Genomic DNA, 71,050 nt, shown 5'->3' on the forward strand with positions numbered 1-71,050 from the left:
AGGGGCTTAGAGATGGGCCTGTGAAGACCTATCTCTTCCGAGAGTACCCGAGTACTCTCGAAGCTGCGATTACTCTTGCCATGCAAGAAGAGTTTAGCCTCCGGCAGGCTAAACTGCATGTGAACGTGCCGAGGCCGCAACCACGCCCGGTAGCGAGGCCGGGAGGTCCAGAACCAATGGACCTCTCGAATGCAACAACTGCTGGTTACCAGCAGCAGGGAAGTAACGTGCGATGCTTCCGCTGCGGAAGGATCGGTCACTTTGCACGGGAGTGCACAGCTCCCATGCCCCCTGGAGGTGGCCGTCGTGGCGATGCTAGGCATCGCCGCGGACCAACAAAAAACGCGAACATCCAGTAGGCGCGGGGCGCCCTACTGGTAATGCAGTCGCGCGTGCCGACATCGGGCACGCGACACTGAGACTGCAGCCCCAGTGAGACCAGCTCTCACTGCAAGAAACAAGATGACAGGCCGAACCTAGTCATCGTGAAGGTTTACTCGAAGAGAGCGAGTGACTCTCTTCGAGCTTTGGTAGATTCAGGCGCGTCGAACAACTTTGTTCGACTACGAAGCCTGTCGAGACTTGACTTCGAGGAGGTAGATACACCTCGAAGTCTTCTGGAGGTACGACTGGCAACAGGTGCCATCGTGAAGACTGAGAAGCGCGTCGTGAACGTGCGCTTCTCGTACAAACAACGAGTGTTTGTCGAACACTTTATCGTCCTGGACCTGGACGATAAATTCGACGCGGTAATGGGCATGCCGTGCAAGCCACGGCATGATCCGGTGATAGACTGGATGAAACACACGCTCGTGCGCTTCGGCCGCGGCAGCGCAACAGAGAGCGATGGCCCTGTTACCGCAGCGCACGCACCAGAAGGCGGCGCAAGCGGAGAACGCTGCACAAGTCTCGGTCCGAGACCGAGACGCATCAAGAGCAGTCTGCTGGGCAGACTGAGGCGGTGACGCCGGATGTCGAGACGCTACGCGTCTTGACGCGCACCGATACTGGATTCCAGTATCGTGACATGGAACTCGCTAATCCTCCGACATCGGCGTCGGAGTTAACTTCGCTTCCAGCCATGAGCTGGAAGCGCTTCACACGCGACTTGCACGATGGACGCATCGCGCAGGTCTGCGTTCTTTCGAGCAGCGAAAGAACGGAAAGCGAGAGCGAAGAGCTGAGGCAGCTCTTGATGGGACGTACCACTGAGAGTGAAGACACTCTCAGTGCGAAGACGAAGCGGGAGCGCTTCGAGGAACAAGGTTGGGACTCGCTGAAGTCGAGTCCCTATTACGAATTATTGAGGGAGTACAAAGACGTACTCCCGGAAGAGATTCCTGCGGAGCTTCCGCAGGATAAGGGCATTCAGCACGAGATTGATCTCGTGCCGGGCACGAAATACTGTGTCACGCGGCAGTGGCCACTGCCGCGAGAGCAAGTAAAAGCGATCGACGACTTCTTTGAAAGTCGTCGTAAAGCAGGACAAGTGCGGGAATCAAAGTCCCCGCACAGTGCTCCGACGTTCTGTGTCAAGAAGCCACAGGGCGGATGGCGCATCGTTCATGCCTACAACAAGCTGAACGATGCGACGGTACCGGTGCAAACGCCGATACCGCGAAAAGATGTTATCATCGATTCGATGGCCGGGAGCACCGTTTATAGTGCTCTCGACTTGCGAGATGGATTCTATCAAATCCTAATGCGTGAGAGCGATATCCCTCTCACGGCAGTGAGCACGCCAAGCGGCATGCTCTGGGAATGGCTGGTAATGCCGCAGGAGCTTAAGAACGCCCCTGCGACCTTCAACAGGTGCGTGACGCACTTGTTGGGCTCGGTGCGCGACTTCGCACCGAGCTACTTCGACGATGTGTTCATCCACAGCCGGGCTGTGGACGGGAAGACCGACGTAGAGATGCACCGAGTGCATCTCCGGAAGCTACTTGAGCTTATGCGAAAGCATAAGCTCTACGCGAACCTGAAGAAGTGTATCTTCGGGGCGAGCGAGATACCCGTCCTCGGGTGTCTCGTAGGGAAAAATGGCGTTCGCCCTGACCCGGAAAAGGTCAGAGTGATTAACGAATGGCCAACGCCTTCAAGTGCCAAGGAACTGAGGCAGTTCCTTGGCTTGGCCACGTACTTGTGCAAGTACGTGGAGGATTATGCGGGCAAGATCCGCCCGCTGTCACAACTTCTTAAGAAAGAAGCTGTGTGGAATTGGACACCCGATTGCCAAAAGGCATTCGATGCAGTCAAGCGGGGCTTGACTGAGGCACCGATCTTGGCAGTAGCCGACCAAGATCGTCCATTTCACGTAGTGTGTGACGCATCCGATTTCGCGATCGGATGCGCGTTAATGCAGCACGATCACGAGGGCCGTGATCGTGTCGTCTACTACCAATCGCGTCAGCTGAAGCCAGCTGAGCGCAACTATCTGGTGCATGACAAGGAACCCCTTGCCATGAAGTATGCACTCGCAAAGTTCCGAGTGTATTTGCTTGGAAGTAGACCATTTGTGGTCTACACCGACCATGCTTCACTGCGCACCGCAGTGAAGTCGCCACACATTTCACAAAGAATGGCGAGATGGCTCTCATTCTTTGCGGAGTATATCTTCCGGGTCGAATACAAACCCGGAAGATTGAACGTGGTGGCCGACGCGTTATCACGTCGGCCGGACTATGAAGAAGCTGTTGACGTCAATGCCATTGACGCCATGCGATCGAGCAAACCCACATCGTCTCTGTTGGACGATGTGAAGGCCGCGTACGCGCACGACGCGGACGCGAAGCTCTTGCTGGCCTATGGCACAGCGCCTTCTGACAAGTCCCGTCAGAAGCTGCCCAAGCACCTTCGAGCGCGTGCACACCGCTTTCGTGTGCACGAAGGACTGCTACTTTACAACGCAGTCGACGACAACGCGATCCGCGTTGTCGTGCCAAATGACCATAACCTGCGACTCAGGATCATGTACGAGTATCACGATGCCCCGACTGCGGGACATCTCGGACGTGAGAAGACTTACGTCCTTCTCACGCGCGACTTCTACTGGCACCACCAGTATAAGTGGGTGCGCAAGTACATCCGTGCTTGCGAGGTATGTCAACGCGTAAAGCCTGCGCCATTCGCGCAGGCTCCACTGCAATCACTACCGACTCCGTCGGAGTGTTGGAAGTCCATGTCTTTGGACTTCATCTTTGGTCTTCCCCCGGACAACGGAGGGAATACCGGTGTTGTGGTCTTCGTTGACCGCTTCAGCAAGATGGTACATCTTGCTGCGGTGCCAGCAGAGGTGACCGCGAAGCAGACGGCCCATCTGCTCGTCGACATGGTGTTCAAACACCATGGCATGCCGTCCGACATCGTGTCGGACAGAGACCCGCGCTTCACAGCGCACCTGTGGCAAGAAGTGTTTACACTTCTTGGGAGCCAGCTTTCCATGTCGACTGCGGATCATCCGCAGACGGACGGTCAAACCGAGTGCGTGAATCGCGTGCTCGTCGATATGTTGAAGAGCTACGCTCACTCGTTCCAATACTGGAGCGAGTGCTTATCGATGGCAGAGTTTGCCATCAACAACTCAGTGCATGCCTCGACCGGGCAAACACCGTTCTACGTGAATGCCATGCGGCATCCACGTCTACCGAGTTTACTCGGAGTGATGGCTCCCACTTTAAGTGGGGGAGGATCTACGACTGCAATACAGCAGCCGCAGAAAACCGCTGACACTTGCACAGTGTCAGCTGCAACAATGGACAAACCACATGAGTCTGCGCAGGGCGCAGACTCCCCCAACAACAAGGCCAACGACCACGGGTCTGCGCAGGGCGCAGACACCGCAAAGAACCACGCAGAGGCCGGGCCTCTCGCGGAGGGCGAGCTGAATGACTTCAGCTCGGATGCAATCAGTTTCATCACCAAAAGACAAGCCGTGATTCGGTTTGTCCAAGACACAATAGCAGCTTCTGTTGATCAACAGAAGCTGAACGCAGACAATGTGGGCAGAGGCAACACAAATGAATTTAAAGTTGGTTCATTAGTTTTGTTAGCTACACAAAACCTGCCTAGACATGCAGTTTCGGATTTCGGATCAAGCAAGCTTGCTCCGCGCTTCATCGGGCCGTTCACTGTGTTGGCACGGCACGGCAGCGCATACACGCTAGACATACCGTCTAGCATGCGCCTCCATCCGACCTATTACGTCGGACGGCTGAAGCCATACCGCCAGCACGAGCCATCTAGCTCGGCTGACGCGAAGCCTCGGCAGGAGCCGAGGCAGAAGCGGAGGACTTGGCCTCGGCGACGAGCAACCTCTCCTCCAGCGCGCGGACGCGCTGGAGCAACCCCTTCATCTGGGTCCCCAACTCGACCTGGATATTCGAGGCGGTCTGCGAGACCGCCGCGACTTGGGCCTCTGGTTCGCCAGCTCCTGTTTCAGGGCGGCGAACTCAGCGCCCTGCAGGCGCTCCACGACGGTCACCCGGTCGTGGAGAGGCGCATACTGATCAGCCCGGGGCTGATCATACCCGGGGCGTGTTCCCACCCCCGCCACCGCTGATCCGTGACGCCCGCGGCTCAACCCGCTGGATTGTTGAGCGGATTGTTGACCATAGTATCCCGAAAACGAACCCTCAAGGGTCTCGTTTTCGTATTCGTTGGAGAGGATTTCCTCCCCATCGAGATACATGGGAGCCGCGGAACGTCTTGCTGGAGGACGTTCCGGAAATGGTGAGGGCGTACGAGGAGCAGTACGCGCTGGCGCAGCGGAAGTAACACGAGCGCTGAGATCATCGCTAGCGCCCGAACCCTCACGTGCTAAAAACTTAGCACGGAGCTCTTTGAGACTCTCGGGCACACGGAACGACGTGTACCCGTTCAGGTCGCGGTCGCTCAAGCGGACCGCGCCTGGGAAGCACTTCGTGCACTGAAAACCCTCGGGCACAGCGCACGGTACATTCGCCTCCTCAGCAGCAACATGAAGTTGCTCCAGCTTTCCACACTTCGAGTACGTCTCGAAGGGATCACGCGCTTGCTTAATCCGATCACGGTAAGCACTCGGCCTCTTGTTGAAGTTTTCAACAAAGGCGTTCCAACTTTGACAAAGTGCCTGCCATTCGGGCACTTTGCTGCGAGAAGAGGTCTTCTTTCTTTGAAACCATCGGAGCTCATGAAAGAGTCCGATGTAGTAATCGCGCCTTCGATGCGTTTCCGCATCAAAGTGCAGCTCGGCAGCCACAGCGTCATCTTTGATGGCGCTGCATACGTACAGCGGCACCTCATTCGGAGGTACCGAGTTCCCATACCGGTCCGCGATCTCGGACGCGGACGGCGTCCATGGATCACGCGCTGCAGGCGCAGCGCGCGGAGATCCTTGAGCTTTAACATCACGCGCTGCAGCAGCAGCGCGCGGAGTACTGAGAGCCCCAGCCGAAGCGAGTGGGGTATCGCTTTCAGTTCGCGAACGCTTCGAGCTCGAAGCGTCCGATTCGTCCCCTTCACGCGGACGAATGTTCTTGGCGTGAGGGTCGAGCGATTCGCTCGACACTGAGTCTTTGCGCTTTGAGGGCGAGTCTTCCTCGCCCTCCATATCTTCATCGTCGTCGTCGATTTCGACGACGTCGCCATACTTCGCCTTCTGACGCTCGAAGTAGTCGTCGATGGAGAGATGACTCCCCACCGACTTCGAGGTCTTCTTCTGAGGCGCGCTCATCGTTGAATGAGCGCGGATTTCTTCTCCAAACGCGGAGAATTGACGAATGGTCAATTCCAAAGATTGACGTGCGGGGACCCCGCGCGTCTAACCTTAAGGGGGGAGTGGTGTAACGGGGTTACACGTACAAGTGGCTGCAAGCCACTTGTGAATTTAACAGATAGGTTATCTGTTAAACGTTTTGGATACTTCCTCACATTGGTGTAAGACACACCGATGGATACATTGAAGTGGACCACCACAGTGAGTGGTCCACACATACCCAAAGATCCTATTGGTAGAAAGCAGCATCTTTCTACCAATCAGAGACATGCATATTAGCGGGGCTCTGACAGCCAGCCGCTGCCAACCCCTTTCATAGATGATAAACAGTTTTTAGCAGATTTAGGAGGAAGATCAATTTACAAACAATACAGTTCTCATTTTACCTAATCTGTTTCACTTGGAATCCTATCTTACTTAACTTATATTTGTGTATTCAAATATAATTAACCTAAGTAATTACTAAGTACTTACGCTTCCTCATACACGTTGCGCAACGTGTAAGCTAAAGTAGTGAGTCAAGTTAGACCCACTACAAGCGGGCTCTGTTATCTTGCCGGAGCCGCTGGGCAGATCGTAAGCTCACACTGCGTGTTCTCGCGTGAACCTCGAAGTTTCAACACCGTGCTGGCCGTCAGAGATCACCGAATCTCCCCATGCCGGAACGTCCACCGAAGTGTTCGCTCCAATTTTATTATGGGATTTAGTTAATGAAAACCAAACCTCTTGAATAGAAACTAGTTACCCAAGCCAGCACTATTCACCGTTCCGTCTCAACAACCACACCAGCTCGTGCGAACAGCACGACCGACCGTCCACAGATCCCGCGCTCGACGCTTCCAGGGCACTCCTGGACCCAGTGTCCACCGTTACCCCTCTTCACGTCTCACACCGCCTGCGACCCGTTCGTCCGCTTTGCTCGTCGATCCGATGCAGGCACTTGTCTCACGTCCGTCTTACTCGTCCCACGTCCGTCCAGCACTACGTGCTGCCGTCCGTCGTCCAGTTCGTGCTCTTCGGCACGTTCGCTCCTTGCGTCTGACGACGCAAGTCTCGTCCTCTAACGGTCTCGGCATGTGCCCGATCCCGCAAATCCGCTACTGTCTCGTCGCCTGGCGGTCTCGACTTGCGTCCGAGTCCGCGAATCCAAAACTGTCCCGTTCTTTGCTTGCGCCTCACCGGTTCTTCAACGTCGACTTCAACGTCGCCGCTGGATACAGCGCCGTCCTTCATGCTACTGTCCATCATTTTGCCCACTCACCGGGCTTCTACCGGTGCTGTCGCCATCAACTGGACCGCCATCGTGCTGCCCATCAAGATCGTGCCGTGCTGCTCGACCACCAACTTCGCGTCGCCGTCCGTCACCATGGTCCGGTTCACGTGGGTCTCGCCGCTCAACACACCTGTTACACGACTTCTCCAAAATTAGGGTCTTCCACGACCCTTCCGTCCTGTAGGAGCTGGTCGTACGCGCCCATCGATATCCATCGCTTGGCGCCGTACTTCCGTCCTCGCCGAGGTCCTGCTCGTCGTAGGTTCTGCACCTCGAATTCAAGGACATACTGTCCTGTCGCATTCCTTCGCCGTCGTCGTCGTAGCTCCACCACGAGTCCACATTGCTGCTGTTCTGCTGCCGCACTCTCCACTGGTCGTTCACGTCGCTTCGTAGTTCGTGCCGCCGTTGCTGCTTGCACGCGAGCTGTCGTTGCTGCCACAGCCGTTCCGTCCTCCGGTTCATCATGATCAAGCTCGAGTGCGTTTTCGTACTCGAGTTGCGCCTCGATATCCGCCGCCACCGTCGTCAGTAGTGTAGTGGGGTAGTGGTAGCTGACTAAGAACGAAGAATGAGCTATAAATTGCTCAGGGTCATTTTCCACGTCCTGTCGTTCCACTAAGTAATTGTCGTAGCCTGCAGGTTCCACCACGCGTACTGGTCCAAGCCACTGATGTACTAATTTTGATGCCTTCGGATCTCTCAGAGGTTTATACAACCATAGTCGGTCTCCAGGCGCGAAAACTCGCTTCTTCCGCACCTTACGGTCGTAGTACCGTGCCTGCCGTTCTTGTTCACGCCGTCGAACCCCTTCCGCACACTCGTGGCTGCTCGTCATTGCTGCCATTAGTCGTCGGTGATAGTCCATCAACGGACCAGCTTCCGTGACACTCGCCGCCCTCAGTAAGTCGTTAGGATTCCTAAGTCGTCTGCCCATCATGAGTTCATTTGGTGATAACATGACCGTAGAGTGCCGCCCGCTGTTGTAGGCGTACACTGCGAAGTCCACCCAGACGTCCCAGTCCCGTTGCTTCTCGTCATTCATGTACGTAGCAATACAATCTTTCCATGTTCGATGAAAGCGCTCTACTAACCCAATCATCTGTGGACGCTATGGCACTGGATTCACTTGCTGCGCCTGCAACATGATCACAAGCTGCTCAATGACCTTGCCCGTCTGTAAGTTGTAGCGTAGGTTCTACGGCTCGTCGTTGAACTCGTTCACTGCGTTGCTCTAACTGCTCATCATCGTTGTGTTCAGGTCCTGACTGCTTGTTAGGTGCCCGTCGTTCATCATCATCAAACCGTTCTCTTCGTTGCCCGTCAGCGCCATGCTGAGGTGTCGTCTTGGTACGTGCACCCGTCGCCTGTGCCGTGGCGTCCGTGCTCGCGGTCTCCAAGTCCATCACCGCTACTCGCTCGCCGTGATCCGTGCTCGGCTCGCCACTCGCCGTCGTCACCGGTGGTCGTACGCGACCACCGTGTAACGGGGTTACACGTACAAGTGGCTGCAAGCCACTTGTGAATTTAACAGATAGGTTATCTGTTAAACGTTTTGGATACTTCCTCACATTGGTGTAAGACACACCGATGGATACATTGAAGTGGACCACCACAGTGAGTGGTCCACACATACCCAAAGATCCTATTGGTAGAAAGCAGCATCTTTCTACCAATCAGAGACATGCATATTAGCGGGGCTCTGACAGCCAGCCGCTGTCAACCCTTTCATAGATGATAAACAGTTTTTAGCAGATTTTAGAGGAAGGTCAATTTACAAGCAATACAGTTCTCATTTTACCTTAAACTAGCTACTTGGAATCCTATCTTACTTAACTTATATTTGTGTATTCAAATATAATTAACCTAAGTAATTACTAAGTACTTACGCTTCCTCATACACGTTGCGCAACGTGTAAGCTAAAGTAGTGAGTCAAGTTAGACCCACTACACCTGGTAGCACTTTGTAGTCCGTCCAACGACCGACTGCTTGACGTTCGTACGAGGCGTACGAACGTGGAGCCGAGAACCACATGAGCACGGAGGTGCCCATGGAGAGCTCCAACACGCCTGCAACGCATGTTGCACGCGCTGACTGCCCCCACCTGTCTGACCCAGAGTGGGAAGCTCTCCAACGACTGTCAACAGTCATTGGATAAGCGGCGATAGCTACGATGCTACGTACGCTATCGCCGACGGAGCAACATGGTGTTGCTCTGGGGTTCATCATGAAGGAGCAGCGTGACGCTGCTTCCTCAGTGACGGCGTCGTCAGGGACGACACCGCGTGCTCAACCATTAAAGTTGAGCGTAAGCAATTACGTGGGAAGAGAGGGCGAGCCTCTCCTCCGATGGCTTGTCGAACTCGACACAGCCATAGCGGCTCGACGCATCGTCGACCCGCTGTCGAAGGTCGCGTTCGCCATGTCCTGCCTTGGCGGACGCGCAAGGAGTTGGGCGTATGGACGTCGACTCTCCGATCCTACGTGCTTCAACACGTACGAAGTGTTCAAAGAGGAGCTCAAACAAGCGTTTGAGCTCCCGCAAAAACGAGTTCCGGTCGAGGGCGGAGTTCCTCGACCTTCAGCAGGGTAAGCATGACGTCCATGCTTACGCGCAGCGCGCACGATATTTGGTATCAAATATCGTGACTAACCCGATTGATGAGGCGACCAAGGTCGTCACGTTCATGAAGGGGCTTAGAGATGGGCCTGTGAAGACCTATCTCTTCCGAGAGTACCCGAGTACTCTCGAAGCTGCGATTACTCTTGCCATGCAAGAAGAGTTTAGCCTCCGGCAGGCTAAACTGCATGTGAACGTGCCGAGGCCGCAACCACGCCCGGTAGCGAGGCCGGGAGGTCCAGAACCAATGGACCTCTCGAATGCAACAACTGCTGGTTACCAGCAGCAGGGAAGTAACGTGCGATGCTTCCGCTGCGGAAGGATCGGTCACTTTGCACGGGAGTGCACAGCTCCCATGCCCCCTGGAGGTGGCCGTCGTGGCGATGCTAGGCATCGCCGCGGACCAACAAAAAACGCGAACATCCAGTAGGCGCGGGGCGCCCTACTGGTAATGCAGTCGCGCGTGCCGACATCGGGCACGCGACACTGAGGACTGCAGCCCCCAGTGAGACCAGCTCTCACTGCAAGAAACAAGATGACAGGCCGAACCTAGTCATCGTGAAGGTTTACTCGAAGAGAGCGAGTGACTCTCTTCGAGCTTTGGTAGATTCAGGCGCGTCGAACAACTTTGTTCGACTACGAAGCCTGTCGAGACTTGACTTCGAGGAGGTAGATACACCTCGAAGTCTTCTGGAGGTACGACTGGCAACAGGTGCCATCGTGAAGACTGAGAAGCGCGTCGTGAACGTGCGCTTCTCGTACAAACAACGAGTGTTTGTCGAACACTTTATCGTCCTGGACCTGGACGATAAATTCGACGCGGTAATGGGCATGCCGTGGCTTGCACGGCATGATCCGGTAATAGACTGGAAGAAGCGCACGCTCGTGCGCTTCGGACGCGATAGCGGAACAGAGAGCGATGGCCCTGTTACCGCAGCGCGCGCACCAGCAGGTGCGCGCGGCTCACCAGTCGAGACAGCGCTTTATGCTGCTGTCCCGGAGTGCCCAAGAAGTGCGCGAGGGCGCGCACAAGTGAGACCCACGTCGGCAATGCTGCCGACGTCGGAAGAAAAAGATGTGTTGGTTCCGGGAACCAACACCCACGTTCAAGCGTGTAAGGGACAGTCCCTGACCCGAAGCGGTCAGGTCGACAACGACGCGTCGGCTCCGGGAGCCGACGCACCCTCGGTCATGAGGGGCTCCGCCAATGAATGGCGTCGAGGTGACGAAGGCGTGTCAACTCCGGGAGTTGACGCTGCAAACAGTGCGGACGGTTGCAAACGTACCGCACTGACGCAATTTGCATGCTGTCGTGCAGCCGGGCTGCACGACGAAGCGCCATGCGATCAAGCCGGGCTTGATATCGCGCGCCCGCAGACAGGGTCTGCCGGCGAAGGGACACATTACCGTGCAGCCGGGCTGCACGAAGGAAAATGCGGTCAAGCCGGGCTTGATACCGCGCGCCCGCGGACAGGGTCCGCCGGCGAACGACTGTCCACGGCCGGGCCTGGACAAGAAGAACAACTGTGCGGAGCCGGGCTCCGCACAACAAGAAGACGGCGCAAGCGGAAAACGCTGCGCAAGTCTCGGTCCGGGACCGAGACGCGACAAGAGCAGTCTGCTGGGCAGACTGCGGCGGTGACGCCGAATGTCAAGACGCTAAGCGTCTTGACGCGCACCGATACTGGATTCCAGTATCGTGACATGGAACTCGCTAGTCCTCCGACGACGGCGTCGGAGTTGACTTCGCTTCCAGCCATGAGCTGGAAGCGCTTCACGCGCGACTTGCACGATGGACGCATCGAGCAAGTCTGCGTTCTTTCGGACAGCGAAAGAACGGCGAGCGAGAGCGAAGAGCTGAGGCAGCTCTTCATGGGAAGTACCACTGAGAGTGAAGACACTCTCAGTGCGAAGACGAAGCGAGAGCGCTTCGAGGAACAAGGTTGGGACTCGCTGAAGTCGAGTCCCTATTACGAATTGTTGAGGGAGTACAAAGACGTACTCCCGGAAGACATTCCTGCGGAGCTTCCGCAGGATAAAGTCATTCAGCACGAGATTGATCTCGTGCCGGGCACGAAGTACTGTGTCACGCGGCAGTGGCCACTGCCGCGAGAGCAAGTGAAAGCGATCGACGACTTCTTTGAAAGTCGTCGTAAAGCAGGACAAGTGCGGGAATCAAAGTCCCCGCACAGTGCTCCGACGTTCTGTGTCAAGAAGCCACAGGGCGGATGGCGCATCGTTCATGCCTACAACAAGCTGAACGATGCAACGGTACCGGTGCAAACGCCGATACCGCGAAAAGATGTTATCATCGATTCGATGGCCGGGAGCACCGTTTACAGTGCTCTCGACTTGCGAGATGGATTCTATCAAATCCTAATGCGTGAGAGCGATATCCCTCTCACGGCAGTGAGCACGCCAAGCGGCATGCTCTGGGAATGGCTGGTAATGCCGCAGGAGCTTAAGAACGCCCCTGCGACCTTCCACAGGTGCGTGACGCACTTGTTGCGCTCGGTGCGCGACTTCGCACCGAGCTACTTCGACGATGTGTTCATCCACAGCCGGGCTGTGGACGGGAAGACCGACGTAGAGATGCACCGAGTGCATCTCCGGAAGCTACTTGAGCTTATGCGAAAGCATAAGCTCTACGCGAACCTGAAGAAGTGTATCTTCGGGGCGAGCGAGATACCCGTCCTCGGGTGTCTCGTAGGGAAGAATGGTGTTCGCCCTGACCCGGAAAAGGTCAGAGTGATAAATGAATGGCCAACGCCTTCAAGTGTCAAGGAACTGAGGCAGTTCCTTGGCTTGGCCACGTACTTGTGCAAGTACGTGGAGGATTATGCGGGCAAGATCCGCCCGCTGTCACAGCTTCTTAAGAAAGAAGCTGTGTGGAATTGGACACCCGATTGCCAAAAGGCATTCGATGCAGTCAAGCGGGGCTTGACTGAGGCGCCGATCTTGGCAGTGGCTGACCAAGATCGCCCATTTCACGTAGTATGTGACGCATCCGATTTCGCGATCGGATGCGCGTTGATGCAGCACGATCACGAGGGCCGTGATCGTGTCGTCTACTACCAATCGCGTCAGCTGAAGCCAGCTGAGCGCAACTATCCGGTGCATGACAAGGAACTCCTTGCCATGAAGTATGCACTCGCAAAGTTCCGAGTGTACTTGCTTGGGAGTAGACCATTTGTGGTCTACACCGACCATGCTTCACTGCGCACCGCAGTGAAGTCGCCACATTTCACAAAGAATGGCGAGATGGCTCTCATTCTTTGCGGAGTATAACTTCCGGGTCGAATACAAACCCGGAAGATTGAACGTGGTGGCCGACGCGTTATCACGTCGGCCGGACTATGCAGAAGCTGTTGACGTCAATGCCATTGACGCCATGCGATCGAGTAAACCCACATCATCTCTGTTGGATGATGTGAAGGCCGCGTACGCGCACGACGCGGACGCGAAGCTCTTGCTGGCCTATGGCACAGCGCCTTCTGACAAGTCCCGTCAGAAGCTGCCCAAGCACCTTCGAGCACGTGCACACCGCTTTCGTGTGCACGACGGACTGCTACTCTACAACGCAGTCGACGACAACGCGGATCGCGTTGTCGTGCCAAATGACCATGACCTGCGACTCAGGATCATGTACGAGTATCATGATGCCCCGACTGCGGGACATCTCGGACGTGAGAAGACTTACGTCCTTCTCACGCGCGACTTCTACTGGCACCACCAGTATAAGTGGGTGCGCAAGTACATCCGTGCTTGCGAGGTATGCCAACGCGTAAAGCCTGCGCCATTCGCGCAGGCTCCACTGCAATCACTACCGACTCCGTCGGAGTGTTGGAAGTCCATGTCTTTGGACTTCATCTTTGGTCTTCCCCCGGATAGCGGAGGGAATACCGGTGTTGTGGTCTTTGTAGACCGTTTCAGCAAGATGGTACATCTTGCTGCGGTGCCAGCAGAAGTGACCGCGAAGCAGACAGCCCGTCTGTTCGTCGACATGGTGTTCAAACACCATGGCATGCCGTCCGACATCGTGTCGGACAGAGACCCGCGCTTCACAGCGCATCTGTGGCAAGAAGTGTTTACACTTCTTGGGAGCCAGCTTTCCATGTCGACTGCGGATCATCCGCAGACGGACGGTCAAACCGAGCGCGTGAATCGCGTGCTCGTCGATATGTTGAAGAGCTACGCTCACTCGTTCCAATACTGGAGCGAGTGCTTATCGATGGCAGAGTTTGCCATCAATAACTCAGTGCATGCCTCGACCGGGCATACACCGTTCTACGTGAATGCCATGCGGCATCCACGTCTACCGAGTTTACTCGGAGTGATGGCTCCCACTTTAAGTGGGGGAGGATCTACGACTGCAATACAGCAGCCGCAGAAAACCGCTGACACTTGCACAGTGTCAGCTGCAACAATGGACAAACCACATGAGTCTGCGCAGGGCGCAGACTCCCCCAACAACAAGGCTAACGACCACGGGTCTGCGCAGGGCGCAGACACCGCAAAGAACCACGCAGAGGCCGGGCCTCTAGCGGAGGGCGAGCTGAATGACTTCAGCTCGGATGCAATCAGTTTCATCACCAAAAGACAAGCCGTGATTCGGTTTGTCCAAGACACAATAGCAGCTTCTGTTGATCAACAGAAGCTGAACGCAGACAATGTGGGCAGAGGCAACACAAATGAATTTAAAGTTGGTTCATTAGTTTTGTTAGCTACACAAAACCTGCCTAGACATGCAGTTTCGGATTTCGGAGCAAGCAAGCTTGCTCCGCGCTTCATCGGGCCGTTCACTGTGTTGGCACGGCACGGCAACGCATACACACTAGACATACCGTCTAGCATGCGCCTCCATCCGACCTTTTACGTCGGACGGCTGAAACCATACCGGCAGCACGAGCCATCTAGCTCGGCTGACCCGAAGCCTCGGCAGGAGCCGAGGCAGAAGCGGAGGACTTGGCCTCGGCAACGAGCAGCCTCTCCTCCAGCGCGCGGACGCGCTGGAGCAACCCCTTCATCTGGGTCCCCAACTCGACTTGGATATTCGAGGCGGTCTGCGAGACCGCCGCGACTTGGGCCTTCTGGTTCGCCAGCTCCTGCTTCAGGGCGGCGAACTCAGCGCCCTGAAGACGCTCCACGACGGCCACCCGGTCGTGGAGAGGCGCATACTGATCAGCCCGGGGCTGATCATACCCGGGGCGTGTTCCCACCCCCGCCACCGCTGATCCGTGACGCCCGCGGCTCAACCCGCTGGATTGTTGAGCGGATTGTTGACCATAGTATCCCGAAAACGAACCCTCAAGGGGCTCGTTTTCGTATTCGTTGGAGAGGATTTCCTCCCCATCAAGATACATGGGAGCCGCGGAACGTCTTGCTGGAGGACGTTCCGGAAACGGTGAGGGCGTACGAGGAACAGTACGCACTGGCACAGCGGAAGTAGAGCGAGCGCTGCGATCATCGCTAGCGCCCGAACCCTCACGTGCTAAGAACTTAGCACGGAGCTCTTTGAGACTCTCGGGCACACGGAACGACGTGTACCCGTTCAGGTCGCGGTCGCTCAAGCGGACCGCGCCTGGGAAGCACTTCGTGCACTGAAAACCCTCGGGCACAGCGCACGGCACATTCGCCTCCTCAGCAGCAACATGAAGTTGCTCCAGTTTTCCACGCTTCGAGTACGTCTCGAAGCGATCACGCGCTTGCTTAATCCGATCACGGTAAGCACTCGGCCTCTTGTTGAAGTTCTCAACAAAGGCGTTCCAGCTTTGACAAAGTGCCTGCCATTCGGGCACTTTGCTGCGAGAAGAGGTCTTCTTGCTTTGAAACCATCGGAGCTCATGAAAGAGTCCGATGTAGTAATCGCGCCTTTGATGCGTTTCCGCATCAAAGTGCAGCTCGGCAGCCACAGCGTCATCTTTGATGGCGCTGCATACGTACAGCGGCACCTCATTCGGAGGTACCGAGTTCCCAAACCGGTCCGCGATCTCGGACGCGGACGGCATCCATGGATCACGCGCTGCAGGCGCAGCGCGCGGAGATCCTTGAGCTTTAACATCACGCGCTGCAGCAGCAGCGCGCGGAGTACTGAGAGCCCCAGCCGAAGCGAGTGGGGTATCACTCTCAGTACGCAAACGCTTCGAGCTCGAAGCGTCCGATTCGTCCCCTTCACGCGGGCGAACGTTCTTGGCGTGAGGGTCGAGCGATTCGCTCGACACTGAGTCTTTACGCTTTGAGGGCGAGTCCTCCTCGCCCTCCATATCTTCATCGTCGTCGTCGATTTCGACGACGTCGCCATACTTCGCCTTCTGGCGTTCGAAGTAGTCGTCGATGGAGAGATGACTCCCCATCGACTTTGCGGACTTCTTCTGAGGCGCGCTCATCGTTGAATGAGCGCGGATTTCTTCTCCAAACGCGGAGAATTGACGAATGGTCAATTCCAAAGATTGACGTGCGGGGACCCCGCGCGTCTAACCTTAAGGGGGGGATGGTGTAACGGGGTTACACGTACAAGTGGCTGCAAGCCACTTGTGAATTTAACAGATAGGTTATCTGTTAAACGTTTTGGATACTTCCTCACATTGGTGTAAGACACACCGATGGATACATTGAAGTGGACCACCACAGTGAGTGGTCCACACATACCCAAAAGATCCTATTGGTAGAAAGCAGCATCTTTCTACCAATCAGAGACATGCATATTAGCGGGGCTCTGACAGCCAGCCGCTGCCAACCCTTTCATAGATGATAAACAGTTTTTAGCAGATTTTAGAGGAAGATCAATTTACAAACAATACAGTTCTCATTTTACCTAATCTAAGTCACTTGGAATCCTTTTGTTACTTAACTTATATTTGTGTATTCAAATATAATTAACCTAAGTAATTACTAAGTACTTACGCTTCCTCATACACGTTGCGCAACGTGTAAGCTAAAGTAGTGAGTCAAGTTAGACCCACTACACACCGCGTCGTCGTTGATCGTTCGCTGCCTCACCACCATCAACTCGTCGTCCCAGCTGTCGCTGGCTGCTTCCAGTCGCCAGTGTGGCGTTGGCGCAAGTCGCCATCGTCGCCGAATGCTCCTTTCGAGGACTCATGGCCATCGTGGCCGTGCTGTCCTCCGTGCTGGCTAACTCGTTTGTGGCGTACTGCTTGTCCGTCGCGCTCTCGCTCGTGGTCTCGCGCGTCGCAGTCATCTCCAGCACGCGTTGCTGTTCTGCCTCAGCGCTCTTGTTCGCCGCTCGCGTGAGAGGTTGCGTCCTGCTCACCGATCTTCCACTCCGTCGTGCCCGATGCTTTCTGGTGCGCGTCTGGAGCGTTGCCGTCATCGCCTCCGTGCCCACTACCGACGTAGGTACTTCTGCTTCCTGCTCATGCCGTGCACCGTCACCGTCTACCATGAGGCGCTCGTTCCTGCCGTCCACGCGGTCCTCATGTACGGCGCGCATATCGCGCTCACTCATGTCATACTCGACATCGTCGTCCGTGCCGTTCTTCGTCGTCATCTGCTCATCATCGCCCGTTGAGAGACTTGCAGCTGCCAGAGGTTGCTGGGCCGCCGCTCCCGCCGTCGTCCTCATCAAGTCCTGCGCTGGTTGCGCCTCATCATCTGTCACTGCTTGCTGCTCGGCTGGCTGAATCCCGCCTGGTCCAGCTGCACTCAGTTCGCCATTCGAGCCACCACCGTCCTGCAGCTCCGTGTCTCGTCCTGATCCAGTCGTCGTTACCGCTGCCGTCCCATTCGCCGTCGCATTAGTGACACGTGCAGCCGCTCGCCGACGTGATCTCCGTCTTCGCCCGACCGCCGCCATTACCGTAGCCGTTGCGGGTGCTCGCGAGAGCGCATCCGCCACTACATTAGTACTACCAGGACGATACTCCACATCGAAATCGAACTCTTGTAAGGTCAAGGCCCATCGATGGAGCTTACCTGTGAGATTCGAGCTGGTCATCAGCCACTTCAACGCCGAATGATCAGTCAAAATCGTGAAATGCCGACCGTAGAGGTAGGACCTAAATAGTTTAATAGACCAAACAACTGCCAAACATTCCAGTTCCGTGATTCCATAGTTCGCCTCAGTAGTGCTAGTGACCTTACTTGCATATGCCACGGGTTGCCACCCATGACCATGGTCCTGCATTAAACACGCACCGAGTCCTTGCTTACTTGCATCAGTCGCCAGTCGAAACGGCAGAGTAAAATCAGGATAACTCAAAAGGGGTTTACTGATCAGAGCCCTTTTCACGCGATCGAATGCATGTTGCTAAGAACTCGTCCATTCCCAATCCACTCCTTTCCTCAAAAGCTTGTCATTGACGCCATTATGCCGCCAAAGCCTGCTATAAAGCGTCTGTAATAACCAGCAAGGTGCACAAAACGTTTCACTTCAACTGCATGCCGCGGCTGAGGAAAATCGCGTACCACCACGACTAACCGATCCAATGGCCTCACGCCGTCTGTACTCAACTCGTGCCCTAGATACTTCATGCGTCTAGCTGCAAACATACATTTCTTGAGCTTCAACATGAGCCCTGCCGCTGAGAGTCTCTCCAACACGCAAGCCAATCCCAACACGTGCCGCTCAATTCCTCCTCGAGTGTAAACGACAATATGCACCATCGCCTTCCTCAATCACTCCGGCTGCCAACATTTTTCGTACATTTGTTTCAATCACCGCGTCTTCCGACTGTGCCTGCCGCCTACGCTTCAGCATAATGGGCGCTGCACCGCCCGTGTCGATGTGGTGCTCTGTGCTAAGTACCGTGGCAGGTGGGCAATCACCCTTCGCCGCCGTCAGTTGCCTATACACACGCAGCAGTTTCACTACCAACCGCCTGCTTTCATCGTCCTCGACGCCGATCTGCACGTCCTGCTCGTCCTCAAGTGGCTCGTCAGCACCACCGAGTTCGTCCAACCATTCGTGAATGCGTTCACGCTTCAACTCGACGCTCATGTGCAACAACTCCACATCGCCATCCACCGGAATCCATTCACCGAGCTCCCGCCTGGCTGGCAGTCACGTCCGCTCACTTTTCGCGTTCACCACCGGGACCAAGGCCCGACCATTCTTCACCTTCGTGACCGTCGCAGCCATGATGACCGCTCCCGTGTACTTCGTCGGCAGGAAGATACCGATCTCCCCGTCGTTTGCCACCACCGACACTTCGACCGGTGTCACTGCACCTCCGTCGAGCTCCGTCCGTCGCACCATCCGTACAGTCGCTACTCGTGCACCTCCCGTGGCGCCGTTCGTTCGAAATGGGATGACCACGATGCGTCCCAAAGTAGTGTAGCGGACCGCGTTCCTCTTGAAGTCTATGGTAGCACCGTGGTCACGCATAAAGTCGACACCGATTAGAAACTTGTCGGTGCAACCCGACACAATGCAGGCTTCAATGTAGATATCTTCACCAAATAAATTGCCCATGCTGAACTTCCAAACGCCTACGACGTCTAAAAGAAACCCTCCAATTCCTTCAACATAGTGCACAGGTGATGGCCGATCTACTCGATCGCCAAACTGCATCCAGTCGGTGCCCGCCACCGTGAACCGTGCGCCACTGTCAAGCTTTACCTGTCTTCGTTCGCCAGCCACCTCCATGATAGCGGTGGGTAATCCATCGTCAGCTTCAACGTACTCCACAGACTCATCACGCACCGATCGTCGTGCGGTTTCATCATCTCTGTGCTGTACTAGGCTAACACGGGCTCGTTGTCCACTTTCAGGTGCACGTCCATCGTCTTCGAGTTGCTTGCGCTGCAACTTGCGCTCACGGAGCTGTTCAAGTGCTTCAGCTCCTAAACGTCGTCGCTCGGTACGTCGTTCATCGCGTCGTCGACGAACTTCAGACTCAACCTCACGCTCACGTCCACGCTGTCTAGCCATCAACACCTTGACTCGTTCTTGCTTTACGCGAGTGCGATCTTTCCCCGTGCCACGCGTGCTTGCTTCACGTCGCTCAGCTCGTTGGTTTCGACGCCCATCACGGTGTCTAGTTTGCTCGTCACGTTGCTTTCCGTACTCGTCGTGGGCATGTGCGTCAACTCCACCGTCGTCGCCGTTTCCGGTGAGTTCGCTCCCGCTACCGTCACGCCGGTCGCCGAGGTCGTGCTCGTCGCCGTGCACGCTTTCGCCGCCGTCTTCGTCTATGTCGCCGTACTCGTCGTCGACGCTATGGTCTCATCGCTTGGCGCCTCCGTCGACCCGTGCTGCGCTTCCTTCTCGATCACCGTGACCGTCGCCGTCGTGCTTGGTGCTGGCCATTCTGCCATACCGTCGGTCGCGTTGTTCGTCGCGTCCGTCGTGACGTCCAGCTCCAGTGCCGCCTTCGTCTCGGTGGCCGCCACTGTCATGCTCGCTGCTGCCGTCCGTGCAGTCGATAGTCGTGGTGTCCGCGCCGTCGAGGCCGCACACGCATTAACCGTCGCTCGTTCACTTGGACCAGTCGCCGTCGTACTCGCCGTAACTGGGCTTGTCGTCCTCACCGACTGTGATGCTGTGCCTTCTCCAGTGCGGAGTCGGTCGCCGCCTTCTCCAGTCAGACGTCCGTCCTCACGTCGTCGCCCGACTGCATCATCATCTCGTCGTTCTTGTCGGTGGTCGGCGCGCACATACCGTGCCGCCGCCATCGCAGGTCTCACCGTAGCCACATACCTGGCCGCTCGTCCTTCGTCGCGCGTTCCCGCGTCCTCGTCCATCCATTGCACGACCTTCGCCATGCCGTCACTCGACTTGCCCTTCTCGCGCGTCGCCACGCAAACCAGACCAGTCATCTGCGGTACTGCCGAGCGCTCGCGGAGACCTCTAGCGCACACCGCCATCATCTCATCGTTCACGCCGAGGTTGCCCCCGTCCGTCGTCTCGTCATTCACGCCGAGATTGCCCCCGAGCGTCGTCTCATCATTCGCAGCGGAGTTGCCCCCACTCGTCTCATCATCATTCTCGCCATTGCTTCCACCCGCGAGCCGAACAGCTGCCGAATGCTCGCTGCTCTTCTTTCTCGCGACGGTCGCGACCGTGCTCATCATCTGCCTTCTCGTCTTTCCGCCGTCATCCGCCATCGTCCGCTCCACCAGCCGGGGGTTCCTTCTCGTTCTGGGCGCCATATCCCCGCTACAACGCCCTCTTCTCGTTTTCCACCGGTGGTTGACTCTGCCGCCCGCGTGTTTGTAGGTAAGCGTCGTTTCAACCTCGCGCATTTGGATCGGTGCACGCACGTGCAAAGTGGCCAGGTTGATTGCATGCGAAGCACTTTGGTGCGTCCGGACACTGCGTCACCCAGTGGCCAGCTTGGCCGCATTGGAAACACGCGCCAGTCAGCGTGCTGTTGCTGCTCGTCCGATTGCTCGGACGCTTCTCTCCCGTCGCCTGTATCTCCACTTGACGCTTGTCCCATTGCGCCTGCTTCACAACCGCCTTCAACTTCTTTTTCTGCGGTTTAGCGTCTGATTCGTCGCTACTTGACTCAACTTGCTCGCGTTTCGGCTTCGTCTTGACCGCCTTCTTGCCCGTCGCTCGGCTGCTCGTCGTCGCTGCCGGCGTGGACCTCTTCCGCTCTGATCTGCGCGGTTCGTACCAATATTTAGCATTCCAGACATGACCTGGAGGCGGATCCCATGTACCAGTAGCGTTATTGTAGACGCCCTGTGGGTTCGTGAAGAGCGCCACGTGCTCCATGTCTGCCCGCACGGTGGATCCCTCACTTGCACCCCCATTGTTCAGTACCGCGGTCGGCAAGCCCATGCCGCCAATGCCTGGTATCGTCTGGCCAGTCGTCCCCATCATTGGAATAAGGTGAGGCCTTGGCGCCGTCGCCCATGGCAAGCCCATGTTCCATGTTCACCTTTCCCTGCGCGACATTTCGACCGGGTCATCGATCTCGGTGGCCTTGTCTACAGCCTCCTCTAATTTCTCGGGTCGTGGTTCCTGTCGCACTAACTTTCTCGTGGTCTTGTCGACACAGCGGTAGAATTGCGCCAAAAGAACTCGCTCCTTGACGTTGTTACGTCCCACCACGTCACGCAAACCAGCCGCGAAGTCGGTATAGGTTTCGCCGGGCATCATCGGCCTCATGTTAACCCGCCATTCACCAGCAGACTTGTCCTTTTTCTCACCATAACGTCGTAATAACGCTTTCTTGAGGTTGTGCCATGTACGTTTGCGTTTAGGTAGTCTGCGGTTCATGTTTACCCACCATCGTGCAGCATCCTCCATCAGCTTGTTCCCCAGAATGTAGCAGAGAGCCTTATCGGATCACCGACCACGCCCTGACTCCTCTGCATCCTTGAGAGCTAGATCAACCCAATCTATCCACGTCTATACCGAGAGCTTCGGTGATGGAGTGTAGGTAGGCAGTTCCAAATCTTTGACACTCGTTCGCCTTGGCTGCCGCGCTCGTCGTCTACCTCGTTCGCGTCTTCCGTCACGTCGGCATCGTCCACCGGTCCCGCCATCAGAATCATCGCTCGGGTCATCGTCGCCGTCATCATCACCGTGGCCGTCGTCCCCGGAGCCATCGTCGCTGTCACTGCTGTCGGACTCGGATGGACTGCCGTCGCTCGGTGGTTCTGGCGACCTCCTCGTTCTCTGGCCACGTCGTCGAGCTCCACGCGCAGCTCGTTGTCGTTCTTGGCCATCACCAGTCGTTCTCTGAGGCTGCATTCGTGCCATCATCGTGGTGAGTTGCTGCACAGCCGTCGTTACAGCCGTCACGTCGGGTGACAACGTCGGTACCGTTCGCGTAGGTTCGTCAGTCACCGTGCATCTCGTTGAACCCGTCGGTGCCTCAGCCGTCGCATTCGTCGATGTAGCCGTCGTCGTCGTCGTCACTGGTGTCGTCGTCGACACTGCTCGTCGCCGCCGACCGAGTCCCTCCACGCCGTTCATCGCTTCTCATCGTCATCTCACGCTGCTCGTCCGCAGTGCTGACCTCGCGCTCATCGACACGTGCGCCTGGGGGGTCGTCACGTCCTTCGGCACGTACACTCGCTTGGACTTGCGCCTACAGACCAGCTACGCACATCGTCAGCTGCTGCACCGCCGTCGCAATGGTCGCTACCTCCACTGCTGTTGCGGGAGCGCTACCGCCGTCGCCTGAGTCGCCGTGCGCGTCCGTCATTCCGCTCGAAGGCGCCTGTTCCGTCGAGTCCCTGTCTGGATCACCAGTCGTCACGTACTCTTCGCGCGACTGCTCAGATCCAGTTACCACCGGTTCCTCGTCTTGCTGCTTGGACTTCGTCTTCGCCTTCGCTTAGGGCGGACCTTGTACGTTGGCGCCGTCGCACTCGTCATCACCGGCTTCATCTTCATCATCGTCACTTCGTTCCAGCAAATCCTTGGACTTGCGTCTCGTCATACGTCTCATCTTGCCGGGCTTGGACATCGTCTTGGCTCGCGTGGGGGTCAAAGTAGTCATGGCCGCTGCAACACTCCCCAAATTGCTCGTTTCGTTCACGTTTCGCCCCTGTATGACCACCATGAAGCGGGCTCAGTTATCTTGCCCGGGCCGCTGGGCAGATCGTAAGCTCACACTGCGTGTTCTCGCGTGAACCTCGAAGTTTCAACACCGTGCTGGCCGTCAGAGATCACCGAATCTCCCCATGCCGGAACGTCCACCGAAGTGTTCGCTCCAATTTTATTATGGGATTTAGTTAATGAAAACCAAACCTCTTGAATAGAAACTAGTTACCCAAGCCAGCACTATTCACCGTTCCGTCTCAACAACCACACCAGCTCGTGCGAACAGCACGACCGACCGTCCACAGATCCCGCGCTCGACGCTTCCAGGGCACTCCTGGACCCAGTGTCCACCGTTACCCCTCTTCACGTCTCACACCGCCTGCGACCCGTTCGTCCGCTTTGCTCGTCGATCCGATGCAGCCACTTGTCTCACGTCCGTCTTACTCGTCCCACGTCCGTCCAGCACTACGTGCTGCCGTCCGTCGTCCAGTTCGTGCTCCTCGGCACGTTCGCTCCTTGCGTCTGACGACGCAAGTCTCGTCCTCTAACGATCTCGGCATGTGCCCGATCCCGCAAATCCGCTACTGTCTCGTCGCCTGGCGGTCTCGACTTGCGTCCGAGTCCGCGAATCCAAAACTGTCCCGTTCTTTGCTTGCGCCTCACCGGTTCTTCAACGTCGACTTCAACGTCGCCGCTGGATACAGCGCCGTCCTTCATGCTACTGTCCATCATTTTGCCCACTCACCGGGCTTCTACCGGTGCTGTCGCCATCAACTGGACCGCCATCGTGCTGCTCATCAAGATCGTGCCGTGCTGCTCGACCACCAACTTCGCGTCGCCGTCCGTCACCATGGTCCGGTTCACGTGTGTAACGGGGTTACACGTACAAGTGGCTGCAAGCCACTTGTGGATTTAACAGATAGGTTATCTGTTAAAAGTTTTGGATACTTCCTCACCTTGGTGTAAGACACACCAATGGATACATTGAAGTGGACCACCACAGTGAGTGGTCCACACATACCCAAATATCCTATTGGTAGAAAGCAGCATATTTCTACCAATCAAAGACATGCATATTAGCGGGGCTCTGACAGCCAGCCGCTGCCAACCCCTTTCATAGATGATAAACAGTTTTTAGCAGATTTTAGAGGAAGGTCAATTTACAAACAATACAGTTCTCATTTTACCTAATCTAAGTCACTTGGAATCCTATCTTACTTAACTTATATTTGTGTATTCAAATATAATTAACCTAAGTGATTACTAAGTACTTACGCTTCCTCATACACGTTGCGCAACGTGTAAGCTAAAGTAGTGAGTCAAGTTAGACCCACTACACCTGGTAGCACTTTGCAGTCCGTCCAACGACCGACTGCTTGACGTTCGTACGAGGCGTACGAACGCGGAGCCGAGAACTCCATGAGCACGGAGGTGCCCATGGAGAGCTCCAACACGCCTGCAACGCATGTTGCACGCGCTGACTGCCCCCACCTGTCTGACCCAGAGTGGGAAGCTCTCCAACGACTGTCAACAGTCATTGGATAAGCGGCGATAGCTACGATGCTGCGTACGCTATCGCCGACGGAGCAACATGGTGTTGCTCTGGGGTTCATCATGAAGGAGCAGCGTGACGCTGCTTCCTCAGTGACGGCGTCGTCAGGGACGACACCGCGTGCTCAACCATTAAAGTTGAGCGTAAGCAACTACGTGGGAAGAGAGCGCGAACCTCCCCTCCGATGGCTTGTCGAGCTCGACACAGCCATAGCGGCTCGACGCATCGTCGACCCGCTGTCGAAGGTCGCGTTCGCCATGTCCCGCCTTGGCGGACGCGCAAGGAGTTGGGCGTATGGACGCCGACTCTCCGATCCTACGTGCTTCAGCACGTACGAAGTATTCAAGGAGGAGCTCAAACAAGCGTTTGAGCCCCCGCAAAACGAGTTCCGGTCGAGGGCGGAGTTCCTCGACCTTCAGCAGGGTAAGCATGACGTCCATGCTTACGCGCAGCGCGCACGATATTTGGTATCAAATATCGTGACTAACCCGATTGACGAGGCGACCAAGGTCGTCACGTTCATGAAAGGACTTAGAGATGGGCCCGTGAAGACCTATCTCTTCCGAGAGTACCCAAGTACTCTCGAAGCTGCAATCACCCTTGCCATGCAAGAAGAGTTTAGCCTGCGGCAGGCTAAACTCCATGTAAATGTAACGAGGCCGCAACCGCGCCCGGTAGCGAGGACGGGAGGTCCGGAGCCAATGGACCTCTCGAACGCAACAACTGCTGGTTACCAGCAGCAGGGAGGCAACGTACGATGCTTCCGTTGCGGAAGGATCGGTCACTTTGTACGGGAGTGCACAGCTCCCATGCCCCCTGGAGGTGGCCGCCGTGGCGATGCTAGGCATCGCCGCGGACCAACAAAAAACGCGAACATCCAGTAGGCGCGGGGCGCCCTACTGGTAACGCAGTCGCGCGTGCCGACATCGGGCACGCGACACTGAGAACTGCAGCCCCCAGTGAGACCAGCTCTCACTGCAAGAAACAAGATGACAGGCCAAACCTAGTCATCTTGAAGGTTTACTCGAAGAGAGCGAGTGACTCTCTTCGAGCCTTGGTAGATTCAGGCGCGTCGAACAACTTTGCTCGACTACGAAGCCTGCCGAGACTTGACTTCGAGGAGGTAGATACACCTCGAAGTCTTCTGGAGGTACGACTGGCGACAGGTGCCATCGTAAAGACCGAGAAGCGCGTCGTGAACGTGCGCTTCTCGTACAAACAACGAGTGTTTGTCGAACACTTCTTCGTCCTGGACCTGGACGATAAGTTCGACGTGGTAATGGCTTGCACGGCATGATCCGGTGATAGACTGGAAGGAGCGCACGCTCGTGCGCTTCGGTCGCGACAGCGGAACAGAGAGCGATGGCCCTGTTACCGCAGCGCAAGCACCAACAGATGCGCGCGGCTCACCAGTCGAGACAGCGCTTAATGCTGCTGTCCCGGAGTGCCCAAGGAGTGCGCGAGGGCGCGCACAAGTGAGACCCACGTCGGCAATGCTGCCGACGTCGGAAGAAAAAGATGTGTTGGTTCCGGGAACCAACACCCACGTTCAAGCGTGTAAGGGACAGTCCCTGACCCAAAGAGGTCAGGTCGACGACGCACCCTCGGTCATGAGGGGCTCCGCCAATAAATGGCGTCGAGGTGACGAAGGCGTGTCAACTCCGGGAGTTGACGCTGCAAACAGTGCGGACGGTTGCAAACGTACCGCACTGACGCAATTTGCATGCTGTCGTGCTGCCGGGCTGCACGACGAAGCGCCATGCGATCAAGCTGGGCTTGATATCGCGCGCCCGCGGACAGGGTCCGCCGGCGAACAACTGTCCACGGCTGGGCCTGGACCAGACGAACAACTGTGCGGAGCCGGGCTCCGCACAACGATAAGACGGCGCAAGTGGAGAACGCTGCGCAAGTCTCGGTCCGGGACCGCGACGCCACGAGAGCAGTCTGCTGAGCAGACTGAGGCGGTGACGCCGGACGTCGAGACGCTAAGCGTCTTGACGCGCACCGATACTGGATTCCAGTATCGTGAAATGGAACTCGCTAATCCTCCGACGACGGCGTCGGAGTTGACTTCGCTTCCAGTCATGAGCTGGAAGCGCTTCACGCGCGACTTGCACGATGGACGCATCGAGCAAGTCTGCGTTCTTTCGAGCAGCGAAAGAACGGAAAGCGAGAGCGAATAGCTGAGGCAACTCTTCATGGGAAGTACCACTGAGAGTGAAGACACTCTCAGTGCGAAGACGAAGCGAGAGCGCTTCGAGGAACAAGGTTGGGACTCGTTAAAGTCGAGTCCCGATTACGAACTGTTGAGGGAGTACAAAGTCGTACTCCCGGAAGAAATTCCTGCTGAGCTTCCGCAGGATAAGGGTATTCAGCACGAGATTGATCTCGTGCCGGGCACGAAGTACTGTGTCACGCGGCAGTGGCCACTGCCGCGAGAGCAAGTAAAAGCGATCGACGACTTCTTTGAAAGTCGTCGTAAAGCAGGACAAGTGCGGGAATCAAAGTCCCCGCACAGTGCTCCGACGTTCTGTGTCAAAAAGCCACAGGGCGGATGGCGCATCGTTCATGCGTATAACAAGCTGAACGATGCAACGGTACCGGCGCAGACGCCGATACCGCGAAAAGATGTTATCATCGATTCGATAGCCGGGAGCACCGTTTACAGTGCTCTCGACTTGCGAGATGGATTCTATCAAATCCTAATGCGTGAGAGCGATATCCCTCTCACGGCAGTGAGCACGCCAAGCGGCATGCTCTGGGAATGGCTGGTAATGCCGCAGGGGCTTAAGAACGCCCCTGCGACCTTCAACAGGTGCGTGACGCACTTGTTGGGCTCGGTGCGCGACTTCGCACCGAGCTACTTCGACGATGTGTTCATCCACAGCCGGGCTGTGGACGGGAAGACCGACGTAGAGATGCACAGGGTGCATCTCCGGAAGCTACTTGAGCTTATGCGAAAGCATAAGCTCTACGCGAACCTGAAGAAGTGTATCTTCGGGGCGAGCGAGATACCCGTCCTCGGGTGTCTCGTAGGGAAGAATGGCGTTCGCCCTGACCCGGAAAAGGTCAGAGTGATCAATGAATGGCCAACGCCTTCAAGTGTCAAGGAACTGAGGCAGTTCCTTGGCTTGGCCACGTACTTGTGCAAGTACGTGGAGGATTATGCGGGCAAAATCCGCCCGCTGTCACAACTTCTTAAGAAAGAAGCTGTGTGGAATTGAACAACCGATTGCCAAATGGCATTCGATGCAGTCAAGCAGGGCTTGACTGAGGCGCCGATCTAGGTAGTGGCTGACCAAGATCGCCCATTTCACGTAGTGTGTGACGCATCCGATTTCGCGATCGGATGCGCGTTAATGCAGCACGATCACGAGGGCCGTGATCGTGTCGTCTACTACCAATCGCGTCAGCTGAAGCCAGCTGAGCGCAATTATCCGATGTATGACAAGGAACTCCTTGCAATAAAATACGCACTCGCGAAATTCCGGGTGTATTTACTCCGAAGTAGACCGTTCGAGGTCTACACCGACCATGCATCACTGCGCACCGCAGTGAAGTCGCCACACATATCACAAAGAATGGCGAGATGGCTCTCATTCTTTGCGGAGTATAACTTCCGGGTCGAATACAAACCCGGAAGATTGAATGTAGTGGCCGACGCGTTATCACGTCGGCCGGACTACGCAGAAGCTGCTGACGTCAATGCTATTGACGCCATGCGATCAAGCAAAACCACATCGTCTCTGTTGGATGATGTGAAGGCCGCGTACGCGCACGACGCGGACGCGAAGCTCTTGCTGGCCTATGGCACAGCGCCGTCTGACAAGTCCCGTCAGAAGCTGCCCAAGCACCTTCGTGCGCGTGCACACCGCTTTCGTGTGCACGACGGACTACTGCTTTACAATGCAGTCGACGACAACGCGGATCGCGTTGTCGTGCCGAATGACCATGACCTGCGACTCAGGATCATGTACGAATACCATGATGCCCCGACTGCGGGACAGCTCGGACGTGAGAAGACATACGTCCTTCTCACGCGCGACTTCTACTGGCATCACCAGTATAAGTGGGTGCGCAAGTACATCCGTGCTTGCGAGGTATGCCAACGCGTAAAGCCTGCGCCATTCGCGCAGGCTCCACTGCAATCACTACCGACTCCGTCGGAGTGTTGGAAGTCCATGTCTTTGGACTTCATCTTTGGTCTTCCCCCGGACAGCGGAGGGAACACCGGTGTTGTGGTCTTTGCAGACCGCTTCAGCAAGATGGTACATCTTGCTGCGGTGCCAGCAGAGGTGACCGCGAAGCAGACGGCCCGTCTGCTCGTCGACATGGTGTTCAAACACCATGGCATGCCGTCCGACATCGTGTCGGACAGAGACCCGCGCTTCACAGCGCATCTGTGGCAAGAAGTGTTTACACTTCTTGGGAGCCAGCTTTCCATGTCGACTGCGGATCATCCGCAGACGGACGGTCAAACCGAGCGCGTGAATCGCGTGCTCGTCGATATGTTGAAGAGCTACGCTCACTCGTTCCAATACTGGAGCGAGTGCTTATCGATGGCAGAGTTTGCCATCAACAACTCAGTGCATGCCTCGACCGGGCATACACCGTTCTACGTGAATGCCATGCGGCATCCACGTCTACCGAGTTTACTCGGAGTGATGGCTTCCACTTTAAGTGGGGGAGGATCTACGATTGCAATACAGCAGCCGCAGAAAACCGCCGATACTTGCACAGTGTCAGCTGTAACAATGGACAAACCACATGAGTCTGCGCAGGGCGCAGACTCCCCCAACAACAAGGCCAACGACCACGGGTCTGCGCAGGGCGCAGACACCGCAAAGAACCACGCAGGGGCCGGGCCTCTAGCGGAGAGCGAGCTGAATGACTTCAGCTCGGATGCAACCAGTTTCATCACCAAAAGACAAGCTGTAATTCGGTTTGTCCAAGATGCAATAGCAGCTTCTGTTGATCAACAGAAGCTGAACGCAGACAATGTGGGCAGAGGCAACACAAATGAATTTAAAGTTGGTTCATTAGTTTTGTTAGCTACACAAAACCTGCCTAGACATGCAGTTTCGGATTTCGGAGCAAGCTTGCTTGCTCCGCGCTTCATCGGGCCGTTCACTGTGTTGGCACGGCACGGCAACGCATACACGCTAGACATACCGTCTAGCATGCGCCTCCATCCGACCTTTTACGTCGGACGGCTGAAGCCATACCGGCAGCACGAGCCATCTAGCTCGGCTGACCCGAAGCCTCGGCAGGAGCCGAGGCAGAAGCGGAGGACTTGGCCTCGGCGACGAGCAACCTCTCCTCCAGCGCGCGGACGCGCTGGAGCAACCCCTTCATCTGGGTCCCCAACTCGACCTGGATATTCGAGGCGGTCTGCGAGACCGCCGCGACTTGGGCCTTCTGGTTCGCCAGCTCCTGTTTCAGGGCGGCGAACTCAGCGCCCTGCAGACGCTCCACGACGGTCACCCGGTCGTGGAGAGGCGCATACTGATCAGCCCGGGGCTGATCATACCCGGGGCGTGTTCCCACCCCCGCCACCGCCGATCCGTGACGCCCGCGGCTCAACCCGCTGGATTGTTGAGTGGATTGTTGACCATAGTATCCCGAAAACGAACCCTCAAGGGGCTCGTTTTCGTATTCGTTGGAGAGGATTTCCTCCCCATCGAGATACATGGGAGCCGCGGAACGTCTTGCTGGAGGACGTTCCGGAAATGGTGAGGGCGTACGAGGAGCAGTACGCGCTGGCGCAGCGGAAGTAACACGAGCGCTGAGATCATCGCTAGCGCCCGAACCCTCACGTGCTAAAAACTTAGCACGGAGCTCTTTGAGACTCTCGGGCACACGGAACGACGTGTACCCGTTCAGGTCGCGGTCGCTCAAGCGGACCGCGCCTGGGAAGCACTTCGTGCACTGAAAGCCCTCGGGCACAGCACACGGTACATTTGTCTCCTCAGCAGCAACATGAAGTTGCTCCAGCTTTCCACACTTCGAGTACGTCTCGAAGGGATCACGCGCTTGCTTAATCCGATCACGGTAAGCACTCGGCCTCTTGTTGAAGTTTTCAACAAAGGCGTTCCAACTTTGACAAAGTGCCTGCCATTCGGGCACTTTGCTGCGAGAAGATGTCTTCTTGCTTTGAAACCATCGGAGCTCATGAAAGAGTCCGATGTAGTAATCGCGCCTTCGATGCGTTTCCGCATCAAAGTGCAGCTCGGCAGCCACAGCGTCATCTTTGATGGCGCTGCATACGTACAGCGGCACCTCATTCGGAGGTACCGAGTTCCCATACCGGTCCGCGATCTCGGACGCGGACGGCGTCCATGGATCGCGCGCTGCGCCTGCAGCGCGCGGAGAACCTTGAGCTTTGGAATCACGCGCTGCAGCTGCAGCGCGCGGAGTACTGAGAGCCCCAGCGGAAGCGAGTGGGGTATCGCTCTCAGTTCGCGGACGCTTCGAACTCGAAGCGTCCGATTCGTCCCCTTCACGCGGGCGAATGTTCTTGCCATGAGGGTCGAGCGATTCGCTCGACACTGAGTCTTTGCGCTTTGAGGGCGAGTCTTCCTCGCCCTCCATATCTTCCTCGTCGTCGTCGAAATCGACGACGTCGCCATACTTCGCCTTCTGGCGTTCGAAGTAGTCGTCGATGGAGAGATGACTCCCCACCGACTTCGAGGTCTTATTCGGAGGCGCGCTCATCATTGAATGAGCGCGGATTTCTTCTCCAAACGCGGAGAATTGACGAATGGTCAATTCCGAAGATTGACGTGCGGAGACCCCGCGCGTCTAACCTTAAGGGGGGATGGTGTAACGGGGTTACACGTACAAGTGGCTGCAAGCCACTTGTGGATTTAACAGATAGGTTATCTGTTAAAAGTTTTGGATACTTCCTCACCTTGGTGTAAGACACACCAATGGATACATTGAAGTGGACCACCACAATGAGTGGTCCACACATACCCAAAGATCCTATTGGTAGAAAGCAGCATATTTCTACCAATCAGAGACATGCATATTAGCGGAGCTCTGAGAGCCAGCCGCTGCCAACCCCTTTCATAGATGATAAAACAGTTTTTAGCAGACTTTAGAGGAAGATCAATTTACAAACAATACAGTTCTCATTTTACCTAATCTATTTCACTTGGAATCCTATCTTACTTAACTTATATTTGTGTATTCAAATATAATTAACCTAAGTAATTACTAAGTACTTACGCTTCCTCATACACGTTGCGCAACGTGTAAGCTAAAGTAGTGAGTCAAGTTAGACCCACTACAACGTGGGTCTCGCCGATCAATACACCTGTTACAATATATTGTGTGTTACTTTCATTTAATGAAGTCCGTGCGGAGCGGGACGGCGTCTGGGGGAACAAGACCAGAGCTCTGGAAAATAATTATTTTATTTTACTGAGAGGGTGGATCAACTGTCACTGGACACGACAGCATCACCCATCACCTCCATCCTTAGCTTGACGCCATCTGACGAACAAACCCTTGTTCGACTCCAGGTACTGCCCGCGTCCAAGGCGGTCAGCATCCGCCCGCTCCTGGCCGTGGTCAACAACAACCACCGCTACAGAACGGCAATGACGCCAAGAAGAAGATCAACAGGCAGTGTCATACTGCAGGATTCCTGCTGCAGGGAAAAGAATCCTGCTCAACCCGAAAATGCTGTGATTTTCCTAACTTTTTTGTTGTTAGCAAACTAATGAAGTTAAGTAAATGAAATATTAAGAGACGAAAGAATAGCGGATCAATGCCGTGGATATGGACGGTAGCTTACTTATGGCGGCACGCCTTCCTAGGTCGGCTGCGACTTGGCTAGGAACACCTGTGTTGTGAAGTGCAGCTGCAAATATTGATACAGATTGCCGTGACATGGTCGACCTAGCGATCGAGATACTATTTCGATCAAGAAGAACAACATTTCTCGTCATTGAGGCCAACCTGCTGCATTTCTCGTCCCCCACTTCGTCGATATCTTCATTCGCTTCAGCATGCGATTCATCATCTCGGTGATTTTCTCTTATAACCGGCGCCACTATAGCCGGTGGTCTGTACTTCGTAACTAGGTCGTCTGCGATTTGGCTGGGAACACCAGTGCGGTAAAGGATTGCTGCTGGCACGGTACAGTTTTTCTTTTTGTTGTTATTGCTGTGACAACAGGAGTTATCTATTGTCGACCATGTAGTAGTATTATCTATCGATACACTATCTATAGAAGTTGATCATTCATGCTCATGTGGCGCGAAGGTTGCGCCAAGGCGAGTTACGCGCACGCAATTAATCCGTTGGGACTGGTCCCCCTCTCATTCTTCGGGTATTCCCAGTATAACAGAAACCCTGGCTGGCAAGACTGTCATCTCCAACGTTACGGACCAAGACCTCGAAACTATATTACCGAAATCACTGAATCTTACGAGCCCGGAACATCTGCCTTCTCAACTCTACTTGCCATTGTGTCGCAATTGCTTCCGTGCTCGGCACCTTCTTCGCCGACTCCAGCATGCTCGCCATCGCTTTGACACCATAGAATTCAGTGAAGATCCCCATCAACGTCGTCTGCCGGTCAGGATGCTTCAAATTGAAAAGATCCATGTACTCACGCAGCGTTGTCACGTAAGGGCTGGTCAAAAGCTTGTCCATTCCGCCATCAAGATTCAAACGTTTAAAAACGTCGCCAGGGGTAAGGCCCTCGTCCAACAGGATCTGTCGATTCAATGCAGGTTGCCATTTTGTTGCAAGCGCTTTCGTTTCGGGCGCCTTCTTCGCCGCCTCAATCGTGTTCCACATAGTTTTGGCACCATAGAACTGAGTGAATACCCCCATCATCGTCGTGTACTGCTCCGGATTTTTAGAGTTGAACATGTCCACATAGCTTTGCAGTGTTTTCACGTTCGAGTTGGTCAGAAGCTTGTTCGCTCCAGCATCTAGCTTCAACAGCTTAAAGATCTCGGCGGGAGGTAGGCCCTCGCGCAGCCATCCTTTACCCATGGCAGTTTCCAAATTCAAGGCAATGAAGCGCATTCGCACGACGCGAGGGTTCGCCGCAGCGAAGATCCTTGACAAGCCGTCGTATCCGTATTTTGCTGCCAACACAGAGACCATTTCCTTCTCTGCGTTTTGTCCATACGTCTTGATCGTATAAGAGTACCACGTATTCAACTACGGTGTCACAAAGAGGTCGTGTCCTGCCTCGTCAAGCTTCAGCAGCTTGAAAACATCGGCGGCGGTTTCTCCATTTAACTCCCAAGTATCGTCTATTAGCTCCATCCGCAGTCGCGACGCCATTTTATTTGTACTTGCGGAGTGCGCCCCCACCTCAACCGCCCTGGCGACAACATCATCTCCATAGGTCTTGGTGAACATGTCAATCATGTTCACCTTGTTGGTGGGGTTCTCCTTATTGAAACGGTCGATGTAGGCGGCGTAGATTTTCAACTTTGGGTTTTCCAGGGCCTTGTCCATCCCAGCGTTGAGCCCCAATCCCTTCATAAAGACGTCCTCCATAGAATCCTTGTTGCGCACCCACTTCTTGACCTGAAGTTTGTCTGCTGAGGAGAGCTTGGCCTCTTTTGGGGTGGAGTTCAGCCACTTGACAAACCTGGAGTTGCCGGGGAGTTTCATTGCTCGTTCTTCATCCTCCAGCAGCTCGGCACCTCTTAGCACTCTCGAACGCGGACCATCGCCGTTGGTGATGAGAGAGCGGACAATCGACGGCGGGGGTGCCTTCGTGTCCGAAGATCCCGGTGCGGCAATAGCTGCTGCAAGGAAAGTGGTGGTAAGTAGCAGTATAGCGAAGGAATACACACGCATGGCTGCTGCCGTACTCGGAGACAGGCTGCCGAGCGAATTCACGAATGAGAACAGAGCGAGATTTTGGGACCGTAATAATCGGGTCCAGTGCGACAAACGGTTTGAGTGCGACACCAGCAGACGTATGGGTGACAACCCCTCCCCTCCTAAAAAAATATTAAGAAAAAAGACTTGAAAAAAACTTGCGTTTAACGTCTATTGATCGTTATCTTCCTCTTCGTCAGTGATGGTCATCTCTGGCAGTGGTTTTAGAGGCCTCAGCCCCCTGTATACGAGCATCATCAGCAAAATGTAAAAAAACGAGTATCGAGCATGACTTCCGAGAGACCGCACCGTCAGTTTCGTCTTATTATTGTTCTTCGGCCTCTTCTTCATTTTCTTTTGTGACTGCGATGGCGCGAGGGAGGTACCGGAGACCACAAGATATTTGTCCGACCCACAATTTTTGTCCGACGTGTAAAAAGTCGAATACCATAGATTTTCAAAGGTACAACTATAACTTTATGCTAAAACTTGCACTTTGACAAATGCACCGGTGTCTGAGCGTGGGCCGACTGGAATGAGCCCAGCCTTGACTCGAGACTGAAATTCCCACGCTGTACTGCGTCGCTGCGTGGGATTAGTAAAGTGCTTGAACACACGCATTATCGGCTGGGAAAGGCCTGTGATGCCAGGAGGGATGAACTCAGGTTCCGTACAGCAGGCTGCGAGCGATGCTCGCGTTGAAACCATTTTGTGGACCTTCAAGCTGTCGAGTAGAAGCACTGATGGGTAAGGCACCGATGAAATAAAATCACGAACCTCTTGGATCCACTCCTCCATGACGTGCAATACGCGTTCGCCTGCACCGTGAGCACTACCTTGTCCGAGCGGTGGGCAGGATGACGCTCGAGCTCGGCTTGGACGTGTGAACACGACTAACGGGGCAGCTTACTTCGCTGACATTGCGTTTGAGGTTAGAGACTTACACAGGACAACGTCAACATGACGTTCGCCCCGAAAGAGATCGTGCTGTCGATGTAAATCGACGTTTGGTCCATATTGTATACATAGTTGTACTTATCGTCACCAGCCGTGATGGACACGACACTGAAAACGCGTAGCGCATGGCGCACGCGAACGTACTGTAAATAAAATCGAGCACACGCTGGCACAGTACCTGTAGCTCCTCGCGCTGCTTGACGCCGCGGTGGGTGATGCGGCGAATGGACAGCTTGTTGCGGTCTCGAAACCGCCGCAAGTACAGCGCGGTGAGTGCGCTCACCTAACAGCCGCGGCTCAAACCGCGCGCCCATGACTAGCAAACACTGGCTCACAGGATGATCGCAGACGCTGCTTTCGCCAGCGCGTGGAGGTTTCGCGGGTGAACTCACCTTCGCCTTAACGCTGTTCTTATGGTGGGGGCGTAACTGAATGGTGGCCAGTAACGAATTAGTGGCGACAATGCAGTGCTCCCGCGCGCTGAATGACAGTTTTTACCATACTTTTTACGTTGTAATTTATGTTTTTACGATCGGACAAATATCTCGTGGTCTCCGGTACCGCAACCAACCGTGCGGGACGGACGTCATCCGAGCGAACTCTTTGAAAAACCTTACGAGGTTTTTTGCTTCACTTGATTATGACTGGGAAACTGTGTCGCACTGGGCCCGATTATTACGGTAATCTTTTGGTTACATATGGGGCCATGGAGTTTATGCGTTAGGAAGAGAAATGAGCTTTGAAACGGGAACAAGGGACAGAACCGTAAAAACACACAAAGATGCTGTAGGATCACACAACAAATCCTACAAATTCTTTTGACTTGGCTGACCTATACATGTAGTGACTGGGAGGGATGACGTGCTTCGTAAGTGGAGATTTATGCCACCGGAACCCACACACCAGGCTTGAGGCTTGCTCTGGTGGGGATGCCTGCGGCTATCCGGCCTTCGTAAGTGGACCAGCCGCGCTACGCTTGGCTGGGCGCCGCTTCGGCGCCCCCCGCTGTTCGCTTCGCTCGCGATATATAGATGGTACGTTTAGCCCAGTACAGTGCACGGCTCGCTGGAATGCTCGGCGATGGGCCTGCCTCCGCAAATACCGCACGGCCCTGCTTCGCGGGGATCCCCGCGCGGGTTTGCTGCGGCTACGCGACCTCATAACCGCTCGCCTTAGATGGTCGGAGGCGCTAGCGCGCCTCATTTATTTAATGATGTCGTCCACCCTTTCTTTGATTTCACTGGAATGAACGTGTGTTTCTACTACCCCGTTTTCGCGGCTGCTGACCTCTAATAAACTGTTAGAAATAATACTCCGCACATTCGGAGGCACTTGGATGATAGCTTTTGGGATAGGACTGGATTGCGCAAGTGGCGTGCACATCTCCGTTTTCAGAGGTTTCAAGGGAGGGATGACACGTTCTCCGAGATTGACTTAAACTCGGGTGGTAGACCTTTTCATACCCCTGCTCTCATTAAACATTTCTGTGTCGTACAAATGTTGCGTCGCCCCTCCTGGTACACTACGCTGACACTAACTCAGAAACACGAACTTTGTCTTAGCGCCAACATGGTATAAGACGGTGGATCTCTTCTCCGCAATGAAGTGTTGCTCTGAGGGCTTTAAAAGATCTCCGATGAACTATTCGCAACTGCTGGTGCCGCACAGGCTTCTTTTATAAGGCCCGGATTAAGTGAAATACAGTATCAAATAGCAAATCATTTTAATGTCCATGGCATAGTTTATTACCCTCTCGTTTCTTTTATGGCCCACCCTCCGCGAAAACGGGGGGTCGCACTGTACATCAGTCCGAATCGCCAGTACACCTGTTTTAAAAGAAAACAGTTTCTGGCACCAGCAACCTTCAAAAGACGAGAGCAACCACTTGTGTCAAAGTAATCATCAGCAACCACTTTGAGCAGGGATGGCAAAAAAAATATGGAAGGATTTTTTCAAAATAAAAATATCGAAAAAATATTTTTATTTCCATTTTTATGATATTTTTACCATTTTTATACATCAAACCCCGCTGAAACGGATCGCCTGGAGCACCGTATAACACAGTAACTACCTGAATACTGGCCTCAACGCATACTGACGAGTGGGCTGCCACCGCAGGGCTACTTCAGCTTCATAGGTGGCGGAGCCGACAATGCCGATCGAGGTCAAGACACCTGAGGACTTCAGCGGCGCCATCGGCGAGAACCAGCCGGCCACCGTGCAGTTCTCGGCGCCGCGGTGCGGTGGCTGCAAGATGGTGACCCCCCAAGGTGACGCAACTGACGGAGAACGAGTTCCTGGCCGTCAAGTTCCTAAAGGTGAGCACCGAGGAGCTGGAGAGCGTCTGCAAGGAGATTGACGTGGACTGCTTCCCCACCTTCCGCGTGTGCAAGGACGGCGAGATGACCGCGTCGCACGTCAGCAAATATAGGGCCCCACCTAATAGAGCGCGGTTGTCAGATTGTGTCCGATACAAAACCGAAGTGTTTTATTTTCGTACTTACACGAATAAAAATGAAAAAATATTTAATTTTTTTTTTGCCATCCCTGCTTTGAGGACCGTTGGCAACCTACCCCGCCCTGTTTAGTACCCCCCCCCCCCTCTTCTAGACACAACCTCATCATATGCTTTGTCAACACCCAGTGAGATTGCTGTACTGTTTTAGTAGAACTCCGGCCGGAATACTGAGTATTAGATTAAATGCCCCAGTGCAATTCAGGTGTAATTAGAAAGAAAGAAACAGTTGTACTGTAGCAGATGCTTTGAGCTGTGGCATTTACCCGACAACATCGACAAACTAGGAGCATATGTTCGGTAAAGACTCCTTTCCATAGCAAGGTTTCGTGTAGTCTATGAAGTCCTAATTCACGGTCTAACTTCCAATTTGGTGGACCATTGGCGTAGTAGCCATGGTCCCTTCCCGAAACCGAGCCCGACGCACCCAAGAAGAGCTCGAAAATACAACCCGTGAGCGCTAGAAGCAGCTTTTCGTCGAAGAGGAAGCTCCAATAGAGTTTGAACAACTGTGGAACACTCTGGAGGACCCCATTCTTGCACCGCTTCATCGCTTGGGCTGCATACACACAAAACAAGACTCAGACCAGGTTAGAAAGAGAATGTACGTGCACATGCGCATCAATGTTCACGAGCTTACTCGTCGTGGTGGACATCTTGGACACTCCGTGACAGGACGGGCACTTGACGCCGACGCGCCATTCTTCACGATCAGGTGCTTCGCGCAGTGGCGCAGCTCACCACCTTGGCGTCCGCACGTCAATGCCAGACAGGGACTGGTCGACTCGCTCCCGACTCAACAGAGCGCTCGACGGCCTCTTCTACTCGCCGCAACATGCTGACATCACTGACTGACTCGTCTTCTTCACCACAGCCAGCTGCAGATAGTGTGGGTACACAATCTCCGCGGGACTCAATCCATCCGGGAGCTTAATCGCTTTGCTTCAGTTCACACAAACGAAGTCTGGCTCCCCCGCAGAGATCCCTTTCGAGCCATCGCTGAAGCTGTTGTCCTCCACGACGGATGGAAGCGTGTCAATCGCCTCCGAGGAGGAAGTGTCGGACGCAACAGCGACCGACTTCTGGCAGTATGGGCACAGCATCACGCACAAATTGGCAGGACATTTTCCAACCGCCGGGCGAGCGTCGGCATCAGCAGTCTGCTTGGCAGCGACTGCAGAACCAAGTATGGATCGGTGATTTTTTTTTGCCTTTTGGCACCCCTACGAGGCGAACGGTCGATACTACTGCCGGAGGATAGCAACTACACAGTACACTAACTAGATTCCTAATTCATTTGAGTCAGTCTGAATACACCTTGCACGCTTTCATTGAAGGTTCACCATCGCATCTGCTTGTTACAATTCTAAATCGATCCATGCGACCTTGTATTAGCGGGGGTACTCCGTAATTGAATTTAGGTTCTATTATAATAAATAGGAGTTTAGCGACCTCGAAGAGGTTCCAACATCCAACAAAGATGTTGGATAATGGGGCGACTACGCCGGTTTTTCACAAAGCATTTGTGGGATACGATCGGTCTGAAGCTGCGCGTGGACTCTTTTTGGGTTCCTATCCCACAAACCACAAAAAAAACACTCGCTTCGAAAGGTCTCTGCTGACATGTCTGTGGACGAGCCCGAAAAAAAACGGAAAGTGTACAGCCCATGTTTTCAGTCGGAGGGGGTGAAACGACTCTCAAATCTAGCAGGAACGTTCAAGCTTAATCGACCCCCGTTGCATTTGAGAGCCACGAACAACCCGCAGAGTCAGCCCCATGGTCCTGGTTGGTGCTACGAATACCTGCTCGAGGCTGGGTCGGTCTTAAGCGGGCTTTAGTGACCGATAGATCTACGTTTGGCACTCTGCCACTTACTATGGACGTCATCCTTGAGCTGGACAATTCCAGGAGGCCCAGACCGCGATCGCGCACGCTGTTGTCGCCGCTGTGGTCTAGGGCTGGGAGACCTCCTGCCAGAAGACCTCCTGCTGCCAGAGTTGCACCAGCAGTTCACCTTGACCCATAGGATTTGTAGCAGATTTGCAGACGATGACACAGCCAAACATGTTTGGACATGTTCCACCATTTTTGGGATTTCTTACTTGTTTTCAGTATACTCCTTTCCCTAACCTTGTTTGCAAACATGGGAGCCAAAAAAAAAGATTACTTCGACAAAGATTTCTCAGCAAAGATGTCGCCTAGACAGTCTGCCGGAAGGAGGCGAATTTATTCTCCGCCCTCCGATCTTTCAGTCGAATATTGGCCATTGAGGTAACCGCTATTTTAGTTCAATGACATTTGCAGAAGGATGAGCACGGCTCGTGCTCGCTCGGCCTGAAGCATGCTCGTCAAACGTTTGTCCGAGGCATGGACGAACTGCTTGCGGTCTTTCCAAACGCTGCTCAGCGTCCTAGCGCCGCTGGGCCAGCGGGCCCGAGCTTCAGCTTGTCCTTTCCTTTGCCAGCATCTGAGGTTGATGCAGCCTTGAGCTGAGCCGACTGCCACGGAGCTGAGTGTACCGAGTGTAAATGGTTATCATCTAATGTTCAAGGGCCGGTGAGTGCGCTAGAACCACAGTTCACAAGTCAACACTAGACAGTTTAATGTGAACAGCGGGTTGTTCACAATAGAGAGGTTTCGAAAGTACGCTTTCACTGCCACAACCCTCACAGCCCGAGCTTGGTGATAATGAAAGCCATGTCGATTTTTTACTTTTCGGAGGTTCACTATCCTCACATTTTGCCTACCGGAGAATACTCAATGATAGTCTACTGTTCAGTGAACGGAAAAGTGCTCACTACGGTACGGTGGATATGGATGGCGTGAAAACAGCAGAAGCGACGGTACCAAGCACGCTTCAGTGTCCGCGCGCTCGTCACATCTGCACCATAATCTGCGTCACTGGCGCCGCTGCCAAGACGCGGCGCATCCAAAGCACCAGCGGCGTCGCTCTCCAGGCGCAGCACGCCAGTATGCTGTCTCTGAGCGGGTACGGCCATGCGTGCGTGTATCCTGATGTAGTGTCTATTCTTACTGTTGTGTTGCTCGTGGAAGGCTGCGCGTGACGCAGAGCGAAGCACTTGAGCTTCACGCGGTGCTCGTCCACTACGGGGAGGAGGATACGTGGCTGGAGCTGGTGGCGGCCGGCGCCGTGCACGCACCCGAGCGGCCCCTGATCCCGGCTGTTCGGTTCAACTTGCTCGCGTGCACGGACGCGAACGCTGAGCGCGACTTTCGGTTCCCGGTGGGCGGTATCGTCAGCCTGGTGAGGCTGCTATGCCTACCGGTGGTCATCATCACTGAACGCGGTGACCGCTGCTCCGTGGAGGAGGCTATGTGCATATTATTGTACCGCCTGAGCTATCCTCGACGGCTTCATGACATGGAGAACAAGTTCGGACGTGCGAGCCGCGCATTGTCGAGTATATTTCTGTACATTGGTGCGTATGAATTATATTCGCCACCGTTGGAGTACAGGATTCCTATAGACCTATCCCATTTTTGGTAGTACAGGATTCAAACAGGATTTTCAACCGAACGCATACAGGATGTAAGAAAAAAAAATATCTTGTGTCTTCAACGCGAACCCACACACACGGCTTTCCATTTGGCAGCCGCTGCTCCCCGCTCACCCGGTCAGATCACTAAGCAGTGCCGCCACCCCACCAAGCAACCGCCGCCGTCGCTCCAAGCAACCGCCGCCGCCACCCCAAGCAACCGCTGCTGCGCCTGTCAACCGGTCGCTGTTCGCGCACCAAGCCGACGAGGGGACGTCTGCTAGCACCTCTTCACTTGCACAATGAGCGGCACAAGGCGCAGTCCACGGTTTGCGGCGCGCAGCAGGAACCACCAGACACCGGCACACACTAACTACGCAAGCGGGTGCCCACGAGCACGCGCCAACGTGCCAGCGATGGTCAGCCCACAGGGCACGGCTTCCAGCGGTGATGGCGGGTCCGAGCATGGAGTCGGTGCAGTCGGCAACGTCGACAATCGTGCCGATGAAGGAGTTAATTCTGCTGGTCGCGGGGATAGCAACCAACACGAGGATGGGAACGAAGGGGACACCAACGAGGACGTAGAAATCTGTGCTGGTGAAGATGCTGACGGTGGAGACGACTGTGGAGACGTTGGTGATGGCGGCAATGGTGGAGAAGCCGCAGCCTCCGACGATAGTGAACGTGTCCAGGATTCATCCACGATTCCTGTGTGGCTTCGTGCTCCAGAGCCGGTGTTCGTGGACGCGCCCACAACGTTGTATAATGATTGTAAAGAATGGGACACGTATTTCTCAGAGAATAAGGAGCAAACACACCAGGTGTTGCCTCGGTTTGAGGTCATGTCCAGGGCACAACGCAACAAGCGGCTACTAAACACGAAAAAAGGCAAACAAGGTGATGTCGAGCTGGTGCCAGAGGGTCTAGATCCGTATCAGCGGACGTACATATGCATGCACGTGAGAAGAAGCCTGGTGTGTTGGGAAAGCGTCCGCGACAGCATACCCGCTACACTGAGTGTCCGTTCCGGTTCTTCGTGCAGTGGAGGATGAAAGACAACTAATGGCAGCTACCGTATATGAGATCTCCTACTTCAGAGAGATCTCCTAATTCCTACCGGTCGATAGCCAATCAAATACATGACAGCTTCCACGTCGACAGTAGAGATCTCCTAATTCAGAGTCTAAAAACGGTGCAGAGCGTACAAACAGTGCCCCTTCGCGCACAAACAGTGCCCCTTCATTCCAAGAAAAGCGCCATGGTCTGCACTCCGGGGCAGCAACAAGGGCGGACCAGGACAACCGGAACTGGGAAGCTACCCAAGCAGTTCAAGCGGGTGGCAATAACTTACCACCACAAGGACGACGTCATTGAATATTACGACGCTGTAGTCTCCAAAGATAAAATGCACGTGACTGTGAAGAACTTCTATCCCTCTCTTGCACCCGCTCAAGTTCCACCTAAGAAACGGCAAATTTACAACTGGTTAGACCAGCGCGAGCTTATTGTGGAGAAGTGTGAGACAGGGTGCGGATCCCACTGCAACGACCGCAAGCTTGGCGCATCGACAACTCTGTCTCGTGGGCTGGAACAACAAATTGTCCTGTGGATCAACTCTTTGCGGAAAGAAGGTGTTCCTATCACGGGCTCGATGGTAAAAATGCAGGTTAAAGACTGCTACGATAGCGCAGGTCTCCCAGCTGGGAAAATTTCTGCCTCTCAAACTTGGCTGTACTCATTTCTTCGGCGCAACACGCTGAGCATCCGTAGACGCACACGCCAAAGCCAAAAGACGCCTGAAGACGCTGCCGAAGTTGCCAAAAACTTTGGTCTCGACGTGCAAAAGAAAATGGCAGAGCTCGGCGTCGATAAAGCATATAATGCTGACCAAAGCGGTAAGATGACTATTATTTATTGCACCCTTGATCCCAAACTAATCTCACATTTAAATTTTAGCCATCAATTATGAATATTTACCAGCACAAACTGTGGCTCAGAGTGGGGCAAAGACTGTTTGGATGAAAAGTGCAGGAAAAGATAAAGATTGAGTGACATTAATGCTACTTGGAGATAGCCATGGCCAGAAGTACGACCCCTTTTTGGTTTTTAAAACCAAACCATCAGTTGACACACATCGTGCCCGGGAAAATACGGCTTTCCAGCACGGGTTTGGCGCGACGCTGTGGAGACAGCTTCGATGAGAGCAGAATGGAGTGCAAATTTTTGGTAACCGCGCTGGCTGGTGGAACAGCGAGCTCACTATTCAGTTTTTGATTTATCATTTCCTGCCGAGAGCCAACATGCATGTACCAATACTGCTGCTGCTTGATAATTTTTCCGGCCACTGGCGCGCGGACGTGAAAATCTTTGCCCGGCTGATAAATGTAGAGCTGATGCCCATTCCTGCTGGCTACACATTCGCGTGCCAGCCAGCGGATATCTCCTGGAATAAGCCCCTAAAAGATGCTATGCGAAAAAATTGGGTTGGAAATATGCTACAGCAGCTTCGAAGTTCAACTGCAACCATCCCGTTCAAGCTGAAGCCACCCTCGCGGCAGCAGTTAATCAGTTGGACTAAATCAGCGTGGGACTCGCTGTCGGCCCAGATTGTTATGAGCGGCTTTGAGAAGGCAATGATCATTCCTAAACAGGTTAGAAGTGCTCATCTTACCAACCAGAATGCGTTCGACGCCGAGCCAGATTGGGCCCTGCTCGATCGGCTGCTAGATGAGGTTCCCGTGATTCGCCACTTCGTAGACCCGAATCGAGACGTCGATACGCTGGTGCTGGAGGAAGACAATGTAGACAACGAGGCTTAATACATGTATATGCATACCGGTAGGAATCTGCACTCTACTTTCAACATCGTTTTGCTTGACATTCATGGTACATAAATTCGTCGGTACTTGTACATCTCGTGTACCATTTACAACAGTACAACGTCAATATTCTGGGGTCTGAAGTAGGAGATCTCATATACGGTACAGGTGCGAGGGGGACGGTTTGTTCATAATCACAGGGTCTCAGCGGATACATACAGTACATACCCCTGTACAAGCGGTATAAAAGACGGGCGTGTCGAAGCACGCGTGGAAGGAATGCTGGAAGCCGGAGCAAAGCGGTCTAAGATCTATGACTACCTACTGGAGCACAACGAGAACGTCATCCAGTCCGACGTGGACAACTTAGTGCGGATCCACTCGTCTGCGGTGGCATCCGCGAACGACGATAATGCGACTGCTGCGGAGGTAGCTCGGTTCATGGCGGAGGACCCAAGAAACATGGCGACCGTTGCTGCTACTTCGACGGGCGAGTCGGGGGTCATATCGCTCGCCTCGGTGCACATGCGGGAGCTGAACGAGCGTTTTCCTGAGATGCTACTCGTTGATTCCAGCCACAAAACAACGACGAGGAGATTGTCCACGGTGCTTCGGTATACAACCCACTATGTGGCTAAAGCGTTAGAACCCCAGTACGCGATCGGTTTGTTCAAGGCAAACAGCTACACATTCGAAGTTGACCAAGAAGATGCCAACTTCGTCCACGTACAATGGGATTGTGCGACCTACAAGCTATCTGTCGTCGACTGGAGGTGCGACTGTGACTTTGCTTCCTCGGTGCTGTTACCGTGTCGACACGACATAGCGTATCGTAAGCATGCGGCTGTGCCAGGTGCTATAATTCCACTTACACGTATGGATCTGAGGTTTGTACTTATTGGAGTTTCATACAGGATTCGTAGGTGATTAATATGTGACTAAATTTTGTTTAATATTTTTTAGATGGACAGTCCCCGCTGTGGATCTGACAGAGGTGAATCAGTTTGAATACACCGATTTCGAGTCGGCCGCGAGGCAGCGAGCTCGTCAGCGGACCCCACAGAAAAGATACCGAGAGGCAGTTCGGGCTACGGCCTCATTTCAAGCGAACTCGCAGACATTTCGGACGACGATGAGTTCGACCGCATGGTGGACTATGTGCTAATGCAGTGGCGCCATGTGCGAAAGAATAGCCATCGAAATCTCGACGCAGATGCAAGCTCATGTAGCTAAAATGCGATGTCGATCAAACCTCAGAACGGAATCACAACTGATATTGCTCACGTAAAACAACATCAGGCCACCTTACCCAACCATTGTGTATCGATGGAAGAAGAGCGCAACGCCGGAGAGTCCAGTGATGAAGCTTGTAGCGCCTCAACAGGATCTGTCGACCCGTGCGACGGCAGATCAACCTCGCTCGTGCGCATCCAGATCTACAAAAAGGCAAGAAAATCAGGACGTCTCCGCAAAGTGCGCCGAAAAGAAAAAAATCGACGAACGCAATAGTCGTGCCTGGTATAACACCGTCTCAGCAGCGCGTGTGGCAGCTAAAGCAGACACTCTGAAAAGGTTGCTTTGTGCTCTAAACAAGGAACAACCGTCTCTCATTGAAGTGCAGTCCCGATTGAGTGGTCTTGTAGTGAAGACACCCAACTCCGAGTACAAGAAGCCAAAGTTCATGAAGATGAAAAATCCTGTACTAAACATAGACGCGTTCTATTTGCTGCCAGCAGATCCACTTTAATCCTCTATGAAGGTCTTGCCAGTGTCAAACTCTCCTCGGAGTTCCATTTCTATCGACGAAGAAGACCACAGCAGCGAGCATGGGATAGCAATTGACGTGGTGATGATCAAGAATTATGGCACCTCCTCTCGATCGCAAATCGAGCTCTTCAAACGAATTGAAAATCTGAAAGCCAATGTATCGTTAGGCTTCGCATTTAACAAGTGGCTTCTCGACCACGTGCTACCTGCTATGCCAGTGCACCAGCATGACGTTGTGCGCCAAGCAGCGGAAAAGATCGTTTGTACGTATCCCTAATCACCTATTCCAGGACTCGACTCCATGTTGGAATATAACTACGCGATGCTGTACCGTGCAACGCCACCGACGTGGTTGAGTGATGCTTGCATCCGTGCTCCATGTGAGCGTCTCCAGGCTGACTTTCCATCTGCATTTTTCGGCGGTATACAGTCAGCAACGCCACGACCGCTTCGCATTTCTTCAAAGACACGCAGTTACAAAAACCTCAATATCGATGAGCACGTAGCTGAAGCCGTGCGGTCGGCTGTACTACATGATGGCAACACTTGTGTATTGATTCCTGTCAACTTCGACAACGCTCACTGGTGCAGTCTGATTGTCCTCGCCGAGATGAAGCGTATCTTTTACTACGACCCGCTCGGTCTGAACAGCTATTTTATGGCGCTAAAGGAGATCGTCGAGAGTCTTTTGTTGCGTGCGCTCAATGACAAAGGATTCATTGCGTTGGTGTTGAATAATCCGATCCGATGTGACCAGTTTAGCTGTGGAATTTCATCCGCTATGTAGTCCCAGACGCAACAACTGACATGACAGCGGCATCTCTCACATGTGGTGTCGAGAAATGCAGCCGAGACGTGCGTAGAAGACTCGAGGCGCCGGCGCCAACTGGCAAGTCACAACCCATCGCCAGTCATTGGACCAAATCCCCCGATCGCTGATTGGCCTAACTAGGCCGGTGACGATGACTCGTCGACGGTCCCAAGTCAAGCGCGGGCGGGTGCAGCTCGCTAAGTACGGTGCGAATGTGACGAGGTCCGAGCCAATTCTTGGCCAAGACCCATCAGTCAGAAGCCCAAACCCTACCACGTACCGGCCACATGTCACTTGAAACGTGGATATTTCTTGACCCAAGTCTGGTTTTTGTACATACTTCAAGTTGTGCTGGCTACATCTGGAAACTGAGCTCTGCGAACGTCGAGTTGCGGCGACCCCAGATCCCCAGGTCTGAGATTTGAATTCGGTCTGGAATCTGAGGTCTGAGAATCGCTCTAGAGGCCACAGATCTGAGGTTCCAGGCCTTGAATCGGACTCTGGGCGAAGAGCTGAGCCCTGGCCTTCTGGGTCTGTGATTTGAAGTCCCATGGTTGCTTAAGTCTCAGACCCCAGGTCTCAGATTGGTGATCTCACAGTTTGGAATGCCCGGAGTTCTGAGACCTGAGGGTGGTGGCAAAAGTCTGAGACTTGGTGATTTGGAGTTCGGTCTGCGGTTTGCCTGTGGACCAGACCCTGAGATGTGCAGTCTGGGGTCTGGGAAGAGGGCGTGGCGTGCGGCGTCTGATTTCATCTCGTCATTGGGGTGCCACAACTGAGATATGGAGTCAACATCGTGATTTTGCCCCCAGCTCAGATTCCCAGACTCAGAGTCCCAGAAGTTGAACCAAAACTGAGACTCGTCAAATTGGTTGGACAGCCGGGGTATGGAATCAACATCGTATTTTTGCCCCCAGCTCAGGTTTTCAGCCCGGCAGTCCCTCAACTTGTGCCAAAACTGAGACACGGTGATTGTGGGCGCAAGTTGGTGTCTGGATGCACGATGTTCGTGAGGATAAGTGACAACTGGTGAAAGACAGCTGACGCTCCAAGCCTAGGACGTGACTAAAAGCCTACGGCGTGCCTGCAGGGCCTGAAGTGCGACTTCGTGGTCTCGCCTATGAAGTGGGTACACAGCGATGGCTACATTGCCGGTCTGGGAGCTGCGGAAGTTGCTCTTTGAAGTTGGCGGTTGCCGCTTGGGGGGTCACTCTGAAGGGTCGCCCCGTTGTGGCTTTTCGACCCCTGGTGTCAGGCACACAAGCTTCGGCCTGACCAGTCGCCTATGAATCTGGGCCAACGGGAGCCACAGGATCTTGGCGTCATCCGGGTTACACCTGATTTGTACCCAGAGTAATCAGTGTAATCAGGTGATGACAGACCAATTCCGCCCAATCCCGGCCACAAGATCCTGGCGTACCCAGGAATCAGTGTAATCAGGTGATGACAGACCAATTCCGCCCAATCCCGGCCACAAGATCCTGGCGTAATCAGGATATCACTGATTTGCACCCAGGTGTAATCAGTGTAATCAAGTGATGACTGACCCAGACAGTCCAATGGAAGGACGCCAAGGCAGCGACACGCATTCACGGGCGCCGCCAAGCCAGTAGCTTAGTGGGTGTCTCACCCTTGTTCAAGGTGTACCCAGGAGATGTTTGCACCCTTACTTGATAGGCCCTTTGTATGTGCATGTGCATGATAATAATCAGAGTTTGTTTTGCCCCGAAGACCGCAAGCTGCGGAGTTCGTCTTGCGCCGACGGGCGTGTTGCTTCACAGGGACCAAGTCCCTGACCCCGGCGGCGCGCGCACGGTCAAGTGGAGTCGCTACGAGTGTTCTACGGTCAAGCTCAGCTAACTCCAAATAAATTCAAGTTCAACAACCAAGCCTTTTCGTGTTTCGGCCCGGTTTGCCTTCGTTGTTGTATTTCCACACGCGGGACATTGGTTTTGCTGGGTTTTCGTGCTGGTTGGCTGGTTTCCTGGCGGTGCTTCATATTTTCGGGCGGAAGGTGCTCCGCTTTGAGGTTTCGGCAGAGCAACACCTGGGATAGTGGTTTCTGGGGTTGCTAGTGGTCCCCGTGTGGCGCGAATAGTCTGGGATAGTGGTTCCCAGCATCGCTGTGACGCCTACATTAAGGCGTGGTGCGCGGAAGTCCCAGGGAGCAGAGCGAGAACCCTGGATCAAGGCAGGATCAGACCGAGCCAACTCTCGGGGCCACTCTGGTCTGAGGGGCGAGTGAAGTCCGTTGTGCGGCTCTCAGTCTGAGCCGCCGGAGGAAGTGTCGTGACTGGAAACGACTCGAAGCTGGAGTCGCTGAGCAAGGAGGAGGCTGTTAAGGCCCAGAGTCCAAGGGCCTGAGAAGAGAAGTGGACTAAGTGTGTGTGGAGTGAACGTGTTTATATTCAAGAAAACGGGGCACAGCGGACTCAGCACGTGCGTACAAGGTCCTTCCAAGCAAGGAGCAAGCTTCGTCTGGGGGCATCTGGGAACTGTCGAGTTCGGAGGCAGCTGGTGTGGCCGACGCAAGTCTGGGCCCACAGCGTAGCCTTAGGAAGAACCAAGTCAAGGGATTGCAAGAGTGAGGAACACACGCCTCACCCAGCTTGGGATCTGAGATCTAATCTCAGATTCTGAGTTGAGTGGTCTGAGATCGAGGTCTAGCCGCGAGGCTATTCCCTGATTTTGGAGCCCGCATCGCCACACGAACCTACTGGCAAGATCCGAACCTTTGAGTCATCGGCGCCTGTCCCCAGTCGTCGGTGGCGTTTCAGCGGCCGTTTGAGTCGTCGGTAACGCCGCCACGTCGCAGAGAAAGCGCCGAAAAGTCGTGAGTTACAACTGGCGGTCCAAAAATGGACGCGTTTATACTTGATATTTGTATTGATCGATAGGAAACTTAAGAGAAGACAAGATAAGCCTTCGGGCAACAATAACAGAACAGCTTATCCTCCCAACCACGCAAGGGCGACACCAGTGCCTGCAGTGAACGACCTGCAGCTCAAGGTAAACCTGGTAGGTAGGATTATGACTGTCGGTGGGCACATCTACTAGTGTAGCGTGTGTTCATCCCTGGCAGGGCCAAGAGTTAGTGGCCGGTGTATTGGTAGCGACGAGTCGTCACCAGGAACTGGAGGAGCGAGAGCGCACTCCATTTATTTCTTCCCGCCGGAGTATAGCTCCGGCACCCTCGTATCACGCCGTAAAAGGCCGGGACCCTTCCTTCTGAGGGCCTGCGAGGTATATTTTGTGTGTGAGAGCGTGCTAGCCTTTGCTCGTGGCTAGTGACGCCGAGTCTTCCGTCGCTCGACTAGCGGAAGCTCGGTACACAGGGGAAACATCAACCCGGTGCAAGGGAAAGTTCCTGGGCTTCGGGTTCTAACCCTAACAAGCCCATTGAGTCTTCGGTGACTGGGTGGGTGTTGTTGGTGGGGAAAGTGTGCCATATAAAATTTAGCGCGTGTTCCTACACGACAACTGGTTCCGCGACCCGGGATTGGTGTGCCCTTCTGTGTTTCGTGCAACGGCAGGTCGATCGACTTTACGAGCAACAACCAAGAGAAGAAGCGAAGAAGAAGAAGAAGGAAAAGAAGAATGGCGAAAGGATCACGTTCAGCGGTACCAGCAACCCCAATGATGACTGGCGGAACGCGTGGCGACGACTCGACTGCGGCCCTGATCACGCCGCACCTCGACTCGATTGTTGAGTGGACCGTCGGCTTCGACGACTCGATGACTGGATCCGACTCCATGGACGAAGACATGGATGATGACTACGACGACTACCTGAAGGAGAAGGCGCCTGCGCCAGCGGTGGTGACACCCGAGACTCCGAAGATGCAGTGCTGTCTGCGGGACGTAGCGCGGGCACGCGTTCGTTGTCGCGAAACTTCGCGGTTGAGCTTGACGATGACGAGCGCTCCGTTACGCGCAACCTCGCGGACGAACTGGATGATGTGGATGGCCCTGGGCCAGCGTATGATGAGTTGGAAGACTTTGAGGACGCCGCCGACGACTCAAGGTCACCAGTCCTGACGACTGAAATGACCGAGCAAACCTCCGGCAACCGGCCGCCACTCAACGGTGACACGCCGGCGGCCAACAAGGTTCTCGGTCGCGCCTATGAAGAAATGAAGAAGAGTGACTGGGGCGAGTTATTCGAGCCGACGATGACTCGCCAAGCTGTTTGGGCCGACTTGTGGCACGAGTTGGCTCGCCCCGTGAGCTGTGTGAACATTGCAGAAGTGGCGAAAGACACGGAGCGGTTTCTGACAGCATTGGGGCTTCGGCCCTCGCAACACCCCTCACCGTCGACGCTAGAGTGCTGGGTGCCAGCTGAAGCAGGTGCGAGGCTCTGGAAGTGGAAGAAGCGGCTCCGCACAGCCTTTGGCGTGAACTCGTTCACTTTGGACGACTCACAGAAGTTTCGTGCGACCCGTGAAGTCGTCAACCAGGCTAGCGTACTGCTTCCGACGACTCCAAAAAGGCCAAACCTCGAAAGGCCAAGCCAAAAACCACTGGGTGGGTATTCAGCGTGTCTGGGGAGCGATCCCCGTACTTTCAAGACTCCCACATGGTGACTCCACCACCTACGGGCAACGCGGACCGCGCTAGACGCACCACCGATGACTCAAAACCGCACAGAAGCACGCGAAGCAGTTTCGAACGGAGCAAGAATCGTCGCTACCAGTCCACCGACGACTCGTCAGACGAATAAACAGTCTTCACCGGTGATGGAAGGGCGCAGACGAACGAATACCTGTGTCAAATCCATGACGTGACCGAATTCGAGTTGCTGAGCGCAACCCCAAGGATTGAAGTGGCAACACGTCGATCACTGGGGCAGATCAAAGCGTTCTCGGGCACCATGAACAAGAGCGACAAGTCGATGCAATGGCTTCGCGCCTTTGTCTACTCGATGAAAGGGACACGAGCATCACCCAACGAGTGGTGCATGCCTTTTGAGCTGAGTCTTCGGGACGGCGCTCTGCGGTGGTATCGACAACTGCCCAAGAAAACCAAGCGAACTTGGAGTCTCCTGAGCGAGGCCTTCATTAAGTATTACTGTTCCCAGTTCAGCCAGTCAGCAGAGACTCGCTACTACTCTGCCAAGCGTGAAGACAAGGAACATGTCTGCGACTATCTAAACCGGCTCAATGGCTATGCCAGGAACGCCGGAATCCCGTTCGAACGCAGTGGCCGCAAAGCACGCGAGCATGCCAAGATGTTCCTCGAGACTTGCGGAGACATAGGACTCGAACGGCGTCTGTGCCATCTGCGTATCTCGGATATCCATGAGTTGGAGGAAATGATCCAAGCGATATTGAAGATTGACGAGCGCATTTCGTCCCGCCAGTCGTCGCTGTCTCACTCCCGAGCTCGGGATGCCTCCCGACGACGTGATGACAGGCGGCGCGAGTCGTCGCGACGCCACGAACGCTCGGAAGACACTCGCCGACGTGATGACCGCCGCCGCGACGACTCGCGAGATGCCTACAACCGTCGTGACCGACGCGAACGTGATTATGGGCGTCGTCGCGAAGACTCACGCAATATGCCTCAAGTGAACCTAGCTGAAGCCTCTGTCGCCGACATAATCGCCGAACTTCATGGACGGAACATGAGGGACGCTCGGAGCGATCTGCAGCACCCGCGCCACCGATATAATGGCATCAGCAACAGCGACGATGGAAGTGAACACGGCTCCGACGACTCACAGTGCTCTGGCGAAGACTGGGGTGACAGCTACTCGTCAGACGGCAGCGACGACTCACAGTGCTCTGGCGAAGACTGGGGTGACAGCTACTCGTCAGACGGCAGCGACGACTACCTCGCAGCAGCCAACGACAAGGGACGACGAGTCGCCGCTGAAGGTACCTGCGCGTGGTCAGACAACCGACAACTCAGGAGTGACCCAGCTGGCCGCAGCCAAGGCCGGGACAATCGACTCCAGAGTCGTGGCTACCGCGACGAGAAATCTCGCCGGTACGGGCCGTGTGCAGCCTGCGGAGGCTTACATCACCTAGCGCACTACTGTCGACACCGTTGCCAGCTGTGCATGCAGGTCCACGATGTTGACACGTGCGAGGTTTTCCAACAACTCACAAAAATCGTCAAGTCCAAGGTGGACAAGAAAGACCTCACACCCAAGCTCCAAGAACTCCTGTTTTCGGACCATTTAAACTAGGCAGCCCGCCAACTACGACTGGGTTGGTCCCAATCGGGCTGCCACAGTTAGCCGAGCCTGCGATTGAAGCGGAGTGTATCTACACTTTCGTGGGCAAGAGCGAATGGACGAAAAATGAGCAAGACAACGATGTGATAACGACGGTGCTGGAAGAGGAGAGAGGCAGAAGCCTCGGTGAACGTGTTACAAGTGGAGAAGATGACGATGAAGTGATTGGAGATACTGCCGATGACTCGCTGATAAGTGCAGTGTTCGGAGACATGCCCCGACGACTTGCTACTGCAGTGCGATTATTACCCGGCGAACGTATGGGATGGTGGTCGGTGCAGAAGTCGGACAAGAAAGCGCGTGATGAGACCCTGCTGAAGTGGGAGGCTGAACGCTATCAACAGTGGTTAGTGAAACAACAACCGATAGTGGATCGACCGAGCTACCCCACGCCCAGGGGCATCCTGCGACGTCCAGAAGCGGCCGCTAAGGGGCATGAAGGCGGAAATGTCGATGCTGACGACGCAAGTGACAACCCCGATGACTCGCCGGTGGAAGACGATTCGGAATCAGCAGTGCAAGAGCACTACCGGAACCTCTTTGCCACCGCCGACGACTCAGCGGAGGTGACCAACGCCGAAAAGGATGTTGTCATATCTTCGGAAGCAGTTGAGGAAGACTCGAGTATTAGTGAGTCGACGGCGCACGGTGGCGAGGAAGTACAGCAGGCAAACGGAGCGCCGGGACATGCCTCGATGACTCAAACGATACCTGCCCGTGCCCCCGACGACTCATTGGCGGTACTCGAACAGACATTTATCGCGACGATAGGTGACAAGCCCGATGTTCCCGACTCTGATTTTATGTATACGGAGGATCTCGCCACTATGTCGACGACTCATGCACAAGCTGAGGCAACTAACGTCCCGAGCTGCTCCAAGCGTTGCCGACGACTCGCGGCATGGATTTGATGTTGGGCGTGATGCAATTGATGACTCAAGCTCTCTTTCTCGAGTATGTGCCCAGCATCGTTTTGGACGACCGATCCTGGAGGCACTAGGGGTCCGCAAATGGTCCTGGTTGTTGAAGCGGAATAGGTGACGAAGACTCGTCGCCACCATGACCTGTACTTGGGGCAATGCAGCCCAAGCCACAGACGAAGATGACTACTGCAGTATTGCATGACTACATGGAGACTAAACGCGGCCAATTTGGATGGAAATCACAAAATCGATGGATTATTACAGACTACGACAGCCTGAAGACGACACCGATGGCAGCGATTACTTTTACAAGCTGCCCCGGGAGTGCGCAGGCGGCTCCCGACGACTCGGATGCCGGAAACAACACGATGTTCACGGGTTCAACAAACTCATCCGCGTAATCAGCAGGTGTCAATCAAGTGATCAGCATATGCTTCTGGATAACCAGCTGGGTGACCAGAGACAGTTCGAGCGGTCACTCGGTGTCACGTTGTCAGCGTCAGCTGGAGCTCGCGGTTCTGAGCCTTCAAGACGTGCAATTGGCTAGTAGGGCACGTGCACCCTCAGATTCACCAAGCAGCAGAAGGAACTAAAGCTGGTCCGGAGTCGGTGCGGTGTCAGGTGCCATGGCGCTGTAGCAGAAAACCGCACCGATGACTCAGCTGCCGAAGACTCAGCAGCCGATGACCCTGGCTGCGGTGTGACTTTGCAAGTCGTCGGGAGTGATCGCTACAGCTTTAGTACGAGCTGCTGCACCGACAGCAGCGACTCTCGAAGACACACCTGCTTCGCGGATGCCTACTGTGGCATATTCCTGTGCTACCAAGTCAGAGATGGGTATATTCGTTGTGTAACGTGGTTACACGCACAAGTGGCTGCAAGAGACTTGTGAATTTAACAGATAGGTTATCTGTTAAAAGTTTTAGATACTTCCTCACCTTAGTGTAAGACACACCAATGGATACATTGAAGTGGGCCACCACAATGAGTGGTCCACACATACCCAAATATCCTATTGGTAGAAAGCAGCATCTTTCTACCAATCAGAAACATGCATATTAGCGGGGCTCTGACAGCCAGCCGCTGCCAACCCCTTTCATAGATGATAAACAGTTTTTAGCAGATTTTAGAGGAAGATCAATTTACAAGCAATACAGTTCTCATTTTACCTAATCTAAGTCACTTGGAATCCTATCTTACTTAACTTATATTTGTGTATTCAAATATAATTAACCTAAGTAATTACTAAGTACTTACGCTTCCTCATACACGTTGCGCAACGTGTAAGCTAAAGTAGTGAGTCAAGTTAGACCCACTACACCTGGTAGCACTTTGTAGTCCGTCCAACGACCGACTGCTTGACGTTCGTACGAGGCGTACGAACGCGGAGCCGAGAACTCCATGAGCACGGAGGTGCCCATGGAGAGCTCCAACACGCCTGCAACGCATGTTGCACGCGCTGACTGCCCCCACCTGTCTGACCCAGAGTGGGAAGCTCTCCAACGACTGTCAACAGTCATTGGATAAGCGGCGATAGCTACGATGCTGCGTACGCTATCGCCGACGGAGCAACATGGTGTTGCTCTGGGGTTCATCATGAAGGAGCAGCGTGATGTTGCTTCCTCAGTGACGGCGTCGTCAGGGACGACACCGCGTGCTCAACCATTAAAGTTGAGCGTAAGCAACTACGTGGGAAGAGAGGGCGAGCCTCCCCTCCGATGGCTTGTCGAGCTCGACACAGCCATAGCGGCTCGACGCATCGTCGACCCGCTGTCGAAGGTCGCGTTCGCCATGTCCTGCCTTGGCGGACGCGCAAGGAGTTGGGCGTATGGGCGCCGACTCTCCGATCCTACGTGCTTCAGCACGTACGAAGTATTCAAAGAGGAGCTCAAACAAGCGTTTGAGCCCCCGCAAAACGAGTTCCGGTCGAGGGCGGAGTTCCTCGACCTTCAGCAGGGTAAGCATGACGTCCATGCTTACGCGCAGCGCGCACGATACTTGGTATCAAATATCGTGACTAACCCGATTGACGAGGCGACCAAGGTCGTCACGTTCATGAAAGGACTTAGAGATGGGCCCGTGAAGACCTATCTCTTCCGAGAGTACCCGAGTACTCTCGAAGCTGCAATCACCCTTGCCATGCAAGAAGAGTTTAGCCTGCGGCAGGCTAAACTCCATGTAAACGTACCGAGGCTGCAACCACGCCCGGTAGCGAGGACGGGAGGTCCGGAGCCAATGGACCTCTCGAACGCAACAACTGCTGGTTACCAGCAGCAGGGAGGCAACGTGCGATGCTTCCGTTGCGGAAGGATCGGTCGCTCTGCACGGGAGTGCACAGCTCCCATGCCGCCTGGAGGTGGCCGTCGTGGCGATGCTAGGCATCGCCGCGGACCAACAAAAAACGCGAACATCCAGTAGGCGCGGGGCGCCCTACTGGTAACGCAGTCGCGCGTGCCGACATCGGGCACGCGACACTGAGAACTGCAGCCCCCAGTGAGACCAGCTCTCACTGCAAGAAACAAGATGACAGGCCAAAACTAGTCATCTTGAAGGTTTACTCGAAGAGAGCGAGTGACTCTCTTCGAGCTTTGGTAGATTCAGGCGCGTCGAACAACTTTGCTCGACTACGAAGCCTGCCGAGACTTGACTTCGAGGAGGTAGATACACCTCGAAGTCTTCTGGAGGTACGACTGGCAACAGGTGCCGTCGTAAAGACCGAGAAGCGCGTTGTGAACGTGCGCTTCTCGTACAAACAACGAGCGTTTGTCGAACACTTCTTCGTCCTGGACCTGGACGATAAGTTCGACGTGGTAATGGGCATGCCGTGGCTTGCACGGCATGATCCGGTGATAGACTGGAAGAAGCGCACGCTCGTGCGCTTCAGCCGCGACAGCGGAACAGAGAGCGATGGCCCTGTTACCGCAGCGCGCGCACCAGCAGGTGCGCGCGGCTCACCAGTCGAGACAGCGTTTAATGCTGGTGCCCCGGAGTGCCCAAGGAGTGCGCGAGGGCGCGCACGAGTGAGACCCACGTCGGCAATGCTGCCGACGTCGGAAGAAAAAGATGTGTTGGTTCCGGGAACCAACACCCACGTTCAAGCGTGTAAGGGACAGTCCCTGACCCAAAGAGGTCAGGTCGACAACGACGCGTCGGCTCCGGGAGCCGACGCACCCTCGGTCATGAGGGGCTCCGCCAATGAATGGCGTGGAGGTGACGAAGGCGTGTCAACTCCGGGAGTTGACGCTGCAAACAGTGCGGACGGTTGCAAACGTACCGCACTGACGCAATTTGCATGCTGTCGTGCAGTCGGGCTGCACGACGAAGCGCCATGCGATCAAGCCTGGCTTGATATCGCGCGCCCGCAGACAGGGTCTGCCGGCGAAGGGACACATTACCGTGCAGCCGGGCTGCACGAAGGAAAATGCGGTCAAGCCGGGCTTGATACTGCTCGCCCGCGGACAGGGTCCGCCGGCGAACAACTGTCCACGGCTGGGCCTGGACCAGACGAACAACTGTTCGGAGCCGGGCTCCGCACAACAATAAGACGGCGCAAGCGGAGAACGCTGCGCAAGTCTCGGTCCGGGACCGAGACGCCACGAGAGCAGTCTGCTGAGCAGACTGAGGCGGTGACGCCGGACGTCGAGACGCTAAGCGTCTTGACGCGCACCGATACTGGATTCCAGTATCGAGAAATGGAACTCGCTAATCCTCCGACGACGGCGTCGGAGTTGACTTCGCTTCCAGTCATGAGCTGGAAGCGCTTCACGCGCGACTTGCACGATGGACGCATCGCGCAGGTCTGCGTTCTTTCGAGCAGCGAAAGAACGGAAAGCGAGAGCGAAGAGCTGAGGCAGCTCTTCATGGGAAGTACCACTGAGAGTGAAGACACTCTCAGTGCGAAGACGAAGCGAGAGCGCTTCGAGGAACAAGGTTGGGACTCGCTGAAGTCGAGTCCCTATTACAAATTGTTGAGGGAGTACAAAGACGTACTCCCGGAAGAGATTCCTGCGGAGCTTCCGCAGGATAAGGGCATTCAGCACGGGATTGATCTCGTGCCGGGCACGAAGTACTGTGTCACGCGGCAGTGGCCACTGCCGCGAGAGCAAGTAAAAGCGATCGACGACTTCTTTGAAAGTCGTCGCAAAGCAGGACAAGTGCAAGAATCAAAGTCCCCGCACAGTGCTCCGACGTTCTGTGTCAAAAAGCCACAGGGCGGACGGCGCATCGTTCATGCGTATAACAAGCTGAACGATGCGACGGTACCGGCGCAGACGCCGATACCGCGAAAAGATGTTATCATCGATTCGATGGCCGGGAGCACCGTTTACAGTGCTCTCGACTTGCGAGATGGATTTTATCAAATCCTAATGCGTGAGAGCGATATCCCTCTCACGGCAGTGAGCACGCCAAGCGGCATGCTCTGGGAGTGGCTAGTAATGTCGCAGGGGCTCAAGTACGGCCCTGCGACCTTCAACAGGCGCGTGACGCACTTGTTGCGCTCGGTGCGCGACTTCGCACCGAGCTAGTTCGATGATGTGTTCATCCACAGCCGGGATGTGGACGGGAAGACCGACGTAGAGATGCACAGGGTGCATCTCCGGAAGCTACTCGAGCTTATGCGAAAGCATAAGCTCTACGCGAACCTGAAGAAGTGTATCTTCGGGGTGAGCGAGATACCCGTCCTCGGGTGTCTCGTAGGGAAGAATGGTGTTCGCCCTGACCCGGAAAAGGTCAGAGTGATCAATGAATGGCCAACGCCTTCAAGTGTCAAGGAACTGAGGTAGTTCCTTGGCTTGGCCACGTACTTGTGCAAGTACGTGGAGGATTACGCGGGCAAAATCCGCCCGCTGTCACAGCTTCTTAAGAAGGAAGCTGTGTGGAATTGGACAACCGATCGCCAAGAGGCATTCGATGCAGTCAAGCGGGGCTTGACGGAGGCGCCGATCTTGGCAGTGGCTAACCAAGATCGTCCATTTCACGTAGTGTGTGACGCACCCGATTTCTCGATCGAATTTACGTTGATGCAGCACGATCACGAGGGCCGTGATCGTGTCGTCTACTACCAATCGCGTCAGCTGAAGCTGAGCGTAATTATCCGGTATATGACAAGGAACTCCTTGCCATGAAATATGCACTCGCAAAGTTCCGAGTGTATCCACTTGGAAGTAGACCATTTGTGGTCTATACCGACCATGCTTCACTGCGCACCGCAGTGAAGTCACCACACATATCACAAAGAATGGCGAGATGGCTCTCATTCTTTGCGGAGTATAACTTCCGGGTCCAATTCAAACCCGGAAGATTGAATGTGGTGGCCGACGCGTTATCACGTCGGCCGGACTATGCAGAAGCTGCTGACGTCAATGCTATTGACGCCACGCGATCAAGCAAACCCACATCGTCCAACAGAGACGATGTGAAGGCCGCGTACCCGCACGACGCGGACGCGAAGCTCTTGCTGGCCTATGGCACAGCGCCGTCTGACAAGTCCCGTCAGAAGCTGCCCAAGCACCTTCGTGCGCGTGCACACCGCTTTCGTGTGCACGACGGACTACTGCTTTACAATGCAGTCGACGACAACGCGGATCGCGCTGTCGTGCCGAATGACCATGACCTGCGACTCAGGATCACGTACGAATATCATGATGCCCCGACTGCGGGACATCTCGGACGTGAGAAGACATACGTCCTTCTCACGCGCGACTTCTACTGGCATCACCAGTATAAGTGGGTGCGCAAGTACATCCGTGCTTGCGAGGTATGCCAACGCGTAAAGCCTGCGCCATTTGCGCAGGCTCCGTTACAATCACTACCGACTCCGTCGGAGTGTTGGAAGTCCATGCCTTTGGACTTCATCTTTGGTCTTCCCCTGGACAACGGGGGGAATACCGGTGTTGTGGTCTTCGTCGACCGCTTCAGCAAGATGTACCATCTTGCTGCGGTGCCGGCAGAAGTGGCCGCGAAGCAGACGGCCCGTCTGTTCGTCGACATGGTGTTCAAACACCATGGCATGCCGACCGACATCGTGTCGGACAGAGACCCGCGCTTCACAGCGCATCTGTGGCAAGAAGTGTTTACACTTCTTGGGAGCCAGCTTTCCATGTCGACTGCGGATCATCCGCAGACGGACGGTCAAACCGAGCGCGTGAATCGCGTGCTCGTCGATATGTTGAAGAGCTACGCTCACTCGTTCCAATACTGGAGCGAGTACTTATCGATGGCAGAGTTTGCCATCAATAACTCAGTGCATGCCTCGACCGGGCATACACCGTTCTACGTGAATGCCATGCGACATCCACGTCTACTGAGTTTACTCGGAGTGATGGCTCCCACTTTAAGTGGGGGAGGATCTACGACTGCAATACAGCAACCGCAGAAAACCGCTGACACTTGCACAGTGTCAGCTGTAACAATGGACAAACCACATGAGTCTGCGCAGAGCGCAGACTCCCCCAACAACAAGGCCAACGACCACGGGTCTGCGCAGGGCGCAGACACCGCAAAGAACCACGCAGGGGCCGGGCCTCTCGCGGAGAGCGAGCTGAATGACTTCAGCTCGGATGCAATCGACTTCATCACCAAAAGACAAGCTGTAATTCGGTTTGTCCAAGATGCAATAGCAGCTTCTGTTGATCAACAGAAGCTGAACGCAGACAATGTGGGCAGAGGCAACACAAATGAATTTAAAGTTGGTTCATTAGTTTTGTTAGCTACACAAAACCTGCCTAGACATGCAGTTTCGAATTTCGGAGCAAGCAAGCTTGCTCCGCGTTTCATCGGGCCGTTCACTGTGTTGGCACGGCACGGCAACGCATACACGCTAGACATACCGTCTAGCATGCGCCTCCATCCGACCTATTACGTCGGACGGCTGAAGCCATACCTGCAGCACGAGCCATCTAGCTCGGCTGACGCGAAGCCTCGGCAGGAGCCGAGGCAGAAGCGGAAGCCTTGGCCTCGGCAACGAGCAGCCTCTCCTCCAGCGCGCGGACGCGCTGGAGCAACCCCTTCATCTGGGTCCCCAGCTCGACCTGGATATTCGAGGCGGTCTGCGAGACCGCCGCGACTTGGGCCTTCTGGTTCGCCAGCTCCTGTTTCAGGGCGGCGAACTCAGCGCCCTGCAGACGCTCCACGGCGGTCACCCGGTCGTGGAGAGGCGCATACTGATCAGCCCGGGGCTGATCATACCCGGGGCGTGTTCCCACCCCCGCCACCGCCGATCCGTGACGCCCGCGGCTCAACCCGCTGGATTATTGAGCGGATTGTTGACCATAGTATCTCGAAAACGAACCCTCAAGGGGCTCGTTGTCGTATTCGTTGGAGAGGATTTCCTCCCCATCGAGATACATGGGAGCCGCGGAACGTCTTGCTGGAGGACGTTCCGGAAATGGTGAGGGCGTACGAGGAGCAGTACGCGCTGGCACAGCGGAAGTAGAGCGAGCGCTGCGATCATCGCCAGTGCCCGAACCCTCACGTGCTAAGAAGTTAGCACGGAGCTCTTTGAGACTCTCGGGCACACGGAACGACGTGTACCCGTTCAGGTCGCGGTCGCTCAAGCGGACCGCGCCTGGGAAGCACTTCGTGCACAGATGTACCGTGTGCTGAGCCCTCGGGCACAGCACACGGTACATTTGTCTCCTCAGCAGCAACGTGGAGTTGCTCAAGCTTTCCACGCTTCGAGTACGTCTCGAAGCGATCACGCGCTTGCTTAATCCGATCACGGTAAGCACTCGGCCTCTTGTTGAAGTTTTCAACAAAGGCGTTCCAGCTTTGACAAAGTGCCTGCCATTCGGGCACTTTGCTGCGAGAAGAGGTCTTCTTGCTTTGAAACCATCGGAGCTCATGAAAGAGTCCGATGTAGTAATCGCGCCTTCGATGCGTTTCCGCATCAAAGTGCAGCTCGGCAGCCACAGCGTCATCTTTGATGGCGCTGCATACGTACAGCGGCACCTCATTCGGAGGTACCGAGTTCCCATACCGGTCCGTGATCTCGGACGCGGACGGCATCCATGGATCGCGCGCTGAGCCTGCAGCGCGCGGAGAACCTTGAGCTTTGGAATCACGCGCTGCAGCTGCAGCGCGCGGAGTACTAAGAGCCCCAGCAGAAGCGAGTGGGGTATCGCTTTCAGTTCGCGAACGCTTCGAGCTCGAAGCGTCCGATTCGTCCCCTTCACGCGGACGAATGTTCTTGGCGTGAGGGTCGAGCGATTCGCTCGACACTGAGTCTTTGCGCTTTGAGGGCGAGTCTTCCTCGCCCTCCATATCTTCATCGTCGTCGTCGAAATCGACGACGTCGCCATACTTCGCCTTCTGGCGTTCGAAGTAGTCGTCGATGGAGATATGACTCCCCACCGACTTCGAGGTCTTATTCGGAGGCGCGCTCATCGTTGAATGAGCGCGGATTTCTTCTCCAAACGCGGAGAATTGACGAATGGTCAATTCCGAAGATTGACGTGCGAGACCCCGCGCGTCTAACCTTAAGGGGGGGATGGTGTAACGGGGTTACACGCACAAGCGGCTGCAAGCCACTTGTGAATTTAACAGATAGGTTATCTGTTAAAAGTTTTAGATACTTCCTCAGCTTGGTGTAAGACACATCAATGGATACATTGAAGTGGACCACCACAGTGAGTAGTCCACACATACCGAAAGATCCTATTGGTAGAAAGCAGCATCTTTCTACCAATCAGAAACATGCATATTAGCGGGGCTCTGACAGCCAGCCACTGCCAACCCCTTTCATAGATGATAAAACAGTTTTTAGCAGATTTTAGAGGAAGATCAATTTACAAACAATACAGTTCTCATTTTACCTAATCTAAGTCACTTGGAATCCTATCTTACTTAACTTATATTTGTGTATTCAAATATAATTAACCTAAGTAATTACTAAGTACTTACGCTTCCTCATACACGTTGCGCAACGTGTAAGCAAAAGGAGTGAGTCAAGTTAGACCCACTACACTTTGAGCCAAGGCAGGCAAAGCTCGCGAGACCTGTACGCGAGCGCTGGACACCACGAGCGTTGAAGCAGACACAAGGAGCACCACGACGCTCGCCAGACAATGGTTCCCATAGTGGTGGGGGGCAGTTGTGGTGTCGAGAAATGCAGCCGAGACGTGCGTAGAGGACTCGAGGCGCCGGCGCCAACTGGCAAGTCACAACCCATCGCCAGTCATTGGACCAAATCCCCCGATCGCTGATTGGCCTAACTAGGCCGGTGACGATGACTCGTCGACGGTCCCAAGTCAAGCGCGGGCGGGTGCAGCTCGCTAAGTACGGTGCGAACCTACTGGCAAGATCCGAACCTTTGAGTCATCGGCGCCTGTCCCCAGTCGTCGGTGGCGTTTCAGCGGCCGTTTGAGTCGTCGGTAACGCCGCCACGTCGCAGAGAAAGCGCCGAAGAGTCGTGAGTTACAACTGGCGGTCCAAAAATGGACGCGTTTATACTTGGTATTTGTATTGATCGATAGGAAACTTAAGAGAAGACAAGATAAGCCTTCGGGCAACAATAACAGAACAGCTTATCCTCCCAACCACGCAAGGGCGACACCAGTGCCTGCAGTGAACGACCTGCAGCTCAAGGTAAACCTGGTAGGTAGGATTATGACTGTCGGTGGGCACATCTACTAGTGTAGCGTGTGTTCATCCCTGGCAGGACCAAGAGTTAGTGGCCGGTGTATTGGTAGCGACGAGTCGTCGCCAGGAACTGGAGGAGCGAGAGCGCACTCCATTTCTTTCTTCCCGCCGGAGTATAGCTCCGGCACCTTCGTATCACGCCGTAAAAGGCCGGGACCCTTCCTTCTGAGGGCCTGCGAGGTATATTTTGTGTGTGAGAGCGAGCTAGTCTTTGCTCGTGGCTAGTGACGCCGAGTCTTCCGTCGGTCGACTAGCGGAAGCTCGGTACACAGGGGAAACATCAACCCGGTGCAAGGGAAAGTTCCTGGGCTTCAGGTCTAACCCTAACAAGCCCATTGAGTCTTCGGTGACTGGGTGGGTGTTGTTAGTGGGGAAAGTGTGCCATATATAATTTAGCGCGTGTTCCTACACGACACACACGTCGACGTTTTGAGCTCGTCTTCTACATACTCACGGGAGGTCGCGACAGTTGTTTCTCGCGGACAGGTAACCGACTTGCCCGATCTGTCTATCGCAAATCAAAGCAAGCTGAAGGCAACACGACCTGGCAATGGTGATGGCGCAGAGATTGCTGCGGATTACGACAACGCGCCAGACACCAATATCAAAACGCTGGTCGACATGAAAATGCCAACCAGGGACAATAGCAATGCTACGTCCGTCGAGATAAGGGTACCAATCGACGACTCTGCTGAGGGCAGCGATCTTCCTCCCACTCAGGTGAGAGGTGCGTAGAACATGTAGGTGCACGAGAATCAAATCAACATTGCTTAGGTGGTATCTAGTGGCTGTAATAATCATGTTAGTCTCTGTCGACAACTTCTCAGCGTATCGTGTATGTTATATGCGTACTTCTGCTCGATAATGAGCTGACGTCGTCTCCAAATCCCTAACGCCTTCAGCCAAGTAGGGTCCCAACCCTTTCTTATCTTCGGTATCTTACCCATATGTTTCATCTCGATAGGCACGACTTTAGCCTACAGGATTCGTCCTGTACAAATCTTGCAAAAATACAGGATTATCCCGTTTGGTCTATGAAAATAATCCTGCACTCCAACACCCGCCAATTATATTGTCTACCGCATCACTGTGATAACGAGGTTCTGACAATTTGATTGTGTTTTAAAGTGGACGTCATAGACACCGGAATAGAAGGGAAGCTTTATTTCCACAAGAGACTCATCAGTGAGCGAATAAATTCGTACTGTACCGCAATCTCAGCACGAGCTCCTGTTACTGGAGTGTTTGCACTTCCTGATAACACTAAAATTCCTATCTGCCGGCCAAGTGCACGTGCGCGGCAGCGCGCAGAGAACTTACGATTTCAAGTCTATACCGGCCACAAGAGAACTCACTGCATCATCTACCAAGGTATGCCCTGCGCTGTAGCTTGCAATAACGTAGCCATATAACTGTTTGCAAGTGCACCTCTGTAATGGACTGGTGGCGCAATCCGGCTACTGTGGAGCAGATGCGCTTAGCGGTGAATGCGCAGACGACAGACGTGGACGTGGACGACGGGATGCAGACGTGAGCACGACCGAAGTGAAGTCAGTGTACGCTGGATCCGGCGGGTACGGCACCTTGAAGTACCTCGTGGAGGCCAGAACTGCTGCACGGAACGATGGCGGCGCACGACGGAGAGCCGACAGAACCGAATTTGCGACGGGAGACGCAAGCAGAACCGAATTTGCGACGGGAGACGCAAGGAGAATCCAATTTGCGGCGGAGGACGCAAGCAAAATCCAATTTGCGCCGCAAGACGCAAGCACAACCGAATTTGCACCGCAAGACACAAGTGGAGAGCGAACGTGCACCATCGGACGCACGAAGACCGTGGAGAACACCCGAACGACAGCGAGCGAGCTGTGACGAGACGAGATCGAGACGAGAACGAGACGAGTACGAGTACGAGAACGAGACGAGCACGAGTGAGACTAGTCCTCAGGAGACGAGCTCCTGAGGACTGCGTGACGAGAACGAGACGAGCGCAGCGCGCGAAGTGGTGGCTGAGTCACTACTGAGCACTGTTGCTGGACGTGTGGCTGGGCGACCGATTGGGTTTCAGGCGGTATCGGACGTGGGTGGGAGCAACGGCGGACGAGTACGGTCCGGGGGTGTTCCAGAAGCGTCTCGGTGCGGGATCTGGGGACAATTGGTGGTCTAGTTGCTAAGACAGTAACAGGAGTTGCGAACGAGTAGATTGTTGGCTTAGGCTAGCGTCTATTTACTAACGAGAAATACCAAAATTGGAGCGGACGCGGCGCAGGCGAACGCTCCGGCAGGGGGGAACCAAGTGGTTCCTGACGGCCATCGACGGTGTTAAGTTGAAGCCGCGGCGGACAAACGACCACCGCGGCGTAGCTATACGATCTGCCCCACGACCAGGCAAGATAAGGGGTCCGTTACACCTCTGCTGACAACTTACACTCCGCAGGGCTTACGGCTCCGGATGGGCTATGCACTCACTTCTAGGGACCATATGAAGGACGCCGCCACGATAGCACTGTGTTTGCGGCAAGCAAACTGCTTGCATGTTTTGAGGAGAACGATCATTTCTTTGCTGGCAAAACCATCTTTGGCGACCCAGCGTACCCTTTCAGCAAGTACTGCATCACCGGGTTTAAATCGACTGTCCTGTCAATTCATGAGCGCATTTTTAACCGAGAGATGAGTGCTGTACGCACATCTGTGGAATGGAATTTCAAGACCTCTTGGGCTTTCATTTCGTACGCAAAGGGACTCAAGATTCGACTGAGTCCAGTAAGTAAATACGTGCGTGTTGCGATGTTCGCTACAAACTGTCAGACGTGCTTTCGTGGAGGAAATCAGATCAGTACTTTTTTTGGTTTACGGCCTCCATCACAAGAGAACTATCTAGAGGACTAAGCAACGTAAACAAACTCAAAGATACTGCCTACTTCTTGATTAGTAACGTGAGAACTTGCAGAAGGTGTTGTTGGTCCTCGCGGCGCCGTGCCTTGGCAGCAAGGCGATCATTCCTTTCTTGCTCCCACTGCTCGTGCCGAAGCTCTAACTCCTTTTCCTTGTGCTCCCGCAGCACCTCCGCCAGCTTCGCGAACTTGTTGGGGCTATGGCCGGTCCTCGTGCTCTCGTCCTTGCCAGGCGGATCGCGTCTGTTCAGGCGCTGGACGGCAAGCTCCCGGACCACCTCGCCGGCCTTCTCGGCAGCGAGTGATTTTGCGCGAGTCTCCTCCTTGGCCTTCTCCTGCGCGTGCCGATGCTCGTCGACGAGCAAGAGGACCTCGTCCAGAAGCTCGTGCTTCAGCTCGCACTCTCTTCGGAGATGCCCGAGCTCCTGGCCGCCTTCCTATTGTTGTTGCGAGCACTCTCTGTTAGTCATATAGACAAGTTAGAATAAAGTAGGACGCACAGTAGAGCAGCTACAAAATATCAAACGTACCAAGGAGTAGCTTAAACCGATTCCGGGCCGTCTTCGCGTTACGATTGTCGCGCGAGAAGTCGTCAGATGCATTCAGGGCGTCTGCCACGTGCTGCCATTTGAGACCACGTCAAACAAAAAAATGCTTACGAACCTAAGTACGAATCGCGATTTAACCGCATGAATCGAAAGAGCTATGTCGTATGCTTCTCTTAAGCTATTGATCATTATAAAATGATTAGAACTCGTGGAGTTACATCGGCCGAAAAAAATATCTCCATTTCCTGACCCCCGAAATCCGAGATTTTATTTGGGGCGTGTGACCTCAATATTTTTTCAATTTGAGCGTATTGTATATTGTTAGAAAGCCCGTGTAAAAGCCAATCGAATTAGAGTTGTTTTTCGCTTTCTGTGAGTGTCATTAACTTTTATTTTTTTGTTGTCCGGTTATGTACGAATTTTGATTGGTCAACTTTAAGCGCGATTATCTCGATAACTGCTAAGCATCTTGTTGTTTGCCGCGGTCTCTGGAGAAAATTTCTCCATCACTTTGCCGTAGGCGCCCTTGTTAGGCTCGTCAGCGATAATTTGCTTCAGAAGTAGCGTATCATCAGCGTCCGTGAAGTTGTTGCGCTTGCTGCCCACCATCGCAATGCGTTCAGAAAGAAACAGTGTAATGCGGTTCTGCTTGGCGAGCAGACAGCAAGGATGAATGGTGGTGAGGGTAGTGAAAGTTGTCACCAGATTTGACGTTTCACTGGGAATTTGTACTACTACTAGTAATGAATGTTTAGGGGGAGCGGTGTTTTAAACAGCATTTTTGGTGGTAGTGGTAGCGAAAGCGCTTTCGAAACCTCTCTAATAAATTGACCGTGTTACACAATAATCAGACCCGAACCGGCGTTCACAATAATAATCTGCCTGTGTTTCACAATACTCTCGCCCCGACTGGTCAATTTCTGGTAATTGAGAGTGTGAGCTGAGAGCTGCGTTTAGCGGACGTTTTGGTAGGCTACATGATGAGTAAGGCAACGCGCTTCCAGGTTCTACCTGGTGGTCACACGTACAACACGAATGGGCGGCCGCGGCGGCATCGAGCGGTCAGTACTACCATATTATAAATTGACACAACGATATGCAACCGATGCCACGCTTATGACAGTTCCCAGTATTCAAGGCAGAACACACAATAGCATCGGACAACTATCCGCGATTGGTGATTCAAGCTCGGAGCGTACTGGCTGTTACGGATGGGTCTAAGACTGCAACCACTCCGTGAAGCTACGTGTACTGTACCACCACATCCATGTAAAGCTCAATGCGATCGGGAACCCCGACATACGCAGTATAGTCGATCATATTGCCAACATGGCTGCAGGAGTGAGGAACGCTTCTTATCTAATAAAACGCCTTCCAGCACAATCGTGCTATGTGTGTTGACACGATGACCACTGCTCAGGACTACGTATTTGGCACGAACAAATGCGTGAAACACGAGAACATTTACCATGCAAACGTTCCACCGTCAGTCGCAAAATGTTTTTGTGAAATATGATGTTCCTGCGCCTACAGAACGTGTTCCAATCCAGCGACAGATCGGGCGACCGCCACTTGCCTCGCAAGCTCTAGACAACCCTTTTTTACTAAGATAGATTTCACTCTAAGAAGTATAATTCCGAACTGTTGCTGTCGTCAATGTAGTCGGTAATAACAGTACCTTGGCTAACAGCATGTGCAATTGCATTGCATCTAGAGGAAATGTAGAATATGTGTTGAGCAGTTGTTTTAGCTTGATCTACCTGCATTTTGTCCTATAGGGGCTATTCGATGTGACCTTAGTCACTGTATGACCAGACAACATAGTACTAGAGACAGCGCTATGCGTAGACATCGGGTGGAAGCTGCTGTGAAAGGTTTGCCACCGAATTTGATGTTGATTCTTGCATCCGGTGTGTACTGACAGGGGTCGGACACAACGGTTGGGCGGATTCACCATGAGGCGTGTCACTAAATGTAGGTCTTGTTCGCACGTCACTACAATTTGCAGTGTATGTGTTACTGCGATTTTGCAATCGAACTTCACGTTGATTGTCAAGAGAAAACTCCATCACACCGTAGCCATTTGGTACAGCACCTGTTCCAATCACGTTTTCAAGCCCCATTGTCGGAGTTGCGACTAGCTAGTTTTGACTGTTTTGGGAAACAACCAAATGATCTCCAATTGGGCTGTACGTGGAGAATCCCATGACATCGTAATCGATTGGGGTATAATCTACCGGAACATGGACACTTGTTGGCAAAATTGGTTATTGTTGCGGACTGAAAAAAACAGCAAGTCGATACGGTCGATTAAGAGCAGGGATCGCCCTGTCGGCGAGGTATTCGTTCTGGGTCGGTAACAGAGAGCAATGAGGTCAGATTATTGTGAACAAACCGCTGCTCACATCAACCGGACAAGTCGGGGTCGAATTATTGAGAACAACCCATTGTTCAAATTAAGCTGACCAGCCATCGAGAACAACCCGGTTCAAATTTACCTCATCGCAGGTCTGGTCCGACCGAGAACGGACCAGTTTCAAACGTCATTGTGCGGTTGTCGTTTGCAAGGGGAGGAGGGATTGTCGGTACAAGACGAGATGTTACGGGTATGAAGTGCGCGCGTATTATGGCTGATGTCAACACGAGGGTGGTAAAGTAATCTATAGTGATATTATGTCGTATTTGTTAACAAAGGCTGCATTCGCTAAATTGGAGCTGAGCATCCGTCGCATTCGTGTGGAGCGCTTCATCACTTCGGTTCCAAACTCTATAGAATAGAAAAAATAGCATACCAAAGTTAGTAAAATAGATGATACGGCGATGCAACCGTAACGCGGGCTAGCCATCACCAGTTTTGTGGAGCACCCAAGTGGAACAGCGTACCAACGCCGCCTAAAAGCGGAATCGACGGTACTATTCGGTTGGATTGGTACACTGTACCAGTCAGCCGAGTTCACCAGGCCAGCAGGCTACCACGCCCGACTGACGAGGATTCAAGACCACCGGAGACCAAGGATGGGTGGAACCACGCAAGGAGCGAACACATGTACTGCAGTACGAAGACTGGGAGCGCTAGGAAACGTTCAACCGAGTTCAAGGCAGTTTCCAGTTCTCGAGCTCAGCTAAACAGGGCCGCCGGCCGCCCAGACGAAGCGGGACACGGCCAGAGGCAGCACAGGGGGACCAAGCGTGAGCCTGGCGAGCTCAGCAGCGCTCAACAAAGTCGGTGAGACCTCCCCGTGGAGCTCGCTGGGTTATCTGGACAGCTTATCTGGCTCCGTCGAGTTCGAAGCGTCGTAGCGAGGGTGAAGGGTCGGCTGAGATCCGAAACCACTCCATTTCACTAGAAATTTGTATAGGACCTTAGGAATAGTGAAGGCGCCCTTTCAGGGTGCCCAGAAGACTTAAGAACAAACAGAGCAGAATTTTCTAGGCCCACAACACATGCACACTTTCGGGTAAGGCCCTGCACGGGGTCGGATGATACTTGCCGCCGGTATCCGAGAGGCATAGCTTGTAGGGTACGCGCCAAGAGATTAGATCGGCCGGGGTTGGGCGTGGGCCTCGCCAAGCGCGTAGGAAAAGTCTCGTTAGCTTAGCGAGCCGGTTCACCGGGCAGCCTGGGTGCCGTTACTCTTCAAGTCGGGTTGCTTCTGCCCCGGCGGCGCGTAAAGGCGCTCGTGCGCCGCTGTCCATCCATTGGTGGAGGTCACAGGAGTTTGTGATCGGAGTCCGCTAGCTCGGCGGTTCCCCGGAAGAGTTGACCTCGGTTGGCAGGTGTCGGCGAAGGGTGAGTGTGGCGATGCGAGCTCCAAAATCAGGGAATAGCCTCGCGGCTAGACCTCGATCTCAGACCACTCAACTCAGAATCTGAGATTAGATCTCAGATCCCAAGCTGGGTGAGGCGTGTGTTCCTCACT

The 71,050-nt window shown here is 54.3% G+C and overlaps 7 protein-coding genes across 7 annotated transcripts in view; 1 reads left to right on the forward strand and 6 right to left on the reverse strand.

The window, feature by feature from the left end:
• Window positions 1-7,009: 7,009 nt before the first annotated feature.
• IUM83_18817 (reverse transcriptase) lies at window positions 7,010-7,493 on the reverse strand (the record flags this gene model as incomplete). Its single annotated transcript, XM_067943835.1, has 2 exons — window positions 7,010-7,155; window positions 7,256-7,493. The coding sequence occupies 2 exons, from the start codon at window positions 7,491-7,493 to the stop codon at window positions 7,010-7,012; spliced, it is 384 nt and encodes a 127-aa protein (XP_067783965.1).
• Window positions 7,494-16,607: 9,114 nt separating this feature from the next.
• Window positions 16,608-18,863, reverse strand: IUM83_18818 (Gag-pol fusion protein; the record flags this gene model as incomplete). The annotated part of the gene is made up of 2 exons (XM_067943836.1): window positions 16,608-17,380; window positions 18,683-18,863. The coding sequence occupies 2 exons, from the start codon at window positions 18,861-18,863 to the stop codon at window positions 16,608-16,610; spliced, it is 954 nt and encodes a 317-aa protein (XP_067783938.1).
• A 935-nt stretch (window positions 18,864-19,798) lies between these two features.
• On the reverse strand, window positions 19,799-20,680 carry IUM83_18819 (Gag-pol fusion protein; the record flags this gene model as incomplete). The annotated part of the gene is made up of 1 exon (XM_067943837.1): window positions 19,799-20,680. One exon carries the CDS (start codon window positions 20,678-20,680, stop codon window positions 19,799-19,801), a length of 882 nt encoding a protein of 293 aa, XP_067783939.1.
• A 1,973-nt stretch (window positions 20,681-22,653) lies between these two features.
• Window positions 22,654-23,067, reverse strand: IUM83_18820 (uncharacterized protein; the record flags this gene model as incomplete). The annotated part of the gene is made up of 2 exons (XM_067943838.1): window positions 22,654-22,839; window positions 22,921-23,067. The coding sequence occupies 2 exons, from the start codon at window positions 23,065-23,067 to the stop codon at window positions 22,654-22,656; spliced, it is 333 nt and encodes a 110-aa protein (XP_067783907.1).
• Window positions 23,068-33,087: 10,020 nt separating this feature from the next.
• IUM83_18821 (putative secreted RxLR effector protein) lies at window positions 33,088-34,497 on the reverse strand (the record flags this gene model as incomplete). Its single annotated transcript, XM_067943839.1, has 2 exons — window positions 33,088-33,846; window positions 34,003-34,497. 2 exons carry the CDS (start codon window positions 34,495-34,497, stop codon window positions 33,088-33,090), a joined length of 1,254 nt encoding a protein of 417 aa, XP_067783906.1.
• Window positions 34,498-37,630: 3,133 nt separating this feature from the next.
• On the forward strand, window positions 37,631-44,310 carry IUM83_18822 (putative thioredoxin; the record flags this gene model as incomplete). The annotated part of the gene is made up of 4 exons (XM_067943840.1): window positions 37,631-37,796; window positions 40,827-40,983; window positions 41,049-41,259; window positions 44,098-44,310. 4 exons carry the CDS (start codon window positions 37,631-37,633, stop codon window positions 44,308-44,310), a joined length of 747 nt encoding a protein of 248 aa, XP_067783908.1.
• Window positions 44,311-66,605: 22,295 nt separating this feature from the next.
• The window catches only part of IUM83_18823 (Annexin (Annexin) Family), a gene marked incomplete at both ends in the record, with an annotated part of 8,618 nt that continues 4,173 nt past the window's right edge, over window positions 66,606-71,050 (reverse strand). The window contains one exon of the mRNA XM_067943841.1: window positions 66,606-67,019. Within this exon, the coding sequence (XP_067783911.1) occupies window positions 66,606-67,019 (414 nt within the window). The remainder of the gene's footprint in view (window positions 67,020-71,050) is intronic.

This window comes from Phytophthora cinnamomi (assembly GCF_018691715.1).
Source record: "Phytophthora cinnamomi strain GKB4 chromosome Unknown Contig94, whole genome shotgun sequence".
Taxonomy (NCBI): Eukaryota; Oomycota; class Peronosporomycetes; order Peronosporales; family Peronosporaceae; genus Phytophthora; species Phytophthora cinnamomi.